This window comes from Adiantum capillus-veneris, chromosome 15, assembly GCF_014529385.1.
Source record: "Adiantum capillus-veneris isolate H3 chromosome 15, ASM1452938v2, whole genome shotgun sequence".
Lineage (NCBI taxonomy): Eukaryota > Viridiplantae > Streptophyta > Polypodiopsida > Polypodiales > Pteridaceae > Adiantum > Adiantum capillus-veneris.
In genome coordinates, this window is record NC_140945.1 from 153274646 (window position 1) to 153346734 (window position 72089).

At 41.9% G+C, this 72089-nt stretch overlaps 2 protein-coding genes across 3 annotated transcripts; both read right to left on the reverse strand.

The window, feature by feature from the left end:
• Positions 1-5618: 5618 nt before the first annotated feature.
• On the reverse strand, positions 5619-8612 carry LOC147441702 (6-phosphogluconate dehydrogenase, decarboxylating 1, chloroplastic-like). 2 transcript variants are annotated; one of them, XM_086483255.1, is made up of 2 exons: positions 8216-8612; positions 5619-7462 (listed from the first exon to the last, which is right to left on the reverse strand). In XM_086483255.1, exon 2 carries the CDS (start codon positions 7426-7428, stop codon positions 5965-5967), a length of 1464 nt encoding a protein of 487 aa, XP_086339381.1. In that variant the 5' UTR covers positions 7429-7462; positions 8216-8612; the 3' UTR covers positions 5619-5964. The 2 variants fall into 2 exon arrangements, with proteins under 2 accessions (XP_086339381.1, XP_086339380.1); XM_086483254.1 differs by having other exon boundaries at positions 5619-7459; positions 8216-8611.
• A 5449-nt stretch (positions 8613-14061) lies between these two features.
• Positions 14062-50545, reverse strand: LOC147441703 (uncharacterized). The gene is made up of 4 exons (XM_086483470.1): positions 50009-50545; positions 49813-49888; positions 16030-16158; positions 14062-14129 (listed from the first exon to the last, which is right to left on the reverse strand). Exons 1-4 carry the CDS (start codon positions 50543-50545, stop codon positions 14062-14064), a joined length of 810 nt encoding a protein of 269 aa, XP_086339596.1.
• Positions 50546-72089: the final 21544 nt, after the last annotated feature.

Below are 72089 nucleotides of genomic sequence, written 5' to 3' on the forward strand. Positions count from 1 at the left end.
AAGAATCTGTGAAGCCACAGAATTTCTTTGCTTGCCTCCTTCATTGCTACATACTCTGCTTCCGTGGTAGAAAGTGAAACCACTTTCTGCAGCTTTGAAGCCCAGCTTACTGCTGTGCCTCCAACCATGAACACATAGCCAGTAGTGCTCCTTCGAGTATCTTTGTCACCTACCATATCTGCATCAGCATACCCTTCTAGAAAAATATCAGTTCCTCCAAAATACAAAGCATTTGTTGTTGTCCCTTTTAGATACCTAAGTATCCACTTCACAGCTTGCCAATGCTCTTTACCTGGGTTGTCCATGAACTTACTCACAACTCCCACTGCATGTGCAATGTATGGCCTTGTCCAGACCATAGCATACATTAGAGAACCTACCGCTGCAGCATATGGAACTTTAGAGATATAGGCTATCTCCTCTTGTGTCTTTGGACACATATCCTTCATTAGTTTAAAATGACCAGCCAAAGGTGTAGAAACTGGTTTTGCATTTTTCATAGCAAACCTTTCTAGTACCTTCTTGATGTAATCTTCTTGAGATAGCTTTATTGTCTTCTTCGTCCTGTCCCTTGATATTTTAATACCAAGTATCCTCTTTGCAGCACCTAAATCTTTCATTGAAAAAGATTTGGACAGCTCCTCTTTTAGGTCTTTGATGTCTTGCATGTTAGCACTTGCAATCAACATGTCATCAACATACAACATTAGGATGATGAATTTCCCATCTCCCAAATTCTCCATGTAGACGCAGTGATCCGAGTTGCATCTTGTGAATCCATGATCCAACATCCATCGATCAAAATTCAAGTACCATTGTCTTGATGCTTGCTTTAAACCATACAAGCTCTTCTTTAATATGCAAACCATTTTCTCCTTACCTTTTACTTCATACCCCTTTGGTTGAAGCATGTAGATTTCCTCCTCTAAGTCACCGTGAGGGAATGCCGTATTTACATCCATTTGCTCGAGATTTAGATCATGAGCAGCCACAAGGCTTAAGCCAAGCCTAATTGAGTTCATTGTTACAACAGGAGAAAATATTTCATTGAAGTCAATACCTTTCTTTTGAGAAAAACCTTTTACCACAAGCCTAGACTTGTACCTTTTCTTCCCACCTTCTTCTTCCTTTAGCTTGTACACCCATTTGTTTTGAAGTGTCCGCTTACCTTTAGGCAACTCAACCAACTCCCATGTTTGGTTGCGATGTAGTGAGTCCATATCGACTTGCATGCTCTTCGTCCATTCTTCTTTGGATTCATAGCTTCTTTATATGATTCCGGCTCTCCAAAATCTGAGATCAAGAGATGGTTGAAGGAAGGAACAAACCTTTCTAGAGGTCTACTTGCTCTTGTAGATCTTCGGGGAATAGGTTGAGGCTCCTCATTTGGTTGACGTTGTTGCACATTGTCACCGTTTGCAGTCCTTGAGTCTTCACCGTCCTCAAGCTCCATGTACTCATCACCTGTTTCTTTTGTTTGTTTTCTTTCCAAGTAATCTTTGTACATATTTTGTTCGTTAAAAATTACATCCCAACTCCTTAAGATTTTACCATCTTCAGGATTCCATAGGCGATACCCAAAGTCTCCTTCTCCATAGCCAATGAAGAAACACTTTTTGGACTTTGCATCTAACTTTGATCTTAGGCTTCTATCTATGTGCATGAAAGCCTCACACCCAAACACTTTGAGAAATGCACAATTCACCAGTTTACTTGTCCATGCCTCTTCTGGAACTCCCCCATCCAATGCCGTTGAGGGTGACCAATTGATTAAGTACACAGACGTACTTACAGCTTCCGCCCAAAGCTCAAGCGGTAGTTCTGCATGTAGCCGCATGCTTCGTGCTCGTTCCATGATTGTCCTGTTCATCCTTTCCGAGATCCCATTTTGTTGAGGTGTCCTTGGGGTTGTCCTTTGCCTCCGAATGCCATTGTTAGCACAAAATCTTTCAAAATCTTGGCTGCAATATTCGCCTCCATTGTCGGATCTGAGGCATTTAACCTTGGTACCTGTTTCATTCTCCACAAAGTCTTTCCACCTTTGAAATATGGAAAATACAACGGATTTATTCTTCATGACATAAACCCATGTTTTTCTAGTCGCATCGTCTATGAATGTTACATAGTACAATGAGCCACCAAGTGATGGTGTACTTGCAGGACCCCAAACATCAGAATGAACCAACTCAAGTTTTTTATTTTTTCTTTCATTTCTTGATTTTTGAAATTTTACCCTCTTTTGTTTACCATAAACACAATCTTCACAGAACTCTAAGTCCACTTCTTTCAAACCTGGTAGAAGCTTCTTTGTTTGAAGGATTTGCATTCCTTTGGCACTCATATGCCCAAGTCGGTAGTGCCACACCGCACTGTTAACTTCTGTAGTTGCTGCACAAGCTGAAGGTTGCGTGCTAACAGTACACAAGTAAAGTGTACCGACTTTTTCACCCTTGGCAACCACCAAAGATCCCTTTGAGATCTTCCACCGTTTGTTTCCGAATGCAATGTTGTGACCTTCATCGTCCAATAATCATGAGGCAGTGCAGGTCATTACAGAATACTTTCAAGATATGCATGTTGATTCTAACAGGAATATATGCTTTTGCACACCACTAGAGCAGATACTACGGCCCCTGCTTCTCTCTCTCCTTCTCCCTCTCCGTACACGCACGACATTTGTGCACCCTTTACTAGGGCTTGAGTGTGTTCCACTATGATGGCTTGTGCATAGATCAAGATGTTGGGACTCAAGTGTGTGCCGCTATGGCGACTGGAGCACGCATCAAGAAATTACATTCATGGAATGGAATGGATACCAATCAATACCTCGATCATCTGTCTCATACCTATTTTCTACCAATATAATCTACTTGGTTTCTCATTTGTTTGTGTATCTCCTTTGTTTGAGATCCTTGATAACATCTCTCATAGCTAGAGGCCCATTGTATAGCCTGGCCTAGTCTCGAATGAAATTTTGTTCAGCAACATATGGGTATTTTTTGTCTTGTAGATAATTTACTTAATTAACTGAAGGGAGTCACTATTTTTTGTAAGATTGACTCAAAATCTGGTTATCATCAAATCAACATATGCATGCATTTTTTTAAGACTACATTTCACACTCAAAGTGGTCACTATGAAATTCTTGTCATGATTTTTACAACTGCACCTCCTACTTTCAGTCATATGATTTTCTTTACCCTATGTTGAATAGTTATTTCTTCCTATGGGGGTTTCATTTTTGTGAAATAATTATTGTTGGCGGCTACAAACAATGGCCCTTATATTGTTTGTTTGTTTGTTTTGGGTATTGTTTCGATTTTGGGTGGATGTACCTAATTGATGATTTTCTTGGTTCATGGATTTGTGTGTGTATATTAAATGGGTACGATGCCTTTTAAAACGATGGTCAAATTTTCCTCTCGGGTCATTTGTAAGAGTTATTGAGGCCAAATTAATGGCCTTAGATTGCATATACCCTGCTTAATCTCTTTCCATGGGGACTTTGGAGCCTTCAATTCTATATTGGTTTATGGTTAACTAAAATACAACTTGAGCTTCATGTATATTACATACATTTTTAGAAAGTTTGCCCTACCACGCTACTCCTATATGAGATTTGTAATTTTTAATGTTATAAGGGCAGGTTGAGTACTAGTTTGTGAATGCATCTGTTCACACAGAAGTCATTGTATCCTGTGAGGATGATTGCTTTAAAGGTTGTAGATGTTCGGTAATATGCAAGATGCTCAACTACAAGTGACGAAGACTCAAAATTACTAGGACTAGATCTTACTTGCATAGAAAATGGAAATTGATCTCCATCTTGTTGTTATTGTGCTTTTATAGTACCCGCCGCCCCCCCCCCTCTTTTCTAGATTTGGGGATGCTTGCTAATCCAATTCCAAAGGCTAGTCTAGCAGTCCTATGTTGCATCAATTATACTGAAGCCTCCAATGATATTCTAGCTTCATCAAAATCTGATAGTGTTTACTCCAATTTCTCTCCAATTACGATGGGTATAGTTTTTTGCTACACTTGACAAGAGTATTCATGAAGTTAACAAAGCATTATCAAAGTCGGTAGAATATATGCGTTAATAGAGTATTTAATCAAATTTGATATAGAATGTATACATGCCCTACATAAAGTGTGTCCTCAATCACCTCAACTCTGCTCTTTCTTGAGAGATCATCACAATTCCATCTCTTTTTACATTGCTCTTGACTAGGGCAACAAGCTCACGCATCGCTATTGTGCACGCTACTTTAATAGACTTCGCAAATATAATTCTAGAAGCTCTTAAAGAACTCGAAATGCAAAACATAAAGAGTTCAAAACTTATCTTACTTGGTTGCTAATGATGTCTGAACCCTCGTACAAAACAAGATATTAGCCCGATTCCTAATAGACCTCACTTACCTTCTTTATTCCATTTACATCTGCATGGCACCAAACCATCTTGACATGGCACGACCATTGTAACTACTCTTTGACTAAATAGAGAACTGAGAAGCAAGCTATTAAACTTTGAAACTGTAATCACACAACTATTATAGCTATGAACACATGCACACTATTACGGGCAGATCCGCACACAGCATAGGGCAGGGGTTAATTTTACATCAACAGCTTTGTCGCTATTATTCCAACGCTGCCTTCGCTAGTCCAACTCTGTCGAAAATGGCAGAGTTAGCCATGGCAAGCTTCGTTTTGCAACCACACGACATAGGCGCAGGTGCAACAGACTTTTTCGCTGGCAAAAGCATCCAAAAAGGGTGACGGCATCTTTACCCCCTCCAGCCCTGCGTGCGAATGTGCCCCAAGTTGCGACACACTATTAAGTTGTCAAACCCCAACCATTGAGTACATCAAACTGCCAAAACAATACTGTTAGCTTGGGAAAACCATCGTGCTGTTTATGGACAAGGACCATTATTTGAAGAGACTTGTGGTCACACATAAAGTGACAAGTCGCAGGAGCCTAAATATGACAACGAGACAGAGTGTTGCCCATCTTAATAGAAATAGGGAAAAGTCTGACATCCTTAACTTTGAACGCATTGCTATGTGGCCCCGCAGTAGTTTATGCACCCCTTGTGAGAAAAAGGAAAACAAAAACATATTTCATTATCAACTTTACCGTGCTCAATTGATCCAACAGTCCACAAGCGCTCCCAAGAGTTCCAGAAACTCTGCAAGGCCTTTAGTAAGCTAATACCAAACACCAAGCAAGGCTACGTTTAGACTATCACGTAGGGCAGCATTAACAAAGCAGGAATCAACACACACTGAATGCAGCGGCAAGACATCTTATTAAGTCTCATAAATAATTGAACATCTAACACTGGCTTTGCAGCAAGGACTGTGAGACAATAATAACAGCCACATTCTCGTTGTTCCCAGATGAATTTAATAATACGATAACGACACCAAAAGAAACGTTGGGCACATACCACTCTAGTGTGTTTCCATATTGGCTGAATGACCAGTAAAGGGGCGCTACAACAGAAGCAAGATAGGATAAAACTGAAGCAAAATGACCTTAAAAACATACAAAATCCCCTCATCAAAATATGTGAAAGATAATACATACCATCACAAATTCAATTGCAAAATACACCAAATATCATGATTGAGAAGTGAATGTAGAGAATTCACCAACAAAGCCAAGCACCATATATGGATGTGCGTGCACGCGTGCCGCACATGCACAAAATCAACACTAAGCAAAATATGACAAACAATAAGATTATTGGTCAAAATCCGCAGGTGCTGCTCAATTCTCAAAATCTCCTAATTGGAGCAAGCCTTGAAGCAAATGAAAAAATCAGGTCTGCTCCAAAATAAATGCAGAGAGAATTTCTACCAACCATGACCCAATTGCAATAAATGAAAGTCCTGCATCATAAGCATTTGCAGTATCCCCAATCTCTAGCTTCCTCTTATTCGTATGTGCGCGCCTCAAACTGCCTTCAATTTGCGAGCAAGTTTTGCCCACTCAGTATGATAGGCTCCAGGTTGATCAATGCGTTCATACGTGTGAGCACCGAAATAATCTCTTTGCGCCTGTACTAAGTTTGCAGGTAGGCGAGCTCGGCGGTATGTGTCGAAATAAGCCAGACTGGCACTCATACCTGGAGTGCTGATGCCGATGCTTATGGCAAAACCCACAACTCTCCTCCATGCTGCCTGCCTCTCAACCATCTCTTTAGCAAAATCTGGGTCCACCAACAAACTGGCAAGTTTGGGATTGCGATCGTATGCCTTCTTTATACGATCAAGAAACACAGCTCGAATTATGCAACCGCCCTTCCAAATGCGTGCAAGCTCCCCCAATTTGAGATCCCACGACTTCTCAGTACTTTTGGCTCTCAACAAATTCATGCCTTGCGCATAGCTACAGATCTTAGAGGCATACAAGGCCTTCCTCACATCATCTACAAGTTGTTTCTTATCTACAGTCTTAGATCCTAAGACGTCAGCGAGCCCATGTTCTTTGAAAATTTTGGCAGTCATTTCTCTTTCTTCTTTTAGTCCACTTAGGAACCGAGAATCCAGCGACGCAGCAATAGTAGGAGCAGCTATGGAAAGCTCTGCCGCTTGTTGTACTGTCCATTTACCTGTGCCCTTCATACCTGTTTTATCAAGAATCTTGTCCACAAGCTCCCCTTCAGCAAGCTCGTCCTTCACCGCGAAAATATCGGCAGTAATCTCCACAAGAAAGCTCTCGAGCTCCCCTTTGTTCCACTCTGCAAAAGTGTTTGCTATTTCCTCATTAGATAAGCCTCCTACACTCTTCAGCACATCATATGCTTCTGATATGAGCTGCATGTCGCCATACTCGATACCATTGTGCACCATCTTGACAAAGTTTCCTGCGCCGCCATCACCCACATATGTTACACATGGGCCATCGTCTACTTGAGCTGCTACTTTTGTGACTACATCCTCAATGTACTTGTAAGCTTCACGTGTCCCTCCTGGCATTAAAGACGGCCCGTACCGGGCACCTTCCTCGCCTCCAGAAACACCCATTCCTAGATAAAGGAGACCCTTCTCTACTACTTGCTTGGCTCTGCGCTCGGTATTCTCATACCACTCATTGCCTCCGTCTACAATGCAGTCCCCAGGTTCCATAAAGTTGGAAAGAGTGGCAATGGTTTGGTCTACAGGAGTGCCGGCCTTCACTAGAAGAATGACTGCTCTAGGTTTTTGTATTGACAGCACAAAGTCCTTGGGATCATGGTAGCCTCTGAGTGGAAGATTTCCTTCCTCCTTGGCCCTTTCCACAGTGTCATCCACTTTGTTTGCAGAACGATTGTACACTGATATCGGGAATCCCTTCTCAGCAATGTTTAAAGCCAAGTTCTGGCCCATCACTGCAAGGCCCGCAAGACCGATTCGGGACAGATCTGTAGCCTCCATCGTGGGTCGATCTAACTCACAGTACTAAAACCTGCTGCATGAAAACAAGATAGAACTGAATTCGCATAATTTGGCACCCAAATTTGGCACCCACGTTTACTGACCATCTTATTAGCCAAAATAATGACTGGGTAAATGGTACAAGAACGCCAAGCATTTGCATTGTTTTCTAACATGAGAAGAATCAAAGAAGAAAGTTAAGCAATCAACGCCGTGTGAGGTAACAAGCGAAACCTATGGTGTCTTGCAACAATACTTAAATGTTTGTGCAGATGAAGCAAACAGAAGGGTGCATACACAAGAAGTTTTGTACAAATAATTTCCACATTGTGACTTACCTCAACATTATGAGCTTGTGAGGGAGGCACTGCATACCTCCCTCACACAAGCTCATGATGTTATGCATTGTATGAAAAACACTGGAAAAAACTCCGATTTCCTACATGAGAAAATTTCTAAATCTTCTTGTGATATACACGAAGAAAAGGTAAACTAGACCATGTTTCAATTGATTAGCCTGATCAATTTTGCACACATTCTTAACTAGCACAGGTATGTAAGATAGTCTGGTTGAGACCGGCATATCTCACAAGCGCCTTAACTGATCAAAACAGCAATTTGCTGCAGCATGCACAAACTAAGATCATGTCAAACGCTAGTTTTCCACATCTGAGTTTGCACAGGACTGTTTTCTGGGCAGTGCAGCTGCCTTAATTGGTCATATGAGGAAGAGCGCATGCAAACGTCATAAAGGAGCGTAACAGAGAAAGAAGGGGGAGAGGCATACCGTTCCGTTGCGCAATACGAAACCCAATAGGGCACGCACAGAAAGGGTGGACTCTGTCGTCTGCTTTACCTCTCAAAGAATTTGTCTATACCCGTTCCAAATGTGTGTGCGTGCGTGCGCGCGCCCCCAAGTGTAGAGTTTGCGTGCGTGCGGGCTTGTGCCTGCATGCGCGTGTGCTTGGGTCTTCTCTGTGTCTCTCCCGAGAGAAAGGAGCCAGGGCACACAAACATTGACCAGTAAGTAGAGCCGTCCACGCGGCCCAAAAGAGCACTGCTGTAGGTTAGGCAATGGTCACGCGAGGCTTAGTTACGCCCGACCAAGTCTGACAAGCAGCCTTTTACCGGCGGAAGGAACCAGCAGCTTCCAGGCGGACCTCGTTCATAGCCATGGATTCCACTCTGCAGCCGTTCACACAGAGCAGTGGTAGAGAGAGGGGGAAAATCCTGCGTGGAGAATTAAGATTGGCTGCATGCTACCGTGTCAGAGCGGAGGAGAAGTTCGGGCCGGGGTGGGGGGGGGGGGGGGGGGTCGGCACAAAAATTTGGGGGGGTGGAAGAGAAGCACCCCTTTTCTGCCGTGACGTGGAAGAAACTTTTGTGAGTTCCACCGCCCTTTGTGAACAGAGGTTGCCAAATGGAAACTTTTGATTGGCCCATGCTACACATAGTTTTTTCCACCGGCTTGATGTGAACCCGGCCTTAGTTGCTTAACTATGCCAAAAAAGGCATAGTTATACCAACTATGCCGGTTAGCTGATGGTCAACTGTATGCTCTCTCTCCTGTTGCACCTAGCTCTCTCTCTCTCTCTCTCTCTCTACCCTTGCTACCCGTCACACCCTGAGCGTCCATACCTACCATGGTCAGGCTTACGGATAACTAAGCCTCGCGTGAGCACGTCCTTCCTAGTCTTGCTTGGTGGAGACATACGCAATTGACATCAAGCATCAAACACTAGATTAGGTTAAGCTACCGCTCTCTCTACACTATAATCCAATAATGATAAGGTATTCCTAATTATTAGCTTTTAATTTTTGATAAATACAATAATGCAAATCTAAAGATAAAAACTAATATGAAGATTCCAAGATTAACTTTTAAGATTGACGCATGGATTCAAGTGGTGAGGCCACCTTTGCGTGGGAAGCATTGGGAACCACCTATCTCATCCGCATCACCCGTGGAAAATAGAAGTTATCCCTAATGGCTTCAAAAAAATTAAAAGGTATTCCTAATTCACTCAACAACAACAAAAACGATGCGCTAGTGACGAAGCACGTAGATTTACAACAATATCGGCTAGACGTGAGAAGGACGGATACAACATTGCGGGGGGAGAGAGAGAGAGAGAGAGAGAGGACACTATAAAGAGAAACAAGTGAGGAATCACGAGGGCCTGCCAATGGAAGGATTTGTGCAGGTGTTGTCAGGAAGTAGCAAGAGGCGTGTATTGGAATGTGTTTTTGGAGTTTAGTGGAAGCAGTAAGTAAATAATGGAGTTGTCTGACCAAAATGAGAAGTGAAGATCAATCCAAACAACTCTTATGCACATAGATCACTGCAAGATACATCATTCAAATGCAAACTAAACCCGAATCGCATGCGAGCATTGTGAAATATGGCCCATTCCCTACAGGCATAGAGTCAATTGCTGCAAACCTAGTTGCAAAGAAATATCATATAAACAGTTTACGAGCCAATTGCATCATACTCGGCTATCCAACACGCCAGCCATTATGTACCAATCAAAAATCTCATACAAGGGAAAAGTACTAAAAAATAATGAAAAGCATATCATAAAAAGCATACTTAGTGACAAGAATTCACCTCATAATTCTCATAAAAGCACTAAAAAATAATGAAAAGCATAATAGGTGTCAGGTGAGAAGCTTCTACCATGCAGTGAGCATCCCCAACATCCAAACTCAATTTTTGTTAATGTTTAGATGTCAATGCCATATTGCTTTTGCACAATGCTCAATTATTTTCCTACCTGAACCCTCTCGGCAGCTAACATCATGAGTTTCGTCTTCACAGTAGCATTGGAAATGATTGTCCTCTTGCACATCATAACCACATTCACCACCTGAACTTTGGCAACTGCTGCAGCTATCAGCATGTCGAATTGGCCCCATGCCACCTCAGGTACATAGTTCTTCCCAGTTAATACTCTTGCAAATCTACATGCTTCGTCATAGCCCGTTACTATGTGCTAAGAACTAGTGTATCACTTCTCTTGTTGTTGAGTGAATTTTCGAACTAGGAATACCTTTTAATTTTTTTGAAGCCATTAGGTCTCCCCAATCTCAGAAAAATAAAATTTCTTTTGAAACATATTAAGTGCATAAGTGAAGGGTGAGCTTAAGAAATGAAAAGACAAATAAAGATGAAAAGTCAAAAGACATACGAAGGTGGAACCTCAAAAGACCTTGTGTGTCCATATAAAGAAGTGTTTCTCTTCTCTTTTATTTTTGTTTTAGCGTTTTCTTCTCTTTAAAGTATCCTCGCTCTCTCGCTCTCTCTCGCACGCGCGCACGCTCAATGTTGTATTTGTCCTTCCAAGCTAATATTGTTGCAAATCTATGTGCTTTGTTCCGTTGTTATGTGATATAAACTAACGCATCGTTTTTGTTGTTGTTGAGGGAATCTTTGAATTAAGAATACCTTTTGATTTTTGAAGCCATTAGGAATACCTTTTAATTAAGGAATAACTACCTTTACTTATGGAATACCTATATATAGCCGCTGTCTTGCAAGCTTTCTCAAGGCTGTTGTCTCCAACAGGGGCCCCTCCTCTTCTACATCTCTCTTCATCATCTTCCAATTCTTTGACCAAGTTGCCAAAATAGTTTCGTGGTTATATGGTAATCGTTTGCCCACAACATGCCACACGTGCTTTGCCACATAATGAAAGAAGCTCCATTGTGGCCTCCCAACCATGAGAAGCTGCGATGGATATCAAGTTAGAACTTAGGATCTCATAGCAACTTTACAGTGGTGGTGATTGCACTATAGTCTTCTTGGGGTAAGCTCTTGTGCAAAACCGCAATGAGAATTTCCACCCTCATTGGGGCATTTTTTAGTTTCGCACAGTTAGGGCCTTAATAAATATCCACTGTTTAGAGGAGGTTCTTGCAAGGTTTGTGGGTAAAACAACACTTTTTTTAGCACCAATGTTCTCTACAGCATTGACAAAAGATTATTCTATAACAGAAACCTACAAAGTCTCAAAGAAAAACGACACAACTGTAGAGCCTAGTTCATAGTTACAAAGTTCAGTCGGACGATAAAAAATTGGATGAGATAGCAGAAAGCTAGTGGCTCTATCAGGTAGAAGACTGTGCATACCAACCATCCAAACATAGATTACAAAAACATGAATCAAGAGTCAAAGACATGCCAGACTCTTCAGTAACACCAAGAGAAACGCAGCCTCGACAGTAGCAGCAACATAGCCCCTTTTTCTATGCATTAACGTATCTAACTACATTTACAACATATGAATGTGACATAAATTGAGGTATTCCTTCCAAGTGGGTTTACCTCACTTGTAGCTACTTCTGCACTTAATGTCTTGGCATTACCCACCTCGAGTCAATCTCTTTAAGAGGCAACATGTGGCTCTCCTTGTTGGCTAAAAGCAAGGAGTCCTTTCTCCATACCCTTTGCTTTTCATGGCCTTGAGAGCTTTTCAATGTCCTCTTTTAAGTGTCTACCACAGAGGACCACCCAGCGTTTTCAAAGAAGTGCCCACCGCAAAAATTGTAAGAGCTCAGCTTTTGAGTTGCTCTCCTCATCTTTGGTAACCCGATAATGCCCTCTAACATAATGAAGAAACTCTGCTCTCAACTCGTAGGAGCTCTTAGCCTCAAAAAATAATTTTCAACCTATGCAGCACCATAGCTTCATGTCTTTTGCAGCAAGAATCATTTCACAGTGTATCAAATCTCATTCGCACTCTGCCATCATAGAAGGCTAGAGATACGATCCAAACATGTGAAATACTCTTCAATTTTCTTGCCACGCATACAATTCCTCAATTCATTTTCAGAGATATATCCACTAGCATCTTATGAGTTCCACAAATCTCTTTTATCCTTAAGGCTTTAGCCCTCATCTGCATCCATTTGCAAGCCAACGTAAGCATGCATACTTCTCAAAGAGACATAAGCTGCCACAAATTCCTCATTCAACTGTACTGCATGCTTAAAGGCCCATTTTCCAAGCTCCAAATTAGCCCATTCCCGACCACCACCCAACATCGCTGACAAGAGCAGAAGATGCTGGGAAGGTGGCACCTTCTCAATGATGCACAAAGCCACCTCAGATAGACCTGCATGGCTGAACATATCTACCATGCAAGTTTGGTGTTCTATTCTCGGCAAGATATGGTAGTGGGTAGCCATAGTAACAAACAAAAGCTACCCTTCTTCCAGTAGGCCAACATGACTGCATGCAGTAAGCAAAACCACGAACGTGATTGAGTTTGCATTCAAACCTTCTTCTACCATTTCAGTGAACATAACAAGCACTCTTCTAACCTCACGGACCTGAGAATATCCAGCCATGAGGGCAGTCCATGTGGCTACATTTATCATTGCAAGCTTGTCAAATACCTCTTGTGCTTTGGCAAGTGCACCACACTTGCTGTACATGTCTACTAATGCAGTGCCAAGGACCACATCTTTTCCTAGTAATCCATGCCTGTCAATTTCCATGTGTGATTCTTCGCCTTTGATGAGGGATCCTATGCTGCCACAAGCCTTCAAAATACAAATAAAATTGATTGCGTTTGGAGAGAGGCCTTCAAGTTTCATCTGACCGAAGCAAATTAAAGCTTCATCGCCTAGCCCATGCTTGGCATATCCGTCAATTAGTGAAGTCCAAGAGGTTACATCTCGAGCTGGCAGCTGGTTAAGCACTCCTTGTGCTTTTTCAAGCCTGCCACAATTTGCATACATGTCCACCAATGCATTCCCTAGCACAATATCTCCATCTAAAAGTCCCAGCCTACTAATTTCTGCATGTATCTCTTGACCCTTCTCAGCTGCTTTTAAGCTGCCACAAGCTTTCAGAATGGAAGCAAAGGAGATGGCATCTTGAAAAAAGCCTTTATCTCACATTTGATCATAGCATGTACATAGTCAAGGCAATTACTGCTCTCACCGAAATTGCAATAATTGATGTATTTGCTGTAGGCAGGAGACGAGGGGGTCAGAACTACCGATTCCGGGCGTGAACCCATTGATTCTGTGCAATTGAAAAGGAGGTAGTGCTCTTGATAAAAGCTGAGGTCTGCATCCTTAAAAGCATAGAAGTTTGAGGTTGTCAAGCTGCTCACTGGAGAATTAGGACTAAATTCACATAGAGGAGGGGAAGAAGCTGCGCCGGTGATGGTGCTGTTGTTGGGGAAAAGGACCATAGTGCCACCATAGCCATAATTTGGGATGGATCCTGGATGTGGGTTGTTGTGGTTCGGATTGTGGCCTATGCTGCTGATGTAATAGCGATGCGGTGTGCCCGAGAGTGTGAGGTTCCACAGAGGCATCGAAAGGGAGCAATCGGTTATCTGAAACCCTGGCGAGCCGCAACTAGGCTTGGCACCAAATGGGTATGGTAGGGGTCATGAGAACCTGCTAGAGCAGTTTGATGGGCATATTATGGATGCATCAATCTGCATTTCCATTATTAGCATCAAACTCAGAACAACCATGGCCATTGTGTGATCACTGTAGGGAAGCCTTCTCCGAAAGGACATAATTATATAAGGAAGAGTAAAGCTCCATGGCAAGTTCTGCAGTGTCGGTTTTAGGAGGAAAAAGCTGACGGAGGAAGTGAAAAGGCAGCCATTAATCGTCTTCTGCACCCTGCTCACCATCATCATCTTCTTCATTGTCATTAATGTCCTCATTAGCAGCTGCGGCAAAAGCACCAAAATCGACAGTACCATAGCAAGAAAGGCTTGAACGCAGGGCTCTGAGGCCAACGCAAGGGGGCAGTACTTGAGATGTGAGGAGTCACGATGGCCTGCAGAGACAGAGCTAGGCAATGCCGAGGAGAGAGAAAACGAAGGCTTCTTATGAGAGATTGAAAGAGAGAAAAGCTGCAACCACTGGCGGACAGCCTCAGTTGACAATGACGTAAACGCCTTCTCCACAGAGTTAATGCACTCCTCAGCAGGCTGTCCTTGTTTCCTCCTCTATCGCATCGAGTTGTGTCGTCCTGTAGCCCCCGCCTTCACTCAAACCCCACTGGTTGTCCACGTGGACGCCATCCGTCAAAGGACGCCCAACCCGGCCCAACACTAAGGCCTTTCTTGAGCAGGCCAAAAAACGCTAAAGGGAAAATAAAAGAGAAGAGAAACACCTCTTTATATAAACACAAAAGGTCTTTTGACTTTTCACCCTTAGCACTACCTCACACGGGCTTTTTTAGGAGGGGATCAATGGCCAATTTTAAATTGGGGGAGCAAGGGCATCGCGGGTCATCGATCTTATGATGCCGCTCAAATTTACTAAACTAACCCGAATTTATCAAGAACATGTCTCCCAATGCTCTCAAGAAACACGCGCAGGTGAAGTGGTTAAGGTGATAAGCTTTCAACGGTGACGCCGTGGGTTCGAGTTGGGGGGAAAGGGGGTGCAAGCCACCCGAATTTTCAAGTGCCGCCCGAATTTACAAGTTTTGGTGCACCCGAATTTACCCATTTTCCCAAATTTACAAGAAGCAGATCAGATGGCTCATATTGCACCTAATCCCCGTAATAAACATGGGCCATTGATCCCCTCCTAAAATGCCTGTGTGAGATAGTGAGGAAAACTTTCCACCTCCATATGTCTTTTGACTTTCCACTTTCATGTGTCTTTTCATTTTCTAAACTCACCCTTCACTTATGCACTTAATATGTTTTGAAAGAATTTTTATTTTTCCGAGATTGGGAAGACCTAATCCAGTGTTAGATGCTTGAAGTCAGATTCTTGATGTCAATTGCGTACGTCTCCAAAGACTAGTAATATACAACAAGGATTATAAGCAGACAGTGTGAAGGAATGGACCGTAGGCGTGTGTGTGTGTGCAGCGAAGATGGAGAGAGAGAGAGAGAGAGAGAGAGAGAGAGAGAGAGAGAGAGAGAGCACGACACAGGGATGTGGGGTGGAGGTCCCAAATCTCACTATATGAGCACACTATGAGAGTGAGTGAGAGATCCTTATTCTTTGTATGTATAAAGAATAAGGAGATAAATGTGGGCAGCCGGACACGGGCAAAGCACGGTGAGGCACACCGCCTTTACCTAACATTCTCCCACTAAAGGCTATGTGCCGATAAGTGGCGAGAAGACTAACCTACAATTAGTATATACAAGAGGTGAGAGAAGACGGCTCTCAACCTATGCCCACTGGCTCACTCCAAACACGTGAGTGCATCTGTAACCACTCTAGTGGAAATGCAACATGCATACCACTAGGGTTAGAGCCACGATAACACTCCTGATGCAGGTATCGAGTGGCGACCTGCATGGCTCCATAATGCACAATGCTAGTGTCAGTCATCGCACAACTGACAACTCCCACTGCAAATGCACCAACCGCATAAGCAAGATCAGGTCTCGAGACCAAAAGGTCAGATAAGAGACCTGAAAGCCGACGAAACATGCACTATGTGTGCCAACCTATCCCTGTCAACGACCTTAGTGCCATATGCATCCTCATCAGGAACCACCTAACTATGCATCACCATGTCAGCATCATCTGGCAAAGGCATATCTGCTGACAATGACCACAAAACCAAAAAATTAGCACCATTGCAATCACACACACCTCTCTGAAGGACACTATTTCCCTCAAACATATCAAACGCATCATACAACAATGCATCGGTCCTTGGCTCAACTGATGTCACCTCAACTGATGACTGACCAAGTTGTGCATCCCCATAGACACCAATGTCTGTGTGAACATCACCACAAGACAAATGCACAACTTGCTCTCCATGCAGCACATCTGCAAAAGAGACATGCCTCGTCTCTCGCTCCAAACATGGGTGCAAATACATAGAGACTACACCGCCTCGTGTGTCATAAATATGCAAAGGGTATACCATACCTTTCCTAGCACCTCTGGCTATCACCAATGTCCCCATATGCATCCGAAATGATTGCTCCCCAAGCAGTACACAATGTCTACTACTCTACAACTAACCCACTGAAATGAGACTCTGGATGAGTTCTGGTACATAACATACATCTCGTAGCGTAAGCAATGCACCGCTAGGTAAAGACATGCATACATCTCCATCACCCTCTATGTCGTATGTTGAACCATCAATTGTCATAAAATCTAATATCTAATATCTAACCAACCCAAATGATTCTCTCATATTAAACTAATCACTTAATGTGGGAGAATAAATGGGAACAGGGTTAAGATATAGACATGTGCCTATAGATCTATCTCAACATGGGGAAAATGGTAAAGGGGCCCAAATGAGAGATGGCCTATCAAAGAGCAAGGCTAACAAATGGAGAATAAGACCTTAGGGTTAGCTTCATTGAAGACCTCCAATAATGTGTGTAAAAGTCCTTTGACCTTAGGTAAGCTAGGGCTGACCTTGAGGCGCGGAAACCCGACCCAGCTCTAGGTGCTTTTCATGCTTGATGACTAAGGTGCTTGAGGTGCTTGAGATGCTTGAGGTGCTTAATTATTGAGATGCTTGAGGTGCTTGACATGCTTGAGATGCTAGGGTTGCACTTAAGGTGAGAACCTAGCCCAAGCTTAAAGTGCTTAACGGCCAAGCTTGTGGTGGGAACTGGGCCTGTGTATGAGGGGCTTGAGGTGTCAAAAAGTCAAATATTCAATCCCTACAAGTAGGGGGCGAGCCCTACATGAGGGGGGATGAGAGAGAACACCCACACACTCACACAAGGCATGCATGGTACAAAGAAAGCAAGAGGGACACTTGTCAAGTTCCTCCTCAAGTTGCCCTCATGGTGTGCCTGAAGCCTATTGGTTGGCCACCCAAAGGGTCCAATAATAATTTAGGAGATTTAATTAATTGATTTAGCATTTATCTAGCCCTCTCTCTCGAAGGGGAAAGGGGGACACTTGTCTCAAGGCTACCCTTGCTGCTTGTAATGCCTCCTGCTTGTGATTGGCTAGGCCTGGAGGGGTCTAATGAGCTTCAAGCATGAGCTACAAGGGGGGGTCGACCCAAGCAAGCTAGGGGGTTGCTTAGGGGGTATACTCACCCACACACACTCGCAAACATGCTCATTGTGTGCTATGCAAAGTGCAAGAGCTCCCTCTCCTTCTCCAAGCAAGTAGAGGTTGAGAGCCTACACCAACACTCTTGGATATGGAGTGCAAATCCATCCAAGAGCCATGCTTCAATGCTTAAGCTTGCCATCTCCTTCTTCTTCATTACTATGCTTTTATATATGCTAGCAACAAGAGTTATGATAAGTGAGGAACTAATTCTTTCTTCTAAGAAATGTTTCTTCTTCCTCTTCCCTACCCTCATTCCCTGCTAGCTCTCTCCACCTTCGAAGGTGTTTGAGGTCTTGGGACTAAGGTTTGGGATAGTTAAAGCTTTCTTCAAGTTTATGTTATGTTTGTGATGCATGAAGCTTTCCATCTTCATTGCATCACCTAGGTCACAAGGAACACAAAGATTGTATTGTAACAAGTCTCTCTTAATGGGAGAAATCATAATACAAATGCCTATTGGAGGGGGGACCGGCTCCACATAAATCCGGTCCTCAACTATTGTCATGTTCTCTAAATTCTCTCTCTTGCAAAAGTATTGTTCATGCCAAGTTAACTAATTGCTATGATTATGATGCTATATTCAATTATGTTCACCCGCGATGCTTACAAAGTCATTTCTCAAAAGTACTCTCATTAATTTTCGCTACTCTCAAATTAAATAGGCCAATTCCATTACATTGGTATCATAGCATTTGGTTTCTCTTTTCTTGCTTAAGAAGAGAGGTCCGTAAGTAGCCTATAAATGGTTGATGTCGTTAATTATATTAGGGTAAGTGGAACTGGGATCTATTATCGGTTTTGTTGAGCCCACTATGTGGGGGATGGTGCACACCTCGGGAGGAGTCTTTTTAGACTTGCCTACGGCTTTACCATTATTGAGCCATAAGAAGTCCGAAAGGAGCTAGCCCTTGGCAACTCTACTATGTTAGACCTACTCCTCTACTCTCTATAATTAACCACTTCGAGCCGTGGGTGTAGATACTTAAGAGCCGATCTTCAAAGGCTAAGAGGAGTGGCAACTAAGGTTTTGAATTTCCAAAGCATACACTAAGTACATACATAAATTTTGTTAACATGGCTGACAATAATCAAGAGAGTAGAATGAACATTGATAGCTTTGATTTTGCACATGAAGGTTCTAATGATGATGCTCCCATGTTTGTGAATTATCTCGTCACTAGGTTGCAGCAAGCTATGGGAAACCCTGCTTTGCAAGACGAAGTTACTCAACAACTTCGTGCTTATGGAATTTCCCTTCCTCTCCAAGAGGAGAGAGAGCTTAGGAGGCCTCTTGAAGAGACCCCCAAAAGAAGACTCTCTCCCATTCGAGAGGAGGAATCCAAAGAGCAAGAAAGCAATGAAAATTTAAGTTCCTCTGAAGATGTTGCTCCATGAAGACGGCGGTCTAGACGATCGCCCACTCCTCCCAAGAGGAAAAGATCAACACATAGTCCTTCTCCTTATCACTCTGAAAGGCAAGAGAGGAAACAAAGGAAGAAAAGGGCTAGGAAGAGGTCACCCTCTTCTCCTTCTTCTTCACCTTCCTCCTCTCCCGACGAAAGTTATAGATATTCTCCTAGAGAATACAAGAGGGGAGGACATCACAAATCATTTCCTGCATGGCGAGGTCACAAAAGCTAAAGAAGTTCAAGGAGGGAGGAAAGAGTATCTCTTTTCTCACCTATGATGGCACCTTCGGTGCTACCGACAGAGTGTTGGCCTTCATCCAGCAATTTGATGCGGCCTTTGGAGATGAGGGCTTCACAGAGTCCTCCAAGCTACTCCATGTAGCTATGAACTTCCAAAAATCAGCTCGTCAATGGTGGGCTAGCCTTCGTGGAAATGGTGAAGCCCCAAAGACATGGAAAACTCTACAAGTTTCCATCATGAAGAAATTCCTTGCAAGCGATGCAAAGGACAAAGTGCTTACCGAATGGCACAGCTTGCAGCTCCTCTCCCATGAGTCTATCCAAAAATATGTAGACAAGTTTTGGGATTTACATCTCAAGGCTACTGTCTTTCAAAAGATAGACTTTGCCGAGCAAAGGCAGCAATTCTGTGCGGGATTACCTGAAGAGATGGACGAATACATCAACTCTCAACGGCCTGGTACTATTAGCGAAGTAATCCATCACACCATGGTTGCTTCATGCATCAATTTCCATCAAGGGGCTAGACGTAATGTCAAGCCCATGGAAAACAAAGACAAAAATGATGCAAAGGGGAAAACCAATGTTCAAAATACTTCCCAAGTCAATTCCAACAACAACAACAATCGGTCCAAGGAGAAGGGAGTTTACAAAGGTAAAAACAAACTCTCTCCTCAAGAGCTTGAAGCTTTTCGCAAGGACCATAAGTGTTTCAAGTGTGGGGAGCAAGGACATGGCTATTGTTCTTGCCCCAAAAAGAATACTCGCAATGAGACTCCTAGGGCTTCCACCATCGAAGCTCCAAAAGAGGATGCTCATTGCAAAGGATCATCACTTTCCTATGCTTGGGGAAAGGTAAGAGAGCATGATGCCTTCATCTTGTTTGACCCTGGCTCTACTCTCAACTTCATATCAACGGAATTGGCCACCAAGTTGGGCATTCAAGCTTTTGAGATGGGAGATATAGTAGTGGGGCTGATGCAGCTTTCAAGGGACAACAAGCCTCCGTTACTCCCTTGATTGGGAAGTTAAGACTTCATGTCCAAAGCTATGTCGACAAAGAAGACTTCTTCATCTCTCCTCTCCAACATGAGGATGTTATCCTAGGGGCACCATGGTTTGATCGCATGGCTGCCAACATGAAGTTCCCTGAAAGGAAAATCTACTTCACCTACAGGGGAAAGAACATGTATATAGATGCTAGTGAGCGTGGTCGCACTATTCCACTTGTAAATCCTCTTGCTTTTGATAAGTCAATGAAGAGCTCAGTTTCGGCGTACATGATTTTTTTCAAAGAGTCTCTAAAAGATACTAATAATTCATCAAATGTAAATGGTAGGAATCAAGAAGAGTTAGACTTGTCTAATTTTCTAAAAGGATTCCAAGATGTGTTCATCGATGATATCCCTATGGACTTACCTCCAAAACGAGGGGATGATGACCATCGCATTGAGCTCCTTCCTAGAAGCTCACCACCTAACAAGCCTCCTTATCGAGTCTCACAAGCTCAACAAGAGGAGAGCATGAGGCAAGTACAAGAGCTGGTAGACAAAGGGATGGTGAGGCGTAGTTCCTCTCCCTTTTGTTCTCCAGTCCTTCTAGTACAAAAGAAAGATGGCACATACCGTATGTATGTGGAATATCGACCACTAAACCATATCACTATCAAGAACAGATTTCCCGTACCTCGGGTAGAAGATCTGTTTGATAAGCTACAAGGCTCTACCTACTTCAGTAGGATTGACCTTAAGAGTGGATATCATCAAATAAGGATAGTGGATGAAGATATCTTAAAGACCGCGTTTCGCACAACGTTTGGTCTTTATGAATATCTAGTCATGCCTTTTGGCTTGACCAATGCACCAGCTACGTTCAATCGTTTGATGGAGAAAATTTTTAGACCATACCGCAAACTCACTGGAGTGTTCTTTGATGATATCATCATCTACTCCAAGTCTTTGGAGGAACATAAGCAACATCTCCAAGTGATTTTTCAAGCATTGAGGGAGAATAATCTTTTTCTCAACCAAAAGAAAAGCGAATTCTTCCTTTAAGAGATTCAATACCTAGGCCATATTATCTCTAAATATGGTATTCGAATGGATCCATCAAAGTTAGAGGTAATAAAAGCATGGCCTAACCCAAGAAATCTACATGAGCTAATAAGATTTGTTGGTATGTGCGCATACTATAGACGCTTCATAGCAAAATTCTCTCAAGTAGCAGGACCACTACACGACTTAACTAAGAAGAACGTTAAGTTTGTATGGACAGCTAAGGAGCAAAATGCTTTTGAAAATCTCAAAGAGAAGCTTACTTTCCAACCAGTCCTCGTGCTTCCGGATCTCTCAAAGCCATTTGAGGTCCAATGTGATGCTTGTGGTGATTTCCTTGGAGCAGTTTTGCTTTAAGAAGGGCATTCCATAGCATATGAGAGCCGAAGGCTCAATATTGATGAACGAGTCTTGGGCATTTATGAGAAAGACCTTTTAGCTGTTCTACATGCCCTAGACACATGGAAGCACTACCTATTGGGGACTCCATTTATCCTACGAACCGACCACCAAAGTCTCAAGTATTTCATGACGCAAACCAAGCTTTCCGACAAACAAATGAGGTGGGAAAAGTTTCTTTCTCAATTTAATTTCCATATTGCTCACATAGCTGGTAAGCACAATCAAGTGGCCGATGCACTTTCACGACGACCCAAAGTTAATGCGGTGTCTATGGCTACTCACAATGATCTATCCTCTATGATAGATGAGTATGCTACTGACCCTGACTTTAGAGACATAATGTCAGCCCTTGCTTTGGGGAAGAAAGAGGAACCATTCACCTTGCAGGATGGTTATCTTCTCCACGGCAATAGGCTATGTGTTACCCATTCCCTTCGTGAGAAAGTTATGTATGAATCCCATGCTCCTCCATATGCGGGGCATAGAGGTATTCAACCTACTCTCCGAGGATTAGAGACGTACTTCTATTGGCCTACCATGAAAGTGGACATACAAGAGTATGTTTCAAAATGTGTAGTATGCCAAAAGACCAAGTATGATAGGGGGAAGCAACCTGGATTACTCTAGCCATTGCCTATCCCAAATTCACCATGGGAGAGTATATCCATGGATTTCATCTTTGGATTACCCAAGTCTATCCATGGGAATACAGGAATATGGACAATAGTTGACAGGTTTAGCAAGCAAACACATTTTATTCCTGTCAAAAAGACTATTAAGGCACATCAAATGGCAACTCTCTTCATATCTCAAATTTTCAAGCACCATGGATTACCCACATCCATCGTGTCAGATAGAGATCCTAGTGTTAATTATGGAGCTTGATTTACCTTGTAATCTTCTGTGGTAAAAGCGCACATTTGTAAGGCCCCCATTATGAGGAGAAGCCATCGTGCGTGAAGGAAAATCACTCATCGGAAACCAAAATTTTCACTGTCAAAAACTAGGGGCAAACATTAGGGGCCTCGGGGGTGGAAGCCCCCGAGACTTTTTTTTTTCCTCGCCAGCATATTCCTTTTCGCCGGAATATTATGGCCGGATGGCGGCTGGAAAACAACCGGTCGGTTGGCCGGTGGCCGATAGTCAATGGCCGGTGGCCGGTGGTCGGAAGTCAATGCCGGGCCGGTGGCCGAATTCAATGGCCGGTGGCCGAATTCAAAAGCGGACTTGTCTTCTCAAGGGCGGCCACACATGGGCAGATTGGAGGGTCCGATTTGGACTTATTCGCACAAGGGCGGCTACACATGGCTGCCTCTCATAAGAGAGGGCAACCCTTTTGGCCTATAAAAGGAGGCCATTTCCACACACATTTCATGGTTTGAAGTTGATGCAACAAGGTGAGTGTGAGGTGGTGAGAGTGAAGCAAGGCGGGAGCTCCATTAAGGGTATAATCCCTTTGTAAACTACTTCTTGTTTTGAAGTACTAAAGCCATTGAGTGGCTGCTTTCCCGTGGACGTAGCCCACATTGGGTGAACCACGTATATCGTGTGTACTCTCTCTCTCTCTCTCTCTACTCTATAATCTCGTGTATGTAAATTTGTCTCTCTCCATTAAGTAATCTACTCAATTATCTATTTAGCTACGTCTTATTTCCTAACAACTGGTATCAGAGCAAGGTTTGCTAGTAGCTAAGTTATCTCAAGGAAAGGATTCCTTGAATTAAGTGGGAGTTATGGCGGAGGAAGGGAAGCTCAAGATTGAGAAGTTCAACGTCAAAAAGTACCAACATTGGAAGATGCAAATTGAAGACTATCTCTACCAGATAGACCTCTATTTGCCACTAGGCGATCTTGGAAAGAAGCCCGCAACGATGGCAGATGAAGCATGTATTATCCTTGATCGAAAGGCACTGGGAACAATCCGGTTAAGCTTAGCATCAACGGTGGCCTTCAATGTTTCGGAGATGAAGACCACGGAGGACTTGATGAAGTCACTTGATGACTTCTACGAGAAACCATCGGCATCCAATAAGGTATTTCTTATAAAGCGTTTGTTCAATCTAAAGATGGCAGAGAATGGTTCAGTTGCAGAACACCTAAATGACTTTAACACAAACATAAGTCAACTTCGATCGGTGAAAATCAATTTCGATGATGAAGTGCGAGCTCTTCTTATACTATCATCTCTACCGGATAGCTGGACAGCCTTGTGATGGCTGTAAGTAATTCTATTTCTGGCACAAATACTCTTAAGTTTGATGATGTTGTGGGTGTTCTCCTAAGTGAGGAAATACGAAGGAGAAGCACAGGAGAATCATCAAGTGCTGCATTGTCAGTGGAAACAAGAGGAAGGCCTAAGGAAAGGTTCAAAAACCAAAAGGGTCGTGATCGCTCAAGGTGGAGCAAGTCACGCACAAAGTCAGTTCTTGAATGTTGGAACTGCAGCAAGAAGGGCTATGTCAAGAAGGATTGCTGGTCCAGGAAGAAGAAGGAGACAGAGTCTCAAGACAACAAGCCAACATCGGAGGCCAATGTGGCAGGTAAAGTAGAGCAAGATGCTCTAATTCTCTCATTAGACAATGTGTCTAATTCCTGGATAGTAGATTCCGGGGCTTCATTCCATGCGACACCACACAAGCAACATTTCCAAGACTACACCAAAGGTAATTTTGGGTATGTATACTTGGGAGATGATGAAGCTTGTGAGATTGTCGAAAAAGGTACAGTTTCTGTCAAAACTACTAACGGAAATGAATGGAAGCTTAAAGATGTTAGGCATGTTCCTTCTCTTCGCAAAAACTGGATCTCTACAAGACAATTGGACAATGAAGGTCACAACATTGCATTCGGAAACAAACGGTGGAAGATCTCAAAGGGATCTTTGGTGGTTTCCAAGGGAGAAAAGGTCGGTACACTTTACTTGTGTACTGTTAGCACACAACCTTTAGCTTGTGCAGCAACTACAGAAGTTGATAGTGCGGTATGGCACTATCGGCTTGGGCATATGAGTGCCAAAGGAATGCAAATCCTTCAAACAAAGAAGCTTCTACCAGGTTTGAAAGAAGTGGACTTAGAGTTCTGTGAAGATTGTGTTTATGGTAAACAAAAGAGGGTAAAATTTCAAAAATCAGGAAATGAAAGAAAAAATAAAAAACTTGAGTTGGTTCATTCTGATGTTTGGGGTCCTGCAAGTACACCATCACTTGGTGGCTCATTGCACTATGTAACATTCATAGACGATGCGACTAGAAAAACATGGGTTTATATCATGAAGAATAAATCCGATGTATTTTCCATACTTCAAAGGTGGAAAGCCTTTGTGGAGAATGAAACAAGTACCAAGGTTAAATGCCTCAGATCCGACAATGCGAAGCGAATATTGTAGCCAAGCTTTTGAAAGCTTTTGTGCTAGCAATGGTATTCGGAGGCGAAGGACAACCCCAGGGATGAACAGGACAATCATGGAGCGAGCACGAAGCATGCAGCTACATGCAGGCCTACCGCTTGAGCTTTGGGCGGAAGCTGTAAGTACGTCTGTGTACTTAATCAACCGGTCACCCTCAACGGCATTGGATGGGGGAGTTCGAGAAGAGGCATGGACAGGTAAACCGGTGAATTATGTATTTCTCAAAGTGTTTGGGTGTGAGGCTTTCATGCACATAGATAGAAGCCTAAGATCAAAGCTAGATGCAAAGTCCAAAAAGTGTTTCTTCATTGGCTATGGAGAAGGTGACTTTGGGTATCGCCTATGGAATCCTGAAGATGGTAAAATCTTAAGGAGTAGTCATGTAATTTTTAACGAACAAAATATGTGAAAAGATTACTTGGAAAGAAAACAAACAAAAGAAACAGGTGATGAGTACATGGAGCTTGAGGACGGTGAAGACTCAAAGACTGCAAACGGTGACAATGTGCAACAATGTCAACCAAATGAGGAGCCTCAACCTATTCCCCGAAGATCTACAAGAGGAAGTAGACCTCCAGAAAGGTTTGTTCCTTCCTTCAACCATCTCTTGATCTCAGATTTTGGAGAGCCGGAATCATATGAAGAAGCTATGAATCCAAAGAAGAATGGACGAAGAGCATGCAAGTGGAGATGGACTCACTACATCACAACCAAACATGGGAGTTGGTTGAGTTGCCTAAAGGTAAGCGGGCACTTCAAAACAAATGGGTGTACAAGCTGAAGGAAGAAGAAGGTGGGAAGAAAAGGTACAAGTCTAGGCTTGTGGTAAAAGGTTTTTCTCAAAATAAAGGTATTAACTTCAATGAAATATTTTCTCCTGTTGTAAAAATGAACTCAATTAGGCTTGTCTTAAGCCTTGTGGCTGCTCATGATCTAAATATCGAGCAAATGGATGTAAATACGGCATTCCCTCACGGTGACTTAGAGGAGGAAATCTACATGCTTCAACCAAAGGGGTATGAAGTAAAAGGTAAGAAGAAAATGGTTTGCAGATTAAAGAAGAGCTTGTATGGTTTAAAGCAAGCATCAAGACAATGGTAATTAAAGTTTGATCGATGGATGTTGGATCATGGATTCACAAGATGCAACTCGGATCACTGCGTCTACACGAAGAATTTGGGAGATGGGAAATTTATCATCCTAATGTTGTATGTTGATGACATGTTGATTGCAAGTGCTAACATGCAGGACATCAAATACCTAAAAGAGGAGGTGTCTAAATCTTTTTCAATGAAAGATTTAGTTGCTGCAAAGAGGATACTTGGTATGAAAATATCAAGGGACAGGACGAAGAAGACAATAAAGCTATCTCAAGAGGATTACATCAAGAAGGTACTAGAAAGGTTTGCAATGCAAAATGCAAAACCAGTTTCTACACCTTTGGCTGGTCACTTTAAACTAATGAAGGATATGTGTCCAAAGACACAAGAGGAGATAGCCTATATGTCTAAAGTTCCATATGCTGCAGCGGTAGGTTCTCTAATGTATGCTATGGTCTGGACAAGGCCAGACATTGCACATGCAGTGGGAGTTGTGAGTAGGTTCATGCAACCCAGGTAAAGAGCATTGGCAAGCTGTGAAGTGGATACTTAGGTATCTAAAAGGGACAACAACAAATGCTTTGTATTTTGGAGGAACTGATATTTTTCTAGAAGGGTATGCTGATGCAGATATGGCAGGTGACAAAGATACTTGAAGGAGCACTACTGGCTTTGTGTTCACGATTGGAGGCACAACAGTAAGCTGGGCTTCAAAGCTGCAGAAAGTGATCTCACTTTCTACCACGGAAGTAGAGTATGTAGCAATGACGGAGGCAAGCAAAGAAATTCTGTGGCTTCACAGATTCTTAGAAGAGCTTGGATTCAAACAAGACAATCGTGTCTTATACAGTGATAGCCAAAGCGCTATCCATCTTGCGAAGAACTCAGCCTTTCATTCAAGGACAAAGCACATTGAGGTGAGATATCACTTCATACGCACTCTTTTGGAAGAGGGACAACTAAAGCTAGGAAAGGTGCATACAAGTGAAAATCCTGCAGACATGTTTACAAAGGTGGTCAACAAGGAGAAGTTGAGCTTTTGCTCATCTTCAATCGGCATTCAAAGATAAGAAGCCAGGATGGAAAGCAGTCACAGGTTTGGTTTTGAGATCAGTCTCCAAGTGGGAGATTGTTAAGTATGGAGCCTGATTTACCTTGTAATCTCATTTGGTAAAAGCGCATATTTGTAAGGCCCCCATTATGAGGAGAAGCCATTGTGCGTGAAGGAAAATCACTCACTGGAAACGAAAATTTTCATAGTAAAAAACTAGGGGCAATTTTAGGGGCCTCCGGGGCGGAAGCCCCCGAGACTTTTTTTCCCTCGCCGGAATATTCCTTTTCGCCGGAATATTATGGCCGGGACGGCGGCCAGAAAGTGGTCGGAAAACAATCGGTCGGTTGGCCGGTGGCCGGTAGTCAATGGCCCATGGCCGGTGGTCGGAAGTCAATGGCCGGGGCCGGTGGCCGAATTCAAAAGCGAACTTGTCTTCTCAAGGGCGACCACACATGGCCAGATTGGAGGGTCCGATTTGGACTTATTCGCACAAAGGCGGCTACACATGGCTGCCTCTCATAAGAGAGGGCAGCCCTTTTGGCCTATAAAAGGAGGCCATTTCTACACACATTTCATGGTGTGAAGTTGATGCAACAAGGTGAGTGTGAGGTGGTGAGAGTGAAGCAAGGCGGGAGCTCCATTAAGGGTATAATCCCTTTGTAAACTACTTCTTGTTTTGAAGTACTAAAGCCATTGAGTGGCTGCTTTTCCGTTGTGAGCGGGATGAAAACACACACAGCGCCTCTATAACGACCCGACACACACTCTTGGGAAGATACACACACACACTATGGGGCACCACTCGGCTTACACAACACACCTGGCCGAGACAGGGAACACACCTCTGGAGTGAGAGGAGAGAGACTATCCACTTGCCCACTCCACACACACACACACACACACACACACACCCAAAAAACTCAGCTCAAAAGAGAAAAATTTCTGATTTTTAGATACAAATGAGCTTGGGCCAACACCAATGGGGCAAACAGCTCACACAATATGGGTAAAAGATACCAGATACAATCACAAGCTAGAGCAGAAACTTCGCTCATAGGAGAAAATTACACAGAAAAACAGCAGGAAAAGAGTGAGGAATTTGGCAAAATGGACAGCGCCATCGCGTCTAGAACGGCCCAAAACCCCAGTCTACAATGTCAAAGTGCTCAAATCCGACCTCGGATGAGCAGTTTACGGCCAAAACAGGCTCCAAAATGAGCAAAAACACACCTGCGGCTGTTCCTCCTCTCTTCTCCACGTTTTTTCTGGTCTTCTCTCTGATTTTTCAGTTCCCACACTTAGCTTTATTACTTGGGCACCCTTGGCCTTTTAGATGACCTCAAACGGACCCCGAACAGGCCAAAAACTGACCTCGCAGTGCATAGTTGTCACCTTTTTGCATCATTCGCACACCTGGCACTCAGCTTTTTTCCAATAATGCATCTCACCACCACGTGAAGTGGCCCCAAAAAGTGGTCCTAATGATGACCTTTCTGCATAACTCTCACCAGAAAACACCCACGTTGTGTCGGTCCTCATCCGCGTGCAAATATTGACCTCGTTCGCCCTCCTGACGCCACTAGATGCCATCTGACGCACCTGTTGACCTCACGTCGTCGGCCCGCGGATAGCTTCCTCGAGATGTTTTACGCGCTACCAACTTCACTTTATTGTAGAAAAAACACACTGGTACTAGTATCGGTGAAAATCGATGCACTATGTACATGCTGTCCTACCTGTACACATGTGGGCCCCACGTAACCACCTGGATCTAGAAAATGGGCAATTCTTCATTTGATGCACCATGCATGTATATGTACATATGCACAATCCCTTGCTCCAAAAAACTCCTGACACCGTGGACGTAGCCCACATTGGGTGAACCAAGTATATCATGTGTAATCTCTCTCTTTCTCTCTACTCTATAATCTCGTGTATGTAAATTTGTCTCTGTCCATTAAGTAATCTACTCAATTATCTATTTAGCTACGTCTTATTTCCTAACACCTAGAATGACCAGTAATTTCTAGAAAGGTCTCTTTGAAAATCTAGGAACAAGATTGAATTTCTCTTCGGCCTATCACCCACAAACGGATGGCCAAAGTGTGATAGCTAATCTTACGATATTTATCTACTCAAGACTTATGTTATCGAAGTAGATCAACGCTCACAATGGGAAAAGTACTTAACTCTTGTAGAGTATGCCTACAATAATACTGTACATACTTCTACGGGAAAAGCACCTTTTGAGATCATTGAGGGAAGACCTAAAAGTCCCTTGCTACTCAAAGTACATGGGAAGATCTTCGCCGCCGATGAGTATAGCCGTGACCTACAAGAATCTTTTCAGAATATTAAGGAGGCTATATCCATCTCTCAACAAAGGCAAAAAGCTGCTGCTGATAAGCACAGAAGAGCCTTAATGTTCAAAGAAAATGATTGGGTCTTACTCAAGTTTCCTAAGGCTCGATTAAGGCAAACGACGAGCAAAAATCCTACGGGCCATCAAAAGTATTATGCTAAACTAGCAAAAAGATACTATGGTCCTTTCCAAATCTTGAAGCCCATCAATGAGATGGATTATCAACTCAAGTTGCCCAACCATTGGCTCATACACAATGCCTTTCATGTAAGCCTACTTAAGCCCTACAAAGGAGAGCCACCAACTGAACCAATTATTGAAGACCCTCCCGAAGTTGAAGACCAAGAAGAGGTACTACAACCCGAAGCTGTCCTTCGGCATGAAGACAAGGTACTACGACATGGTAAGATTATCCGACGGTATCTTATTAAGTTCAAAAATTATCCTTTTGAAGATGCTAGATGGATGCAAGGAATAAAGCTTAAGGATAGTATGAACCTTGTCAATGCTTACAATGCTACATTAGAGTAAGCAAATGTACAAATTTATTTTAAATGACTCATGTTCTTGTCTTATAAGATTAGTCCTCTTTTTAATTGTGCACAAGTTTAACTATTATGCATGCTTAGAATCATGTTTGTGATGATGACGTCTCTCAAACACCAAGTAGAATTTGTCACTCTACTTTGGGAGAATGAAATGGACTAAAGAGCAGACATGCTTGCGGCAGCTATGTCTCCCAAGCACCAAATGGATTAGCATCCATCTTGGAAAGATGTTGTAGGGTAAAACGGGATCCTCTACCCGCTAAGTAAAATTGACTAATGACTAAGGCTTTATCTCTTCTACCTCATATTCAAGGACGACTATGATTTCAAGAGAGAGGTAATGTCATAAAATCTAATATCTAATATCTAACCAACCCAAATGATTCTCTCATATTAAACTGATCACTTAATGTGGGAGAATAAATGGGAACAAGGGTTAAGATATAGACATGTGCTTATAGATCTATCTCAACATGGGGCAAATGGTAAAGGGGCCAAATGAGAGATGGTCTATCAAAGAGCAAGGCTAACCAATAGAGCATAAGACCTTAGGGTTAGCTTCATTGAAGACCTCCAATAATGTGTGTAAAAGTCCTTTGACCTTAGGTAAGCTAGCGTTGACCTTGAGGCGCGGGAACCCGACCCAGCTCGAGGTGCTTGTCCTGCTTGTCATGCTTGATGACTAAGGTGCTTGAGGTGCTTGATGATTGAGGTGCTTGAGATGCTTGAGGTGCTTAATTATTGAGATGCTTGAGGTGCTTGACATGCTTGAGATGCTAGGGTTGCACTTAAGGTGAGAACCTAGCCCAAGATTAAAGTGCTTAACGGCCAAGTTTGTGGTGGGAACTGGGCCTATGTATGAGGGGCTTGAGGTGTCAAAAAGTCAAATATTCAATCCCTACAAGGAGGGGGTGAGCCCTACATGAGGGGGTGTAATGTAATTTGGCTTAATATGTGAGAGTAGCGGAATTTAATGAGAGTACTTTCAAGAAATGATTTTGTGAGCATAGCGGGTTGACATAATTGAAGATAGCAACATAATCATAGCAATTAGTTAACTTGGCATAGACAATACTTTTGCAAGAGAGAGAGTTTAGAGAACATGACAACAGTTGAGGACCGGATTTATGTGGAGCCTGTCCCCCTCCAATAGGCATTTGTATTATGATTTCTCCCATACAGAGAGAGTTGTTACAATACAGTCTTTGTGTTCCTTGTGACCTAGGTGATGCCATGAATATGGAAGGCTTCAAGCATCACAAACATAACATAAACTTGAAGAAAGCTTTAACTATCCCAATCCTCAGTCCCAAGACCTCAAACACCTTCGAAGGTGGAGAGAGTTAGCACGGAATGAGGGTAGGGAAGAGGAAGAAGAAACATTTCGTAGGAGAAAGAATTAGTTCCTCACTTATCATACTCTTGTTGCTAGCATACATAATAGCATAGTAATAAAGAAGAAGGAGATGGCAAGCTTAAGCATTGAAGCATGGCTCTTGGTTGGATTTGCACTCCATAGCCAAGAGTGTTGGTGTAGGCTCTCAACCTCTACTTGCTTGGAGAAGGAGAGGGAGCTCTTGCACTTTGCATAGTACACAATGAGAGTGCTTGTGAGTGTGTGTGGGTGAGTATACTCCCTAAGCACCCCCCTAGCTTGCTTGGGTCGACCCCCCCTTGTAGCTCATGCTTGAAGCTCATTGGACCCCTCTAGGCCTAGCCAATCACAAGCAGGAGCCATTACAAGCAACATGGGTAGCCTTGGGACAAGTGTCCCCCCTTTCCCCTTTGAGAGAGAGGACTTGATAAATGCAAAATCAATTAGATAATTCAAGTAATTTATCATTGGACCCCTTTGAAGCCTAGCCAATAGGCTTCAAGCAACACATGAAGGTAACATGGGTAGGGACCTGACATGTGTCCTTGCTGCCTCTTCAAGCTGGGGCTTCCCTTGTGAGTGTGAGTGTGTGTTCTCTCTCTCTAATCCCTAGGAAAAGGGCTCGCCCCCCCTCTTGTAGGGATGATTTTGACTTTAGGAGCTCAAGCACCTTAGTCATCAAGCATGACAAAGCACTTGAAGTAGGGGGTGTTCCCACAAGCATCTTAGGCAAGCTTCTCAAGGCACCTCAAGCACCTTAATCATGCACCAAGTCAAGCACCTCAAGCATGGAGCCAGTCAAGCACCTCAAGCATCTTAATCAAGCACCTCAAGCATGACAAGCACCTCAAGCAGGACAAGCACCTCAAGCACGACAAGCACCTTGAGCTTGGGCCGGGTTCCCACCTCAAGCTCAGCCCTAGCTTACCTAAGGTCAAAGGACTTTTACACACATTATTGGAGGTCTTCAATGAAGCTAACCCTAAGGTCTTATGCTCCATTGGTTAGCCTTGCTCTTGATAGACCATCTCCCATTTGGGCCCCTTTACTATTGGCCCCGTGTTGAAATAGATCTATAAGCACATATCTATATCTTAACACTTGTTCCCGTTTATTCTCCCACATTAAGTGATCAATTTAATATGAGAAAATCATTTGGGTTGGTTAGATATTAGATTTTATGACATTACCTCTCTCTTGAAATCATAGCCGTCCTCGACTATGAGGTAGAAGAGATAAAGCCTTAGTTATTAGCCAATCGTACTTAGCGGGTAGAGGATCCCTTTTTTACCCTACGACATCTTTCCAAGATGGATGAATAATCCATTTGGTGCTTGGGAGACATAGCTGCCGCAAGCATGTCTGCTCTTTAGTCCATTTCATTCTCCCAAAGTAGAGTGACAAATTCTACTTGGTGTTTGAGAGACGTCGTCATCACAAACATGATTCTTAGCATGCATACTAGTTAAATTTGTGCACAATTAAAAAGAGGACTAGTCATATAAGACAAAAACATGAGTCATTTAAAAGAAATTTGTACATTTGCTTACTCTAATGTAGCATTGTAAGCATTGACAAGGTTCATACTATGCTTAAGTTGTACTCCTTGCATCCATCTAGCATCTTCAAAAGGATAATTTTTGAACTTAATAAGATACCGTCGGATTATCTTACCATGCCGTAGTACCTTGTCTTCATGCCGAAGGACAGCTTTGGGTTGTAGCACCTCTTCTTGGTCTTCAACTTCGGGAGGGTCTTCAATAATTGGTTCAGTTGGTGGCTCTCCTTTGTAGGGCTTAAGTAGGCTTACATGAAAGGCATTGTGTATAAGCCAATGGTTGGGCAACTTGAGTTGATAAGCCGTCTCATTAATGGGCTTCAAGATTTGGAAAGGACCATAGTATCTTTTTGCTAGTTTAGCATAATACTTTTGATGGCCCGTAGGATTTTTGCCCGTCGTTTGCCTTAATCGAGCCTTAGGAAACTTGAGTAAGACCCAATCATTTTATTTGAACATTAAGGCTCTTCGTGCTTATCAGCAGCAGCTTTTGCCTTTGTTGAGAGATGGCTATAGCCTCCCTAATCTTTTGAAAATATTCTTGTAGGTCACGGCTATACTCATCGGCGGCGAAGATCTTCCCATGTACTTTGAGTAGCAAGGGACTTTTAGGTCTTCCCTCTATGATCTCGAAAGGTGCTTTCCCGTAGAAGTATGTACAGTATTATTGTAGGCATACTCTAGTAGAGGTAAATATTTTTCCCATTGTGAGCGTTGATCTACTTCGGTAACATAAGTCTTGAGTAGATCGAGTATCGTAAGATTGGCTATCTCACTTTGGACATCCGTTTGTGGGTGATAGGCCGAAGAGAAATTCAATCTTGTTCCTAGATTTTCAAAGAGACCTTTCCAGAAATTACTGGTCATTCTAGGATCTCTATCTGACACGATGGATGTGGGTAATCCATGGTGTTTGAAAATCTGAGATATGAAGAGAGTTGCCATTTGATGTGCCTTAATAGTCTTTTTGACAGGAATAAAATGTGCTTGCTTGCTAAACCTATCGACTATTGTCCATATTCCTGTATTCCCATGGATAGACTTGGGTAATCCAAAGATGAAATCCATGGGTATACTCTCCCATGGTGAATTTGGAACAGGCAATGGCCAGGAGTAATCCAGGTTGCTTCCCTCTATCATACTTGGTCTTTTGGCATACTACACATTTTGAAACATACTCTTGTATGTCCACTTTCATGGTAGGCCAATAGAAATACGTCTCTACTCCTCGGAGAGTAGGTTGAATACCTCTATGCCCTGCATATGGAGGAGCATGGGATTCATACATAACCTTCTCACGAAGGGAATGGGTAACACATAGCCTATTGCCGTGGAGAAGATAACCATCCTGCAAGGTGAATGGTTCCTCTTTCTTCCCCAAAGCAAGGGCTGACATTATGTCTCTAAAGTCAGGGTCAGTAGCATACTCATCTATCATAGAGGATAGATCATTGTGAGTAGCTATAGACACCGCATTAACTTTTGGTCGTCGTGAAAGTGCATCAGCAACTTGATTGTGCTTACCAGCTATGTGAGCAATATGGAAATTAAATTGCGAAAGAAAATTTTCCCACCTCATTTGTTTGTCGGAAATTTTGGTTTGCGTCATGAAATACTTGAGACTTTGGTGGTAGGTTCGTAGGATAAATGGAGTCCCCAATAGGTAGTGCTTCCATGTATCTAGGGCATGTAGAACAGCTAAAAGCATTACTCATAAATGCGCAAGACTCGTTCATCACTATTGAGCCTTCGGCTCTCATATGCTATGGCATGCCCTTCTTGAAGCAAAAACGCTCCAAGGCAATCACCACACGCATCACATTGGACCTCAAATGGCTTTGAGATATCCGGAAGCACGAGGACTGGTTGGGAAGTAAGCTTCTCTTTGAGTTTTTCAAAAGCATTTTTCTCCTTAGCAATCCATACAAACTTAACGTTCTTCTTTGTTAAGTCGTGAAGTGGTCCTGCTACTTGAGAGAATTTTGCTATGAAGCGTCTATAGTATGCACACATACCAATAAAGCTTCTTAGCTCATGTAGATTCCTTGGGTTAGGCCATGATTTTATTACCTCTAACTTTGATGGATCCATACGAATACCATCGTGAGAGATAATATGACCTAGATATTGAATCTCTTGAAGGAAGAATTCACTTTTCTTTTGGTTGAGAAAAAGTTTGTTTTCCCTCAAGGCTTGAAAAATCACTTGGAGATGTTGCTTATGTTCCTCCAAAGATTTGAAGTAGATGATGATATCATCAAAGAACACTCCAGTGAATTTACGATATGGTCTAAAAATTTTCTCCATGAGATGATTGAAAGTAGCTGGTGCATTAGTCAAGCCAAAAGGCATGACTAGATATTCATAAAGACCAAATGTTGTGCAAAACGCGGTCCTTAGGATATCTTCATCCACTATCCTTATTTGATGATAGCCACTCTTAAGGTCAATCCTACTGAAGTAGGGTAGAGCCTTGTAGCTTATCAAACAGATCTTCTGCACGGGAAATCTGTTTTTGATAGTGATATGGTTTAGTGCTCGATAGTCCACACACATACGGTATGTACCATCTTTCTTTTGCACTAAAAGGACTGGAGAACAAAAGGGAGAGGAACTAGGCCTCACCATCCCTTTGTCTACCAATTCCTGTACTTGCCTCATAATCTCCTCTTGTTGAGCTTGTGAGACTCGATAAGGAGGTTTGTTAGGCGGTGAGCTTCCTGGAAGGATCTCAATACGATGGTCATCATCCCCTCGTTTTGGAGGTAAGTCCATAGGGATATCATCGATGAACACATCTTGGAATCCTTTTAGAAAAGTAGACAAGTCTAACTCTTCTTGATTCCTATCATTTTCATTTGATGAAACATTATTAGCTTTTAGAGACTCTTTGACATAAATCATGTACGCAGAAACTGAGCTCTTCATTGATTTATCAAAAGAAAGAGGATTTACAAGTGGAATAGTGCGACCACGCTCACTAGCATCTATATACATGTTCTTTCCCTCTAGCTTCAATGCATGCTCATCTCCTCTACCATGATAATTACTAAGCTAAGCTATGCTAATATGAGTGATTATGTGAGGAGATGTACATCTTTCTCGTAAGATACTCCTTCTTCCTCTCAATCTACTCTCATACCCTGCTAGCTCTCACCATCTTCGAAGGTGTGTGAGGTCTTGGGTCTGAGACCAGGGATAATTAAAGTTTTGTTTGCTAAGTGTTTTGCTTGGTGCATGAAGCTTTCATCTTCATTGCACTAGCTAGTCTTGAAGGAACACAAAGAATTGTATTGTACAATGTCTCTCTTGAAGGGAGAAACCATAATACAAAGCCTTTTGGAGGGGGGACCGGCTCCATGCAAATCCGGGCCTCAACTCTTGTCAATTGCTTAATTTCTCTCTCTTTAGAAAGTATTGTTCATGCTATCTAACTAGGTGTTATGCTTTTTGTTGCTCTCTCCATCCAAGCACTCTTGTAATTCTCATTAGGAATCTATTCTAATGAAATGCCCATTATGTTCATGCTAATTTCCGCTACACATAAGTTTTTAGAGCATTAAATGTTACACTAGACTAAACCTATAGAGCCGGGTATCAAAACTAGAAGCTCCAAATGGTCGAGCACTCACAGCTCAAGACCAAAAATGCAGAGTCATTATGGTCAAAAGGGCCTCAAAATGGGCTGTGTAAGGAATTGGTTAGCTTGCTAATTAGTGAAGAATTTGATGATCAAAACGGCTCCAAATTTGATGTTTTGGGTATTCAAAGCATATCTAGAGCATTTAAAGAGTATCCCGGTACAGATCTTTTAATATGAAAAAAAGATGTCATTTCACACTATTTTCTCCCCTACTTGACCTATTGTATTGGCTTGGCGGGAAATACAAAATTTTCACTTTTGAATGATGGTTTTTCTCACTAATCTTTGTCTCAAGCCATTTCACTAGGCTTCCTTCACCCTCACAAGCTTTCCAAGATCTCTCCACCTTCGCAAGAGGACTCCCATTTTGGTTCTAGCTAGAAGGACCACCGCGATTGTGCTCTCTTCACCATTGCAAGAGAACCACAATTTTGTTCTCTTCACCCGCACAAGCTTTCCAATATTTCTCACTAGTTTTGCGTGGCTAGAAGCTCACTTCAACCTCACAAGTTTTCCCATCATTTCTACAATGCATGGAAACCATTTTTCTCTCCTTACCCTCACAAGATTTTCAAAATTTATCACTAGTTTTTCTCTTTCTAGAAGCTCACTTCAGCCTCAGAAGCTTTCCAAACTTTCTCAATAGTTTTGCTCTAGCTAGACGCTCCCTCAACCCCACAAGCTTTCCCACCCAATGTAAGAAATCGCAAGGGTTGTGTATCAAAGGCTGCAGGCGTCTGAGCTCAAGCATTACAAAGCCAAGGGAGTAAGAAAATGGATATGGACAGAAGTTAGCTTGTGAAGCGGAGGAGCCGAGATCACAGCAAAAGAGGAAGATGAATACGCACACAGACTCACACACAGACAACACCATAGCCACACACACAGGTTGGATGGGGAGAGGTGACACACACTGTGTGCCCCCTTGGTTTCTTCTCTACCTTATGCACTTAGTCACAATACACACTCTACTTTGTGTTAGTGGCTCACATAAGTGTATAGCTATACACTTAGGGTTAGTAGCATTTAGTGATGGGTGGTTGGCCACATGACCATTAAACCTAACATTCTCCCACTTGATGGCCAATGTGGGAGACCATAAGAATGGAAGTGAACGACGCTTCACCCAATGCCCATCAACTCACGACAATGCTAAAATTGATGGCTGGAGAAACTTTTAGTGAGTGCATCCGTTGTGTTCTCTAACGTAGGAATCTTCACTAAATCAAGGCTCTTGTTTGCCAATCATTCACAACTCAAGTGATAATGCACATCAATGTGTTTCGTTCTGGAATGAAACATTGGATTTTTAGTGAAGGCAATAGCACTCTGACTATCACAAGGAAGAACTAGTGTACACTGCTCCAATCCAAGATCTTTCACTAGGCGAGCAAGCCAAATAGCTTCTTTGCATGCCTCACTCAAGGAAACATACTCTGCCTCTGTGGTAGAAATAGATGTACAGTCTTGAAGAACGGATCTCTAAGAAATAACAGAACCAACAAATGTGTAAATCCAACCTCTTGTTGATTTATGATAGCTTGCATAATCACTGTCTACAAATCCTTGAATGTATGACTCTCCGCGACCATAGCATAACTATCTATCTACAGTTCCACTCAAGTATTTGAGAAATGACTTGATAGCATCCCAATTCTTTTTACCAGGGTTAGACATAAATCTACTGACAACTCCCAGTGCATGTACAATGTTAGGTCTTGTAGCCACCATGGCATACATGAGACTACCATAAGCTGAATTCAGCATAAGGAACCTTAGCCATCGCAGCTTTTTCCTCAACATATTTGGGACAGTCGTTCTTGCTAAGTTTCAAATATGTAGGCAATGGAGTACTCAAAGCCTTCCCCTTCTGCATGTTGAAACGATCAAGAACCTTGTGCACATACTCTTTTTGAGAAAGGTACAACAACCTCTTCTTACAGTCACGAGTAATGCGCATACCCAAAATGTGATTGGCTTCACCCAAATCTTTCATGTCAAATTGAATTTTCGGCTTGGTTTTCAAGTTAGCAATGGCCTTCTTGGAATGACCAGTAGTAAGCATGTCATCTACATAAATGATGAGCATAATAAGTTATCCATTGGGTTGTCTTTTCACGCAAAGACATGGGTCCTCATTACTGTGCAGCTTATAGCCTAGGGAACGCATAAATGCATCAAACTTTTGGTACCATTGTCTGGATGATTGTTTCAAGCCATATAGACTTTTCAGAAGCTTACAAAGTAAATGTTCCTTGCCCTTTAGCACAAACCCTTTAGGTTGCTACGTGTAAATCTCTTCCTCCAGATCACCATGTAAGAAAGCTAAAATGACATCCATTTGATCAAGATCTATATCTTCAGTGGAAACCAAAGCAAGCAACATTCTCAGTGTGGTCATCTTGACCACTGGAGAAAATATTTCATGGAAATCGACACCATATTCTTGCTCAAAATCTTTGGCCACTAAACGAGCTTTGTAATTGTCAATCTTCTTCTTGTAAACCCATTTACAAGGCAATGCTTTCTTACCTTTTGGCAACGGAACAAGTTCCCATGTATTTTTCTTTGCAATACTGGACAGCTCCCTCTTCATAGCATGTTCCCACTGAACCTTATCATTGGCTAGCATAGCCTCTTTGTAACAAGAAGGCTCACCACTATCTGTCAGCAAAACAAAATCCACGTCTGGAACAAAACGTTCTAGCGGATGTGAGACTCTTTGAGATCTCCGTGGCCGATTAGAACTCGTACTAGCCTGTGTAGTAAGTGGCTCGAGAGTTGTCTAGACAGGAGGTGATACATCAAAAAACTTCACTTTTTGAAATTCAACCTCTTTCACTGGCTGTCTATGCATTTTAGTCTCATTAAATACAGCATCACTACTACAAATCATTGATTGACTTTTCGGATCCCATAAATGATAGCCAAATTGACCATCTACACCATAGCCAATGAAGATGCATTTTCTGGACTTAGGATCTAGCTAGCACGCAACTCTTTGGGTACATGTGCATAAGCTTCACAACCAAATGTGCAGAGTTTTTCATAAGAAAATTTATGTCCTGACCATAACTCCAAAGGTACACGAAACTGTAATGAAGCATGTGGTGATCTATTTATCAAGTACACGGCTATGTATAATGCGTCAGCCCAAAACTCGTGCGGTAAATTAGCCTGTGATAGCGTAGATATAATCAACTCTTGGATGGTCATATTCATTTGTTTTGCAACACCATTTTGTGCAGGGGTATAAGGAGTTGTAAACTCGTGCTTAATTCCCCTACCTGAACAAAAGTCTGTAAACTCTTTGGCCACATTGTCTGAGTGCAAAGCTTTCAACTGATGTTCAGACTGAGTTTCAACACTAGATGAGAACTTCTTGAAGCAATAAAAGGTCTCATCTTTAGACTTCATGGCGTAGATCCAAACATACCGTGTTGCATCGTCAATGAATGTAACATAATAGGACGGACCACCATGGGATTTAGAAGGCATATGCCCACATAAATCACTGTGGACAATCTCTAAGGGTTTTCTTTCTTTGTGAAAAGAATGTGTACGATGTTTCCGTGTTTGCCTTTAATATTGACAGTGCTCACAAAAGGGAAAATAAAAAAAATGACAAAGACGGTGATAGCCGTTTTTCGGCTTTCCATAATTGTCATAGTAAGCTACCTCACCCTACCAAAATCACCCAAACATTGTGGCTATCCCTACCATTTCACTGTACATAGGCGTGTGTGAGTTAGGGGACTTACCCCATATTTTCTTAAAAAACCATCAGCTGGCTAGTCATTGGGCTAGTTGAGTCAAAAAAGTTTTGGGTGCAATTGTATGCTGCAACTACGACTCTTCTCTCCAAATTGACTTGATAAGTTGGCTCATCAGGTGGTTGAAGGTATATTGTCCTTGAAGTCTATTGTGCTATTTCATGCTTGATGGTTTGAGGGCTTGTTGAATTGTTTGCCTAAAAAGTCAATTGTAAGAGGGTGCTCGGTGAGAGGGCTCCCGTGACCCTAAGACAATTTGTGTATTGGCAACAAGGTCAAGTTTTGTGTTGACTCTCTATTTCTCATCAAGCTTTGTGTCCATCTAGCCTTTAAGGCTAAGACTGAGTTTCTCAAGTTGATTTGTGCTCTTACCTCTCTTTGGCGTGGTGAATGTTTGTGTTTGGTATGTGTGGCTATCTTGCATTCCCCTCTCTTTGTGCGTTTGAGTATAAGGAGATATCACGTGCATCCTAGTTCGCATCTACAACTAGGTGGTGCTCCTTTTCTTGTTTGGTTTCTGGCTGTGGGTTGTTGTTGTCTCTAATTGTGCTTGCCTCAGCCCCAATTGAGCAGCACGGGAGCCTCGAAGGGTGTTTAGAGGCCGCTCTTCTTGTTGCCCGCCCCGAACCGCCTCAACGGTAAGTAGCCCAAATGAGAGAGTGTCTCCATCCTTCTTTGACATATGTCCTAACTGGCTATGCCACAAAGCAATGGTTGGCAGCTCGCTCACAGAAAGAAAACTATTTTTATCAGATACATAAAGTGAACCAACTTTAGAACCATGGGCTATAATAAGATGAACCTTCACAACATGCCAAGACTGCTGATGAAAAGTGACTCTGTAATCCAAGTCATCAAGACGTCCAACCAAAATCAGATTGTGTGTCAAGGTTGGAACATGATGCACATTATGGATGATAAACTTCACCCCATTTTTCATAACCATGGCATTATCACCTATGCCAACAATGTCACAAGAGTAACTGTCACCAAGTGTAACAGAGCCACTGGTTTCCTCGTATATAGTAAACCAATGTCTATGAGTAGACATCATTATTTTTAGTCAACATATTAATGTCTTGGGCATCACTCTCATCCTGAAATATGTTCAGTTATTTAATCTTAACCGAACTCTTTGGTTTCTCCTCTTTATCATCATGATCTTTGCATTTACCTTTGCTCTTCTCTTTGTCACAATTCTAAGCATCACAATCCTTCTTTATGTAACCAAACTTATCACAATGATGACATTGAACATTATGGCGACCACGAGACTTTGATCTACCCTTTGATGCATATCTATTGCCCTCTTTCTTGGACTCACGTTGTGAAAAACGACCCTTATGTTGCTTATCATCCCTTTGCACATAATGAGATTCGCCATAATGCGAGCTAGTCATGGTCTTCCGATGCATCTCCTTTGACAAAAGTGCACTAGTAACATCATCGTATTTTAGCGTACCATTAGGAGAAGAGTTAATAATAGCTGTGCAAAAGATATCCCAAGAGGGTGGCAACAAACAAAACAAAAAGATTGATTTCATCTCATCATCAATGGTCATGCACTGTGCATGAATCTGGGCAAAAAGAGAATCAAAATCATTGATATGGCTGGCAATGCTACCTGACTCCTTCATACGAAGGTTGAATTTTTTTTGCATCATGAAAACCTTATTGCTAGCTGTATCCTTTTCGTAAGTGTCGCATAATTTTTGCCATAAGGCATGAGCAGTCTCGCTATCTAACACTGAAAAGTACACCGATTCACCAAGGTGTAGTCTAATTGGAGACATGCATAGCTCATCAAGCTCCTCCTACTAAAACTGAGTCGTGTGCATATCTTCAGTTCTAGCCGCATAGATAATAGGCAACTTTTGCTTCTTTTCGACAAGCACATCATGCATTTGGTTCTTCCAAAGTTGAAAATTAGTGCCATCAAACTTCTTTAAGTCATAAATGTCATGGTCTTTGCTAGTAGACATGGTGACTAAACTACTAAAAGATTATGGGAAAATTTCAACAGAGTCTCCTTTGTATTTGGGACTATGTCAACCAAAATACAAGACAAAATGACCAGTATGTCACTCACGAAGAATAAAAGGGGAAAATGCCTCTCAAAAGCACAATGTATAGAGACCAACTAAGGTGCATAAACTGTCAAAATGACTATAGACCACCAACTCGGCATCAAAAGAACTTATACCACTCTATACATGTCCTATAGCAAGGCCTCGTAAGGGATTCTCCGGCTACCTGTATCACCAAAGCTATCTCCACATTTGAGAATACCCCAGCTCAATGAAAACCGAAGGTATCGACCGTCAATAACATAGGTTATGCAACAAAATGTATAGCCAAGTCTCAGAAATGGCTATCATCCGGACCAAGTCTTAGAAATGGTCGAAACTGCCGTACTAGCCAAAATATGGCTCCACAAAAGCGTACAATGGTAGTATCCACAACGACGTACAAGTATGTCACGACGCTCAAACAGGTGCCAAAAGCATGTGCATGCAAAGAAATATCCCTGCGGGGAGTCAAACTGCTCTCAAAAGAGCTCAAACACTGTCAAAAGTGCCAACATATGCATGTACGCATAAAAAAATGCTCCCATTGGAACCAAAATATCGCAATCACTGAAACTTTTAGCCTGTGAGCCGATGTTGATGCCATAGCGGAAGCCGAAATCGAGGTCGAGAAGCACAGAGGAAGCTAACCAAGCCGCTCTATGTATCTATACCTGTAGTCGAAGAAGACAATGCCGTCAAACTCCCACTCTATGTGTGTGTATGAGGCCACTCCAAAAGAGGCTACACTCTCTCCAATGACCCATGGGCTCTCGTAGATGGAAGAGATTGCAACAATGGTACCTAATTGCTATGGAAGCTCTGCAACAAAAACTACCAAAAGAGAACCAAAAAATACAGCTCCTAAATCGTAGCTCAAATGAGGTTTCTGATGGCACGAATGGATTCGAAAGGGGGGTAAAACAGCAGGACACTTACTGCAAACACTATCGGAATGCTGAATTTATCGATGCCGAAATCCGAACCCTGTTTGCGCTCTTGAAAGTGCGCCCGCACGTGGAAGCGATTTCGGGAATGAAATAGCTCTAATACCAGATGAAGGAGAGGAGTTGGGAGCACATTGGAAGAGGAAGATGAATACGCACATACACTTACACACAAACCACCATAGCCACACACATAGGTTGGAGGGGGAGAGCTGACACACACTGTGTGCCCCCTTTCTTTCTTCTCTATCTTATGCACTTAGGTACAATACACACTCTACTTTGTGTTAGTGGCTCACATAAGTGTATAGATGTACACTTAGGTTTAGTAGCAGTTAGTGATGGGTGGTCGGCCACATGGTCATTAAACTTAACATCTTGCATCCTGTTGATCCACATACTGGAAGTTACATAGAAAAATTTGAAGCCTTACTCTCATAAATAGATTTATGGTGGCCATTTGCATTTGGAGAAGAATCCAACTATTTCTAAAAGGATAGGAAATGTTCTAAAGGATGCTTCAATAGGAGGTTTAAAAGCCAAAAGATTCATGTAGTTTTCTCTAAGTTGGAAATTGGATCTCATGATATCCTACAGCATATGCTCTATCTACATGGACCATATTTTGCAAAACAAGGGCCCATTGCAATACATAGAAGTCACATTATCAAGCATGTTGGGAGGCATTGTAGCAATGACATAATCACAACCCACACAAAATTATCAATCCATGGATCGGCAACCCGGCTAGGACATAGAAGCACGAGCATTGGATGAATAGAATAAGAGGATTCATGAGTATGCTCATCCAATGCAAGTAGAGATTAGCCATGGCAAGACTAACTCTAATCATACTCTAATCACTAATCAATCAACTTCTATACACTTTAAGTCCACCGAAGTCCGACTTACCATAGACTAGAAACCCAAAGCACACTAATGATAAGTACTCACTAATTGCATTGGTGTTGGCCTCTCCAATCACCACATGCCAATCAAGGCACTTCATCAATAGCTACACACACGAGGTGAATGGTGCTAGAGTTGCATAAAACCTATCCACACACAAGCAAACAATAGGGCATACACACTAATTACAAGATTAAGAACCAACTTAATCAACCTAATGTGATGCTAAATATCACAAATTGAATCCTCATAGAAGGATAAGAGTGGTTAATAGCAAGAAGTCATCACACAAACTCAAATCTAGAATAATGAGAAAGGTAAAACTACTTCATGACATAATGGAGTAGAGAGAAGATAAGACTAATGAGAAAGTAGAGATTGGATTGAAAAAGCTTCTCTAATTATAATGGATTAGCACTAGCCTCTTAATGCAACTAGGAGGGATAAGAGAAATATCTCCAAACAATAAAACCTGTAGTCTCCTAGCTCTCTCTATAATGGTCATCAATTGGCTAGCACCTAGCTCCATGTCAATGGTAGAATCTATAGCACAATTAATGGATCTAGGGATAAAATCAATCTGTGACTGTGTGGTCAATGAACTATGTGGCTCAAGATCACTGAATGGCTGACTCTTGCCAAGCTCTAAGTCAACAACATGGTCAATGGAAACCTCAGACAAGCTATGACTAGTGTCAACCTGTGATGTGATAGGTGGTCGGCTCTTTGGTAGCCAAATCTTCAATCCCTTCAATCTCATGAGGAGGTCATTGGGAGATTTCTTCACATGTGAATGTAAAGATCTCACTCTCTGACACAGTCTCTGTGGTTGTGGTCTCTCTAAAAATGATCTCTGAGATCTTCTAGAAGGTCTAGAAATCTCTCTCAAGTCTCTCGTAATCAAATGTGGTTGTGAATGCCCACTATGTGCTACAACTCTCAACCTGGGAACATAAATCTGTCTATGTCCCTCATAATAACTCTGTGCCTCTAGTGATCGTCTAGATGTGAGCCAACCATGTGATAATCCATCATGTGTAATCTGGCTCTCTATCACACATAAGTGTCATCACTAGGCAATGGTCTCGTCGATATCTCTCTTCATGGAACATATACTCGTCGAGTCCTATAGGAAGCTCTGGGTGTAGATCTATATATCTGATGTGAAAGGGGTAACTCCTTGGTAGCACTACTTTGAACTCTATCTAGAGAAGGCTCTAATGCTTGCTCAGAATCAGACAATCCTTGTGGTCTCCAATAGAATCTCGCAGGTGCTCGTCTATCCTCATGATGTAAATGTATAGAGATCATACTATTCTGTGTAGGCTCAATGATATGTGGTGTGACCTCTATATGTGTGGTGGTCTAGAGGAACCTCATGTGTCAATGTCGCTGCAATTGTATCTGCTCGCTCTATGATCGAGGAATGAGATCGTGTCTCTGCAAGAATAGATGGCTCTATGGCAACATCTATGTGATGTCGGTGCTCTATAGGTGAATCAGTCACTAATGTGTCACTCTACTGCACATCATGATGATGAGCAACACATGTCAGCTCTATGCCATCGGTCTCATGCTGATCTAAGCTATGAAGCTCACTCTGTGGTAGGCTAAGCTCAAGAGCTCCATCTAGGGGTGGCATAGTCCTAGTAATCTCTCGTAGAGGATCACAATCACTCATGGGTGTAGGAGGTGATCTATGACCAGACTAGTGGGCTAAATCTGTAGTAGGTAGTCTAGTGCTACAATGTGCTCGATCGATCAATGATCTAGGTGTGTATCTCACTCCAATAGTCAGCACATAGATGGCATGATCTGTGCCTCTATATACAAGCTCTTGAGGATCTCGATCAAATGAAAACATGGCAGTCACTCTTTGACATAACTCACTAGATGTGCTAGACTCTCGTGTGTATCTATGTCCACAGTCGTCAACATATGTCTTTGTCTGCTCAAGTCTATACAACTCTACCAATGTGGGATGAGTATGCGTATCTAGGGACTCGTCATATGATAAAGGCTCTATGGTCTGTAAGTCAATTTCAAACATCGGCAAGTACATCGCATCATACTCGTCTCTAAAAGATCCTGGCATGCCTGGGTTAGGCATAACTCGCACTAACTGATGTGTGTCACTCGTCGAGACTATAGCCCCATGTGACATAACTCTCTCATGGTCATGTGATCCTAAAACATCAATATGGATCAATGTTGTGGTTGTAACAACCTCTCTAGGTAAATGCGTGTTATGCTCCGTCACCAAAGGCTGTGGATGCTCTCTCATGGGTCCGCAATGTAATAGTCTCATAGTCAATGGCTCTATGTGTGGTGCACTCACGGCGGGTGCTCTCATCTCGATGACTCGTGGTGGCTCTGATCTCATCATAAACATAGACTGTGAAGTGCTCATCATGCCGAATCTAGTTCTGTGTGGTGTCTTTGAGGACTCTGATGTTAATCTTGTCTCGGTCTCTATGCGTGGCTCTCTCAATAACTGCTCTAGAGACTCGTCAATCTCCAGTGTCAACCTAGATCTATGGTCATCGATAGAGTCCTGTGGAGCAATATATTCAAGTAGAAAGCCTGGAGGTGGTCTAACGGGTGATCTCGCTGTGTATGTGGACTCAAGCTCAATGCCGACACTAGATGTAGGTGATCTAGGGCTAGGGATAGGTCGATAAGGTAGGCCAAAATCATTGTGTAGGTACTATAATCATCAAGGCCATAATAGGTCCTACTACCCATGGATCTACCAAAATCTACCTGAGGCTCCGGTACATGCATTTGTGACTCTCTCAAATACATGCGTGCATCATCATAAACATACAAAAAACTATCATGCATACGCTGTAGCTGGACTTTCACTGGATGGTATCGTGTGTCTGCAACATCCTCTAGGGATGGTACTGGGATCCCATGTCTAGAATGGATATTTTGTACTCGATAGAGTACATCTAAGAAATCTATGAGATGATCAAACCTCGTGGGGTGGGCTCTGGCTCTAACTGACTGAAAAGAATGAGTAGAGTGATCATGAGGCTAAAGCCTCACAAAATAGCGATCGGTATATCGATCTCAATAACATAAATGTCTCTCATACTCTCCTACTAACCATAGCAACACCAAACCGGAACCTCTCAAGGCCATGGTAGTCATCTATCTAGAGAGTGAAAATACTCAATGATCATGTGGAAGCTCACTATGACTAATCTAGATCTCTCAAGGAATAGCAAGCAATATAATAAGTGTATGGCAAGATCGTGATGTGAATGGTGTGATCAAATGAATCTGTCACACGGGTGACCTATAGTCAATCATGCATGATAATAGTGGCTCATAATTCACATCACAATGATGTCAATGTGTCGAGAGTCCACTAAATCCTACAGTGTGCTATGTCAAAAAAGTAAGCGAATGAGGCAAAAGACTCTCGGACATATGTACTCTCAGTGTCTAGTCGTGCATAAATGGGTGCTTTCAAGCACTAATCGCTAATCAATGCACACACAATCTAGCAAAAATTGGGCAGCATTTTGACAAAATTTTAGCAATGAAAAAACTGATCCATAATCATCATAACAACATCAAGCAATCCAATGCTTTTTATGAACCCAATTGGCACCAATTAAACCATAATTTACACTAAAAAATGTGCACTTTGCCTACACATAGGCACACTAATTGCACTTAGATTTTCACTAATTTTTTGTGAAATTTATCTTTAATCAAACTTGCAAATCAAATCAGCAAATAAATTGGTTAATGCACTCACAATAACATAAGCATCGCGTCAATTTTCCACTCCAATTGACGCTTACACACATGTGTGTGTACTAACAACCGCTTAACCGCAGTTCACCTACAATCAATCAAGCACAAAATCTCATGTGTAGCATCATTTTCAATCAAATTAAACACATAATAATGATAATCACACTTCAAATCAATGATTTAGCTATGTGTAACACAAAAATCACGTGTGATTAGAGAGTAATTAGAGAGCCTAATGAGGGAAAATCCCTAATTACACACTCAAAAATCACTCGATTTCACTTAATTTTTTTGCAATTTCTTATTAAAAGAGTGATGCTTAAGCCTCTAATTAGGTACACGCATATAAAGCACTCCAATTGTTAGCGGATTAGTAGAAAATTAGTGAATAATTAGTGAAAAAAGAGAGAAAAACATACAAATTAATCACAATTTCTTAACCAAATCTCACCATAAATCCACAATTCACCATCACCAACACCTAAAGCATAATCTAAACTACTCTAAAATATGATTAATGACTCTTCAACACACTAATGACTCCTCTAGCTTAGGTAATCGATCCCCGACAAACGGTGCCAAATGTTGTGGCGGTTACGCCGCTAGCGGTGGCTATGATAGCGAGAACTCAGCCGACAAACAAGAATGTCAGACGAGGACAAAGCTTGACCCGCAGGTGCATGGAAACAAATAGGTGAGTGTCAAATCACCTACTCAACCTTCTAATGACAATCGCTACCAAGGAAATCAAATCTAAGTTCTCAAAATATACAAGTGACTGAAATCCATACTACGCACAAATGCTATTCGAAACATGATCTAGAGTCACTGAATCATCCTCAAACTCAAAGGCGGGTCTCTACATTAGGTAAGGACAATACCCTATGAATCTACAATACAATCTCAACATGTAATCACTCCGTGCAGTAAATGCGTACGAAGACAGGCTGAAAAATACAGGTGACCGAATCTCGACTCTGATGGTACTAATGTGTAGCTCTACTCTCTATGGTTCTATAGATATATGGAACGCTCAATTATGACACACATGTAGGGAAAAAACTCACATAGAAGCTTGTGGGAGCTCACCTCACGTAGAAGCCGAATGCGCGCACGCTTGGTATCGGTGCGTAGCTCTCGCCATTGCTAACACAATGGCGGTGTCACTTCTCCAATGGCGGCTCCATAGCTCGCATAGCAAGAGGATAGAATCTTTCTCTCTCTCTCTCTCTCTCTCTCTCTCTCTCTCTCTCTCTCTCTCTCTCTCTCACTCACTCTCTCTCGGACACAGTCACGGCACTCAAAAACTCACCTTGATTAATGATTCAAAATTGTGTCCTTAGGTTTACAAAAATTGGCTCTTATACCTCAGCCTTGGAGGTGTGAAAACATCTCTAGTCTAATTACATAAGCAGGTGAAACTACTTGGGGAATACAAGCTGGAAACTCAATTGAGTCCCGCTAATTACAATGAATCGGCTCCATGAAGAAAATGAAATGTTGGAAAGACATCTATTACAATAAGTGTTTATAAAACCATGAGTGTGAGCAAAAATGTATAGGTGTGGTCCTTCGCTCAACACTCCCCCCCTCTGTGTTCATGTCATCTTTGACATGACATCCTTTCTTTGTCTTTAGTGGAGTCCCTTCGATTTCAGCATCTGAAGATGTGACTCGTATCTCAGGTTTCCAATGGTCAGTGTAGGGTCGAATATCTTACTTTCATGAGTAAAGAAACCAGTGTAGAATGCCTCCTCAAAGGCCTCCATGTGGAAGCTCGGCATAAACATGATTCTCTGATAAAAGAGGTGTAATACTTTTGGAGATGGCTGCAAGGCTAGATCATACATTATATCTGTCACTGTGTCGGCCGTTGACAACAATGTTGAGCTGGTAGCTTTATCCGGCGCAAACACTTCAATGCAAGCCAATAATATTCTGCAAATATTTTTGAGCATTTGACACGAAAGGTCAGGAGAGCCAGTAAAGAGCTTAATGGTGCCCGTTAGGGTTTTCACCATGTAGGCCTTACTTATTCTCTCTCCCACCTTTGGTCCTGGCATCCCGGGGTAATTAAGCCAATTTGGCTTCTTTGCTGTGATTCTGCCATGCTCTTGCCAATTCTTGACTCGTGGAACTGGACAAAATGTTTCATCTTCTCTAACTTCCTTGGGTGCCTCCACCAAATAGATTAGGTAGGTTGGGTACTTTATCAACCACCCTTTCCTCCATCTCGGCTGGGAGTCTACTATCTTCTTTGATTCCTCCTCTTTTGTGATGTCGCCTTCGTATAGTATGACATACTGCTCCTCTTCTAGCCTTTTCTTTGTTTTCATCACTTCAAACTTTAGTAGACGAAGGGGCAATGTAGGTTGCATCCACTGTTCTTGCAGCACCTTAGTATCCAACCCTTGAAGTCCGATGGAGAACAGGAGTCTTCTTTCCCACTCCATCGCCGCCTTTGCACTCTCCTTTGTTGCCTGCTCTATCTGCTCGTGCAATCTGTTTTCCTCCTCCTCGGTAAGTCTTGATGTTGTGGCCTCTTCTTGTGCTGGGTCTGGATCTTCAATAGTTGTGGCTTCCCTAGTCTCTCGTAGCTCCACGGCTGCCCCGCCGGTTTCTTCTTGCTGAACCTCTATATCTTTTATCATTTTGTCTTGCAGATATTTGAGCTGCTTTCGGAGGGCCTCATTCTCCGCTCTCAGTGCTTGGTTCTCTGATGTAAGTCGTTCTTCTACAGCCAATGAGCCCTCCACAATGTGCAATCTCTGCACTTGCTCTAGCCGCAATTCTCTTTGCAAGCTTCGGACTTGATCTTCCAGACCGGGGACTATTGCTCCCTCTGGCTCTACTCCTGCTCTGCTAGCTCTTGGTGTGGACCTAAGCCTTAGGATTTTTCTCTCCTGCAGCTCCATCCTTTCTCGTAGCTCAATGAGCTCGTCCTTTGTATCTTCCAATTCATCTTCAATTCTTTCTTTGGCTTCTTGTGCACTGGCCACCTCTCTTGAAGCATCAGCAAGTTGGAGGAGTAGTCCATCTCTTTCATTTTCTGCTTCTTCTTTGCTGTACTTCATTGTATTTGATCGAGCATCTGCTGCAATAGTTGATGCATTTTCTGGATATCTCTTTCATCCTCATATTCAAGATCAAGTGATCTTTCTACTACAGTCTCCTTTAGCTTCAACTCATCCTTTGCCTTCTCAGGTACTAACCTCTGCTATCTGTCTAATCTATTCTTGGTCCTCCTCTCCGTTCCTCTCCGTGCTTCTTGTGCTATGGCAATGCCATACACAACCTTGAGGGCCTCTTCTTGAGTATATCCTGTGTCTATTAGAGCATCATATTGCTCTTTCTTCTCTTGAAATGGATCCGTTGTCTTCTCCTCTTGATGTATTTCGAGCTTTTCTAGCACATCCACCTCAACTTCAGTAGTCGTCTCCTCCACTATCTTTTCCTTTCCTTTAGGACTTGGCTCCTCTACCTTTCCCTTGCCCTTGTCACCTCTTTTTAATTCAGCTTTAAGGTGCTGAACTTCTGCTTCAGTGTATGGCTCTACTGGTTGCAGCCCCAAGATAGCTTCTGATTCTTCATAAGCCTTGATATATTGATCGTACTGCTCAATATTTGGTCTTGTTGAGCTGGCTCCGACTTTTGTTGGGTCTGGTACCCACTTTTTCTCAAAATCTCCTTTTAAAGCTTACTCGGCTCTAAACTGTTCAATCAGCCTCTCCATTCTGGCGGCTTTCTGGCTCTTAGTTTACTTTGGAGCGGGTTTCTTCTTGGTATTCTTCGTGAGGAGCTCGTCTTCTTCTTCTTCTGGCTCAGAAACAATTTCTAGTTTCTGCCTTGCCCTTGTTGACACTCTCTTTGTGACCTCTGGCTCGTCTTCATCTTCATCTATCTCTTTTAGCCATTGGTTTTGCGAGGGATCCTTTGGCCACTGGTCCCTTGCTCCGATAGCTTCATAAGCTATCTTAGTCAAAACTTCGGCTCCTCCAATGTACTTTGGCTTCTCGTTCTGCAAAGCAATTACTGCTCATGAATGTGCTGAGAATAATTGACTTCCTTCGGAATGTTGCTCTTTATTGCCCAAGTGATTGTTGTGGCAAAATCATGTGGTGGTGTGGTATACTTCTGTGGCCTTTTGCTGCATATGTGTAAAAACTGGTTGTAGAGCCGGCAAAGCTTTGCCGCTCTCGGATCTGCCATGTCTTCATAGGTGGCATTTTGCTTCTTTGGCCCATACACTTCTATGGCTTCTCGTCTTTCTCTGACTGAGCATCCTTTGTTGTGCAGCTTCAGAGCATCTGCAATGAGCTGAGGAGTGATAACCACTTCAACCTTTTCCCCGTCCAAGGTTGTGAGTGTAGCCTTTCCGTTTTTCTGTATGGTGGTTGCCAACTCATACACTCTTTGAGTGTCTACTCCTGATGGTCTGGAAGAGACAAAACTGTGGAGATATGCCCTTTCTAGGTATCTACTTATCTCCTCTATTGTGCTATAGTCCACCAGTTCTTGGGGAATCATTGGGATATCCACTGTTTGTCCCATGGGTCTTTGAAAGTACCTTGGTATATCTTTATCCCCTGTTCTTCTAACACTGCTTCTTCTACCCAAGTCTTTGTGGGCTTGAGAGTCTCTAGGGAAATAGAAAATGGCTCGCCTTCTACTATTGCTTCCTTGAGTGTCGGTCTCTTTCTCTTTGCTGACTGACGACTTCCCCGAATCCATGGATCCTGTAACTCCAATTTCAGAAGTTAGCGTCTTTTTCAGTACTGAAAGCCGAAATTAAGCTTTTAACTATCCAAATGACTTAAAAAATGAAACATAACCTATTCAGGGCCTAAGGATGCAATGCATGTGGAAAAATGTGCAATTTGGGTGCAAAATCATGCTGGAGACATCATACGCGTATGATGTCTTTTATGTCAAAATGGCTTGATATTGGTTGTACTTGTAGCTGATAGTGCATACATCCATTCTATATGCCTGGATTTGAATTTGGGTCCCATTTGGTCAAGTTATGGCCATTTTAGTCCTGGTCAGGCTCTTTGCAAGATATTGAGAGGAAAATGGATTTTATGATCCAAATTGGATGAAACTTGGTGGTTGGCTCTCAAATGGCATGTAAATCACTTCTGTGTGGTAGTTGCAACTCTAAAATGCAAAAATCAAGTAGGGAGAAATCATACGGGTATGATGTCTTTTTGGGTAAAATTGGACCATTTTGCATTGTAAGCTTGGATTTGGCTTTATATAGGCTTAGACAATGATTTTATGACATTTGGGTATAGTTTGGACCAAAATTGGCTATGGAGACATCATACGCGTACGATGTCTTTTGTGTCATTTTTGCATGAGATTGATTCTGTGGTCTCCTCCTATGATAGTAAAGGACTGTGTGTACTCAAATCTTGACTTGAAGTTGAGTTTGATGAATTTTGGCAAGATTAGGCTTTAAATAGAGGATTTTCCGCTAATTGGGCTAATGGTGTGATCCCCTTGACCAAATGGTACCAAACTTCATATGTGGCATGCATTTGATATATATAATGGATATATGATGAGAAATGATCAATTTTGGCTCTGTATGTGCAAAGTGACATCATATGTGTATGATGTCTTTTTGGCCAAAATGGTACTTTTTGGCTCTAGATAGCTTGTGCATGTGTTGAACAACAATCCTACAAAGTTTCATTGAGTTTGGAGCTATTTTGGCAAATTTAGGGCCATAAGTCGGTTTTATGCTCTACTTTGCGTCTTTTTGGTTTCCAAGTGGTTTTTCAACTCCAAATCTCATGATACTTTGTACATTTGATGTTGTTAGCATATAGAAAGATGCTATGCATTCATGTGTTCAAGATGATGTGAAAATCATGCTGTGAGACACCATACGCGTATGATGTCTCTTCTTGATAAAGAGTGTTTTTTGTGCAAAGCATGGTTTGTGCTAGTGCCCTAAGCCCTGCTAACTAGTTTTCAACCTTGAAAATCATCAGTTTTGTTAAAAGCCCCCTTTGTAGGCATTTCAGTCTCTGAAGTCGTCTTTTAGTGTTGGAGTTGATTTTCCCCAATCTTTCTCCTCAAGAGTTGTATCCCGAGCTCATTTAAGGTGTTGGGAAGTCGTCTATGTGGTTGGACTCGACTTTGGTTCCTTCTTTTCCACCTTTAGCCATTTGGTTGCCCGAAAGCGTCTTTTTCACCATTGGTAAGTGAAACGGCTTTCTCTTGGGTTTTCCTTGTACACATGTGTCATTGATGGCTATTTGAAGCTGCTTGTGAAGTTTCATGGAAATCGGTCGTCCATTTTGGCCGTTATGCCAAAATGACGCTTTGTGTGTCTGCCGCCAAATCGGTTGTTTCGACCCACTTTTGGTGGTCCAAACCTGGAGATACTCCATGGTTGCATTGTCCTCGATGTTGTTAAGCTTCTTGTGAAGTTTTGTGTCGTTTCGACAACTTTTTTCTGTTTGCCGCTTGCAGGCTCTATTGACCTAGGGTTTTTTCAGTTGGTCTTTCTTGTACTTTGAGTGTTAGGAACTCATCTTCTACACTAGGGTAAGCCACCTATTGGTTCTTGCATGGTTTGGTTTGGCGGTTGTGCCTCTACCTAGCATTCTACCCATTTCCCCGTCCGCTCTTGTTTCTTTGTTTTGGTTATTTTTCGCGACAAAAGTTAGTGGTAAGCATCAAAAGCTTATGGCAACGAGTCTACCTCTCATATGTGGAGTCCTCTAAGCTCTCGTAGCAGTTGTAGAAGGTTGTAGAAGGCTGTAGAAGGTCGGATGCTCCTATGTACTCTTTGCTCTCTCCAAGTGGGTAATAGTGCAAATGAGCTTGTAAGTGAAGCTAGTAAAAAATACTTAACTTTGGACTTCCCGGCTCACTTGTTACCAAATTTGACATGTGATCCTATATCGTCGTGAAATGCACTTTAGGATTTGAAATTTCTCAATTTGGACTCCGTTTGACCTGTTTCTGAGAAATCTGTCCACTTTGCCAAAATTTTGCCATTTCGGGCTTTCCGCAACTTTTCCCGAATTGTACCCAATTTTTACCATGGGTTGCCCTTGTCATTAGGATAATCACCATCGATTCTTTTCTTTTTTCTGACCTCGTTTCACTTGCTTTTTTATTTTTATTTTACTTTTATTAAGAAAATCCTAAAAAATAAAGGAAAATAGCAAATTGAAGCCAAAAAATCCCAAAAATACACAATAATTAGTTGGTAAACCTGTGTATATGTATATACACTTATTTGTGGTTTCTTGGCTTGGATTACCATTTTTTCCACTTTTTGGCTCCAAAAACACGCATATTTAGTCGTATTTATAAACTTAGAGACTCAAATTCATCATTTGATCTCTTATTATTGCAAAACAAAGTATATAAGGGCATAGATATTATCAATATCCACAATCAAACATAAAAAAATCAAAATCATGTAAGACACTGCCCTTGTAATATCATTTTCTTTGTCCATATTGCTTGTAGTTCCTGTATACCTGTATACCTCTCCCCCTCCTAGTCTGAGTCCTCCCGGACGACTATGAAGTGTCTGAGGTTGAAGCATTGTATTTGTTGTGGTCATGCCTGGTCAATTCAATTGTAGAGCGATGAAATAGCAATATTTCCAATAATGTCGCTCTTTGTTTGATTGTCAGGTTTTTGGGCAATATTTGGGTTGTCTGTAGCACTTTTGGAGTAGAATCAGTATCTGGATTCTTCTTTACATTGTTATCCTTTTTTATAACCCAAATCTGCTTCCGATTTGCTTGTGCTTGCCACAAACTCTTTGCTACGCAAATTTGCTGGACTTTAGGTTGTGATGTCTCTGTCCTTGAGTACTTAGGATTCTCTGTTGATTGTACTGAAGGGAGTTTCTGCTTACAAATCTTTGGAATCCAAATTTCCTTGCTATGGCTTTGTGCTGTCATCAATTTCTTTGGAATCCAGATCTGTTCACTGAATTTGACTGTCTGAAATCATTGTGTTGTCTGGTGTTGAAGACTTTGTTTTCCACCTTTGTTCTCTCTGGCACAACCTTCTTTGGCCTCCATACCAACTTTGAGTTTGTCTTTATCCACGTTTGAGCCATGCTTGTATTTTCTGTCTGCTTTACCCATGTCTTAGATTTCTTCTTTGAGGAGCATTCTGGTTGTGTAGAAGTGGCTTTTGGTTGCCATTGCTCCTTCTTAATCTCTTTAGGTCGTTTATCCTTGTCATTGGATTCTTCGGCTTGCACTTGTACGATTGCTTTGGAGAACGGAATTGATTGACTTTCCTCCTCATATTTGATGTTAACTGAATTAGAGCTCCAATTAATCATCGCATTGTACTGCTTTTGCCATGGTTGTCCTAGCAACAACGGATGTTGCGTAGCTTTGTCTTCAACCACATAAAACATATGTGGATACACATATTGATTTATCTGTACGTGCACTACTGTGCATCCGATTGCTTAAATTGAGTGTTCTGAATAACTCTTCAACTCCTGTTTTGGCAGTTTGCAGCTTAGTGTCATGTTTCAATTGCTTGTACAAACTGACTGAAAGCAGGTTAGCTTGTGCTCTTGAATCCAATAGTGCTCTGGCTTTAATCTGGTTTGTCCCCACTTTGACCTCGCTGATGGGTTCTACTTTGTCTTCACCCATTTCAGAAACACTGACTGCATTTATTCGTAAGGCTCCTTCATTGCGTTGTCTCGGACGTAGTAGTCTTCTTTTCTCCATTCTTTCTTTTGCTTCTGCTTGTGCTTCCTCAACAATCTTTTTCTTTTTCTGAAGTCGCAGCTTATCTTGATGTATTTTGAGAAGCATGTCCTTGGTTAGTGGCAAATGATACTTCTTCAATCTGCATCCACTAATCCAGTTTGGCATTTCTTCTCCGCCTAATGTAGCAAGCTTGACGGCCCCACTTGGTGAATCACAAGAGGTCCCATCCCTTGCTTTTTAAGTTTTTTTGCATGCTGTTTTAGAGTGTATACTAGGACAAAGTCCCCAATCTTAAACTCTTTAGTTCACACATGCTTATCAAAGAACTCTTTTTGTCGCCTTTTCTGAGCGTAGATTGAAGCCACGGATTTTAAGAGAAGCTCATCTAGCTTTTCAAGGTCGTTTATTCTATCTGAAAGCTCATGTCCTATCCACTCTAATTCCTTAGCTACTCTCAGCATTGGAATTAAAAATTCTATTGGTAAAATAGCATTCAAACCAAAAACCATGTTATATGGGGTCATTCCTATGCATGTTTTATATGCTACCCTATACGTGCATAATGTCGAATGCAACTTCCGGTCCCAATCAATTCTCTACTCAGATACAATCTTTGTAAGGATCGTGCATAAGGTTTTGTTCGTCACTTCACCTTGTCCATTGGCTTGTGGATGATACAGAGCTGATTTGCGATGTATTACCATGAATTCGTCTAGAAGGATCTCTATCACTTCATTTATGAAGTGTGTGCCTCGATCACTCACAATTTCTATTGGTAATCCATATCATACAAAGATGTATTCATACAAAAATTGTGCCGTGGTCCTAGCATCTGCTTTTTGAGTTGCTTTTGCCTCAACCCTCTTTGTTAGATAGTCCGTCGCCACAATGATGTATTGTGTATGAGTCCTGTGTGCAGGAGGTGAGATAGGTCCAACATAATCAATCCCCATTTTGCAAAGGCTATTGCTCCCATCACTGGTCTAAGCAGAATATCATCTCTTTTCAGTGGTACTTTTGTCCGCTTACAGTCATCACATCGTTTTACGTATTCCTCAGCGTCCATGTGTAATATCGACCACCATATTCCTGTAGCTAAGACACTTTTTGTTGTCTTATCACCTGAGAAATGGCCTCCACCTACTCCTCCATGAGCTTGCTCTAGGATTATCATATACTCTGACTCTGATGCGCATATCCTAAGCTAGTTGTCCTTTCTTCTCTTATAGAGTTGATTTTCTATTAAAGCCTAATCTCGTGCTTCTGTCTGTACAGCTCTCTGATGCGCTTTTGAGGTTCCCTCTGGAAAAGTTCTATTTGTGAGATATTCAACAATATATTGACTCCATTCAGGAGCAATCATTATCTGATACAATGTTGAATACTCAGCTGGCGGTTTTGACAAACATGTAATACATACTGTGACATATTCATGTACACTATCTTTCATTCCTAGGCAGTAGACTCCCAGTTGTAACAGATTCCTGTACATGTTCCTTCTTGAACAATGAAATGCACATTCCTGAACATGTGCTTCTCGCAGATATATGTTATATTCTTCAGGATTGATTCATAGCCTTAAAATGTTATCGGTTCATAAGTGATACAATCTTCTTGCAATCAACTGAAGATTTTTGGATTGCTAAATAGAACTTGTTTCTGGTTGTATTCTTTTCTATCAAACTCTCCTCCATAGGTTAATAGACTAACAACATCCTGAGACCACTTTGGTATCATTTCTATGTTGAATAAGTACGCATCTGGCATGTTGTCATCTACACCTATAGGGTCTTCTCCATTCGTCAACCTTGAAAGGTGATTTTCTCTAAGATGTGTCTTTCCTTTCTTTACTACTACCGTGAAGTCGAATTCTAATAAGATGATGAACCATCTCACTATCCGTCCCGTATTGCATGGTTTGTTCACTAGGTAGAGCAAGGCTTGATGATCTGTGAAAAACACAAACTTATTGGCTAGAAGATAATGCCAAAATTTCTTCATAGCATAAATCATTCCTAATCCCTCTCACTCTGTTGTTGTGTAATTACTTTCAACATTGTTGAGTTGTCGACTAGCATAACAGAATATCCACTATTACTTTTATCTTTTCCATATCCGTGGATATTCCGTTATGTGAGACAATATGTCCCATAATTCTGCCTTGTCGGACCATAAACACACCCTTCTCAGGATTGAGACAAATGCAATATGTCCTACATTTCTCGAATACCTTTCTTAGGTGTTCTGGATGCTCATCTCTCAGAAGAGAGTGTACACACAAATCATCCATGTATATTTTTATAAACAACCTCAAGTACTCTTTGAATGCATGTGTCATCAGCCTTTGGAATGTTGCGGGAGCATTAGTTAAACCATACGGCATAACTCGATATGCATAAATTCCCCAATCCGTTGCAAAAGCTGTTTTGTGTTGATCCTCTGGCCCAATGGCAAGCTGATTATATCTGAAAATCCATCTAGAAAGGAATATGCTCTTTTCCCCGATGCACGTTCTAGAACATGATCAGTTATTGGCAAGGGATAATTGTCCCTAATTGTCGCAGCATTCACTTTCTTCAAATTGACACACACTCGGAGTTTCCCGGTTCTCTTAGGCACTACCACAATCGAAGATACCCAGTCCGTGTGTTCAATCTCATATATGAATTTAGCTTCCATTAGCTTGTCTATTTCTTCTTTGATTCACTTAGAAAACGTGTCATTATACGTGTACGGTCTCTGTCTGCTAGGCTTAGCGTCTTGTTTCAATGGAATAGTGTGTTGTCATATTGATGGATCGACTCCTTTCAAGTCCTTGTACGACCATGCAAACACATCCCTATATTCTCTGAGAAGACTCAAAAGTCTCTCTTCTTCTTCCGGAGACAAATCTATAGCTATGTATACCGGTCTCGGTTCCTCTTCTGGAGCTGCTAAATCAACCTTTTTAGCATCCTCCGGTCCATCATAGGATTCGTTCTCCTTTCTTTCTCTGATAGGCTGGGTTAATATCACCTTCCTATCCTCTATCGTAAATTTCATGTAGTGAGAGGGAACAACCATGTTTCCCTTGATATTGGCGTTTTCGTCCTCACCACTCTCGATTTTAGTCGTTCAAACTTCTTTTAGAGTTTTCTTTATCTCTCTGTACTTGTTTCGGCGTTCTAATTTGGATTCTTTGTTTTCCTGGCTTCTCATGTTCTTTTCCGCTTTATCTGTTTTGGTTTTCGTTTCACTGGGTTGAACTCGATTTCTTGAGCTTTGTTTGTCTTTCCGTGAGCTCGTTTCCACATTTCCTCTCATTCTTCCAAAAATATTATCCTTGACACAATCTTCCGCCTTTACTAGCATTAGGAATTGGGTTTCCCTCTTATTCTAGGCATCGGATTGTTTCTAACCCCTTTCGTTTTTCTCTTTTCTCTGTAGCGTTTCTGGCGTTTTTCAGTCTGATTGGGGAAGTCGTAGAATCTGACATCCTTTATGGTTTCCTCATTATTTCTTGAGTTGTCTGTGGACTCATTGTCAACTTCATTTCCCCATTCTGGATGATCGGGAAAGTCGTGAAACATCTCCTCTTCATCTGCCTTGTCTGGTGTATCAATCTTTTCAGTCTCCTTTTTGAGTACAGCTCTCATCATGAAGTACGGAACCACATCATATCCATCTTTATCACAAAACTTTTTTGTGGGACCATTTTGGATTGCACAAACATCTAGGGTTGCTAGAATGTGTGTCCATTCTAATGGTTCAAGTGCATCCTCTGGAAAGGGTTCACCTATATAAGTTTCGTCTTCAATTGACCTTTCTAAAACACATTCTTTGCGCTTCAGAATTCCACACTTCGAAGCTCCACACATCTATAACTCTTTGGGTGTTCAGTTCAACTGGTGTTCAATTGGTGTTCAGTTCACATCCTTGTAGCTATGGTCTTTTAGGTTCATACGAGTAGTGGTTTCCATATGTCTCAAGTATATGTGGTCGTAACCCCAACCCTGGACCATTTTCAAGTGTCTCATGAACGGTCTTCTAAGTATAATATCATAGTTATTCTCCTTGCCAAAGTCAACAATAGAAAAAGTATGCTCGTACTCAATTCCGCAAGAAGTCACTACGACTTTCTCTAATAGTCCCAAAGGTCTCTCCATATGTCCATCCGCTAGTTGGAGTTTCAACCTCGTTTTTCTTATCGTTGATTTTCCCCATTTTTTCTAGATTCCTTTTGTAGCAATGGCTACTCCAGCCCCGCTGTCAAGTATTGCCATCGTGTTAACTCCCTGGAATTCAACTGGTAAGGTTGTATTCCCCTCTTCCCCTTCGCAATACTCTCCGACCTTGTTCAAAGGTACAGGCTTAACGATTTTTTGTGGCTTACTCAGCTATCGTATGCCCTCTTGCAGTTTTGCAGTTGGGTCTTTTATCCCAAATTTCTCCAAGCATTTTCCTATAATTGCCCACATGTTTGGTCGTAGTCTCAAAAGCTCAGCTAGGGTGATAGTGCATGTCACTGGTGTTGACAAAATATTTATCAATCCTTGCGAGTCCATAACTTTTTCTGAAGAGATTCCTCGTGAGGGAAGGGCTCTAATCTCAAATTTTTCTTCGTCTTCTCCTAAGTATGAATTCGAAGGTAAGGTATTCAGCGAATGAGGTTTACTCTCTACTGTTCTAACAGAGTCTCCATCTCCCCAGTAAGAATGCAGATCTAAGTCAACTTGAGATCCTGCCTCAAATTTCTCTATGGGAGGATTCCTGATGTCTTTTTCCCCATTAGTCTGATTAGCTTGACAACTCAGCTCGTTTGCAAAGTTTGCCTCTCTCACTTGTTTCCAAAACTCATTGTAATCCTCATCTCTTCCGTAAGACCTCTGTATCACCGGATGAAAACTCTGTATTTCTTAATCTGTTGTGTTCATCACTATACGTTCATCCCCGTGCATTTTTTCAGGCTTTTGTGCACTGTTAGGATTTTCAACTACCCGTGAGAGGATAGTCTCTTGATGAGTTGGGTTTTCAGATCCACAATTCATTGGTTCTCTAGGTGGTTCTAACAAGGCTTGTGCAGTCTCGATCATTCTCTGACACATTTCGAGTCTCTGCTTTTCCAATTCCGCGTTTGGATAAGTCAACCACCATTGTTCTTGTGTTTGGTTGCTCTTTAATCTCGCTTCGTAAGCTCTCATCAGTGCGTCCAATGGTTCATGTACTTTGTTGGACTAACACTGATCCCCCTGAGCTCACGCTAATTGTCTCTTTGACGCTCTTCAGTTTTGACTTTTCAGAGTCCATTTCCTGTATTCCATTTTGACTCTCAAGTTTCTCTTATCTGTCTTTTGTTTTTTTTTAATTCCTTAGCTAGAATCGCGTCTTGCTGTTCTTTTTTCAGTTTCATGCGTGCTTTCCTAGCTTTCCATGTGTTTCTATGGCTTCGTCATCCTTGCCTAGCCAATTCAGTCTCTGACTTTCCATTCTTTGGTTCTCTAGTGGTTTTCTTCTCTTGAGCTCTAGTAACAACTTGCGTTGGTATCAGAGTTTCATTTTCAGACCCACTACTAGTAGGAATCGACTCTAGCATGTTCAATGTTGTCTTTTGCACTTTGTTGGGATTCTTTTAACAACCCTCAATGAAGTGAGTGACACCACACTCTATGAATTATGCATTTATTCTATGATCTCTGTGTGTGGACAAACATTCATCAAATGGTCACCTCCACACTTATAACAGGGTCCTAATGCAGGTCTTTGTGTCCCTTGATTTGCCCTTTGTGGATAAGCTGGTCTTTGGCCTGACAACCCTCTATGAGCTATGAACATAAGTGTTCTTGCGTCCAAGCTATACCTCTCTTCGTCTAAGGTGTGTGCGGCTGTTGGTGGCCCAACATTTCCCATCATGCTCCAAGGTTCTCGTTGTTTTGGTTCTTCAGGTGGGTAATACATAGTAGGAGCCATGAGTGCACCGGAATCTTCGTAATAAGTTTGAACAGGAACTAAAGCTTGTTCTTCCTGATTCTCTAGGGTGGGTGCATATCTAATGCCCACTAGGCTCGCTCTTGGGAAAGGTGGTTGTTGCCCCAATACAGGCTGTGGTGTTTCTATCCCCATAGGTCTTGGTACGTTTCCTGTTGGGTATCGAGGTACTGGATGTACCTGAGGTGGTGCTATTTGAGCTTGAGGCACATACTGACGCTCCTTCACATAACCCTTGTTGTAATAGCACTCCTCTGTTGAGTGATTCATCCATTTTTTTTCAATCGCACACCATTTCGTTAGTTTAGGCATTGGTTTAGGGTATGGTGCTAATCTCCTTATAGCATCCTCTATCATTTGTTCCATGTTCGGCACTGTTGTTGTTTGGACATTCTTCTTAGTGGTGGTCTCGCTAGCTATGGATGATGAGCTACTTGATGCGACATCTGTATCCATTTTCACTCTCCATAAACCGCACAGTTATCCACTAAGTACAACTCTGGTCACTTGCCCAAAACTTGTACAAGCTTTCAGGTGCAAGTCTTTCCTGAGAGTGTCATTTCTCAGCCCTTCTATAAAGAGGACAGATAGTCTATAATCTTGCAGTCGTTCCCGTACTGGACATCTCTCTATGTATTTCTTGAAGCGAAGCGAAGCTTCCTTCACCTTTTCTTTCTCCTTCTGTTTGAAAGCATATATTTGGGACACTGTGTTGTGTCTGATCCCTCTTTTAAAAAATTCCTCGGCAAACTCTCGCAGCAAATGGTCAATGTCATGGAAACCTCCGCCATTTAGTGGCTGAAACCATGTCAATGCCGTCCCTTCTAAAGTAAGACCAAATCCTTCGTATTGTGTGTGGAAATCTGTTATCTGCTCAGCTCTTAAGACTTGCTTAAAGAGTGAGACATGTGTAGACGGATCTCCTGAGCCACTATACTTCTTCGGCATACACTTGGCCACTTGAGATGGTCTAATGTGTCTATTGTCTGCCCCCAATCTCATTGCTTCTGTATCTCGACTAAAACTTTCTCTTGCATCATGGACTTCATGGGCTGCTCTAGTTGGCTCCCTTGCACGAATCTACTACTAGGAGGCAAATGTGATGGTGCTGCTGCAAACATCGGACCTACCGTAGTATGTGTAGGGAATGGAACTGCACTACCTTGATTCGTAGCCATTGAATCTCTAGAATGTGATGTTCCCATTGGGTTTTGGCATAGAATACTGAGGTTGACTGAAAGAATCAGCCACATGAGTTCGTCCTATTCCACTTGTTGCTGTAGGGTCTGGCACTACATTTGTAGGTCCTGGTCTTTGTGAGCTAGGAGTGACATAATACTGATGGAGTGGTCCCCCAAAGTATGTATATCCTTCCAACTCCTTTTTATCGATTGATGTGTATCGTCTTCCATATTTGTCGTATGCGACAATCTTCGTTTCTGATCCCTCTGTGTAGGTAAAGACATAAAGTCTTTTCCGCTCTGTCAACTCATCGACGTAGGGTTCCTCACATCTATAATAGAGATCTTCCTCTCCGTTATTATACTTTTATAACCCCACGTAGACGTTGTCTGTGTTGACTCTCAAAGTTTCGTTTTCTTGCCTTAACACTAGAATGGTAACAGGACACTTTTATGTCCTTGGACACTTTTGTGTCCTGTTAAGTGACCATTTTGCTTGAATTATTTGAAGAGTATGAAAATGAATTTCTAGGTGCTATATATCCACAAAGTTGCCTTATGAGGAGCTGAAAAAAACTTAGCATTTTTTTTTGAGTATCGACCTCACCACCATTAACCTTACTCTTGCACAACATTTTTGAACCTAAACTGTGTGAAAAAACGGGTCCTGTTTTTGGCTTTTTTTTCAATTTTTGGCAACTATACAACTCTAAACTTCATGTTTGTGAGGTTTAGATGGCTAGAGGTTAGGCCTTCATAGTTATCAACATGTTTTGATGCTTGTAGGGAAAGCTAAGTGTTAAAATTGAAAGTTATGACCAATTTACAAGAATTGCATAATCCTGTTTTTTGGCCAAAATTAGCACTTTTATGATTTTTTTGGTGGCTTTCTTGATATCCAAATTCAATTTTGATTGTGTAAGTGTAATGTATAGCATAAAGCTAATCTTCCTTGAGTTTTGGGGGACCTAATATGCTATATAGCATAGTAGATGATGATGGTTGAGTTTTTTGATTGCTAAAGAATACGATACATTTTAGAGTAGCAAATATAACTTTCTCAATATTGCTAGTTTCTTAGGCCAATTGTGTGTATTTTGTAGGTAGTAACCATATCTAATTATAGACTACAAACTTGGCTAGATATTGAGTAGTTTCTATGGGTTTCTAGAGGTCATAATGCTAAACCCAATTTTTTCATGTTTGCTGTATTTAGCACTTTATCATTGCCCCCAAGGTTCCAATTGTAAGAGATCCATTATCCTTTTGACATGCTCCATGGCTCCTTTTGAATCCAGAGGCCCAAAGGGAACTAAGAAAACATGTATATAGTATCTGTATTGAGTGTGACTATAGAAACTTTGATGATAGTTCCGCAGAATGGCAAAAATGCAACTTTTTTGTACCTATTTTTTTGCCCAAAAAAAAATTAGTGAGGTAAAAGAAACCATATGTTTTGGTCACCAACCCATTGAAGTTAACGAGGCATTTTATCTCATGTCCTACAAAAATCTCCACTCTTATTTATATGCAATCAACCATAAGAAATTGTTGTTTTGGGCAAAATGCACTGGTCCATCAACTTTAGAGGCTTGTAGTGACCAAGGGATGAGAAAAATTACAAGTTTCTCATGTTTTCCATATGTAGTAGTTATTGAACTATAAGCTCATGAAAGGATTTTTCAAAATGAGTGGATCTACTATGGTTTTGGAAATTTTTCCCAAAACCCTGAAAGGACACTTTTATGTCCTGTTAGGTTACCATTCTAGTGTTAATTAACCTAGCATTAGGGAAGCTCATTGTTGGTGATTTCTCTTCGGGTTCTTCATCTGCTTTGGCTTTTGCGCCCGTCAATCCCCACTTATCCACAATGTTAGGATTCAGGACCACCAAGTACATGATACCTTCGTCATCTAGGTATCTATCTCCGCTATAGCTCACAGGCACTAAGTCCTTGAACTCACTCGGTCTATCTTCTATCTTTACACAATAGCGGTCCATACCATCTCTGTAGATCTTGGCCCCTTGCTCATTGTTGTATTGATACTTTATGAACAATAGCTTCATTGTGGTTGAAGGGTTTGATGGTCCTGCTGCCATGTTTTCTCTTTCGTTTAAGTTCAAGTATCCTAAGTGTTCAGTGAAAATCTCGTAAGATCTCTCTGAAGAAGTATCGGAAATACTTCCTTCAAGGATCGGCTCTATTGGTCACACTACACTTTGGTTTACACTCTCCTCGTTTGATATAACACTCGCTTGTTCTCTTTGTCTCAGTTGGTTATTCTGGAGATATCTACCGGATCTCAAATTCATCAATCCCCCTAGAGGAATCTAACTTTTCAGTCTCGGCAGTTTGTTTATCCCAATTCTCTGTGATCAAAAGTGATCCAAACTGAATGATACTTGGTCAAATTGTTTGTTTTGTCAGTTGGAAGACTTCTATTACCTCAAGTGAAATTTTTGTATCAGATTTTCTCAAAAAGACATTATACGCATATGATGTCTTTTCTCATAGATTTTGGATATTTTTGCTTTGCTCACTCCCAGTAGCACCCTTATACTCTGTCCACTCACAAAATGCAATTTGAACTTTGTTTGTGCAAGTTATGGGCAGATTAGGCTTTTCTTGGCAATTTCCCAATTTTTGACCTACTTGGGGTCAAATGTGATCCAAATGACATGAAACTTGAAATACCAGCTCTAGACTGTACGTAGAGTGCGCAGGTGATGGAGAAGGTAGAAAATAAGACTACACACACACACACACACACCAACACACATCGAGACACACACACACACACAATCGTTACCCTGCAGCAACCATTCAACGAGCTGCTCTTCTCTTCTTCTCTTTTAACTATTATCCAAAGTATATTTACAACATAGTATAGTCAGTGTCTAGCCGCCCATAGCACAATGGACATATTCTTTAACATCATATTCTTTAGCACTCCCCCTTGCATATGATGGATTCCCAATGCTTCACGAAAGTAGCAAAACTTCTCCTTTCTAAGAGCTTTTGTGAATATATCCGCAACTTGATCATTTGTCTTCACATACACCAAATCAATCTCACCTGCCAAAACTTTTTCTCTAATGAAGTGATAATGTACCTCAATGTGTTTAGTGCGAGCATGGTAAACTGGATTCTTTGCCAACATGATGCTGCTAATATTGTCACAATATATAATGACACTGTCAAGATAGTCAAAACCAAAGTCTACCATAAGTATTCTCAACCATGACTCTTCACATGCTGCCAAAGCTGCTCCACGATATTCAGCTTCTGTACTTGATAATGCTACAGTTGATTGCTTCTTGCTACTCCAACTTATCATACCATTTCCAATGGAAAATGCATAACCACTTGTAGATCTTCTATCCATAAAATCTCCTTCCCAACTGCATTTGTGTAACCATAAAGACAAAGCTTCCCATTCTTTTCATAAAATATTCCATAACTGATAGTGGCTTTCACATATCTCATAATCCCTCTCACTACATCAAGATGTCTTTTACATGGCTTTTGCATGAATTGACTCACAACACCCACTGCATAACTCAAATATGGCCTTGTTATTGTCAAGTAAATAAGGATTCCAACCATCTTGCGGTACATAGTGAAATCCTCAATGTAATGTCCATCATCAAAAAACTTCACATTTTGATCAAGAGGTGTATCAACCAATTTGCACGCTGTCATTCCATACTTCTCAAGCATATCCAACGCGTATTGTCTTTGTATCATCCAAATTCCTGATAATGTATTGACAATTTCAATTACCAAGAAATATCTCAACTCACCAAGGTCCTTCATGTTGAATTATCTCAACAAACTCTTCTTGACATGCAAAATTTGCTCATCATGACTTCCAGTGAGAATCAAGTCATCAACATAGATAACAATAACGACGATCTCTCCATCAACATGCTTCAAAAACAATGAGTGATCAGCAGTAGACTGTTTAAATCCAATCTTCTTCAAGAATCTGGTTATCTTTTCACACCAAGCTCTAGATGCTTGCTTCAAACCATACAATGCTTTCTTCAACTTACACACATAATATGGAAACTCTGGGTGTTGATAACCCTCTGGGTGTATCATATAAACTTCTTCTTCCAAGTCACCATTCAAGAATGCATTATCGACATCCATTTACCGTAACTTCCAACCAAACATACTTGCCATTGCTATCACCAATCTGACTTTTGTCATCTTTGCAACTGGACTAAATGTCTCATCATAATCAAGACCTTTTTTTGTGCATAACCTTTAGCAACAAGCCTCGCTTTGTATCTTTCCACACTACCATCTGACTTGCACTTGACTTTGTATACCCATTTTGAACCAATTGCTTTCTTTCCACTTGGCAAGCGAACCAAATCCCAAGTGTCATTCTTCACAAGAGCATCCATCTCATAATCCATAGCTGACTCCCATTCTGATTTTCCAATTCCCTCTTGAAAATATGTAGACTCTTTATGTTGCACACGTGAAACCATGTATGCATAATGTGTACGCCTGTAACCGTTGTATGTCAATCTATCAACTGGGTAACGCACCCTCTCTGATCTTCTCAACTGTGGTGCACTCTTCTCTTCAACTCTTGCATATGGGGGTACATATTTCTCAATATGATTACTGCCAGGTGTCCTCAAATGTGGTAAACCATGCTCTTCATCGAGGCTTTCATCTCAAGAACTCTCTTCAACCACTTTCTTCTTGCCTTTCTCGTCTTGCTTCTTATCTCGCAAACGACCGCTCCATGGGTTGAGATGGTCCTGGCTTATCAACAACATGACGTACATTCTCTTGCTCTTCATACTCATCTTCTATCATCACTGGCTTTGGTTTATACCATGGTTCATGCTCACAAAATCTGACATCTCTACTGACATAAACTTGTCTTGTCGTAGCATCATAGCACTTGTAACCTTTCTTTTCAACTGGATAGCCCAAGAATATACACTTCACTGCCTTTGGCTCCATCTTCTTTCTTGCTTCATTTGACACATGAACATAGCAAACACATCCAAAAACTTTCATGTAGGAAACTGTTGGCTTGATCCCATAAAGTCTCTCATAAGGTGAAATTTCATGAATGGTAGCTGTTGGTGTTCGATTCATAATGTGTACTGCTGTATGAACTGCTTCAGCCCAATATGTTAATGGCATATTCATCTCATTTATCATGGCTCTTGCAATCTCTGCTATGACTCTATTTTTTCTCTCAACAACTCCATTTCGTTGTGGTGTGTATCTGCAAGTAATCTATCTTCTTATGCCTTGTTCACGTAAGTAATCATCAAATCTGTGTGACATGTACTCTCTCCCTACATCTGTACGTAGGCATTTACTTTGACAACCATTCTCTTTCTCAACCATAACTTTGAACTCCAAGAATACCTCAAATGCCTCTGACTTTGCCTTTAGAAAGTAAACCCATGTCATTCTGCTGTAATCATCCGTAAATGTGATAAAATATCGACAACCATTTGGTGTAGCATGATCACAAGGTCCCCAAATATCTGAATGAACAATTTCCAAAGGACTTTGGCTAATTCTCCCCCTCTTTGGAAATGGTAAACGAGATTGCTTTCCAAATTGACAAGCTTCACAAACATGATCAAAATTCAATCTGCCAAACTTTGGTAATCCACGTACAATTTGATTTGATTGCATATGCTATGCACTGTGTGTGCCTAGTACACATACACACCCACACCGTCACCATCACCGCAATCACCATGCTCGTCTTGAGCATGACCTCTACACCCTTGGGCCATGGAAGATGAAGGGCAACTAAATGAAGGATGATGGCCATAACCCTCGTGCGAGTCTTCGCCATCAACTCCCACCTATCCGCCATGTGCTCTACCACTCTCTCCCTTCTCATTCCCCTACCCAATGCTCCCCATTTCATCGCCTTATTCTCTAAATAAAGCTTGAGGTTTTGTGAGTATGTTTTCTTGCAATGTTTTGCCCATGTGAGGTGTGCGGAATCGCCACCTAGTCTTGTGTTTGGAGTGAGCTTGTGTATGTGTGAAGGATGTGCGGATTCGCCATCCTTTTGTGGTGCCTAAGTACTAAGCCGCAATACCCCCTCCCTCACTCTCTCTCTCTCTCTCTCTCTCTCTCTCTCTCTCACTTGATCTCATTTACCTTTCTCTTCATCATTACTCCCAAGTATCCATCTCTCTTGGATGAAAACTTTGTTATGGTGGTGTGTTGTTTGCGTCCTAGCCGCTGAAGCTAGGTGGTGCCCCCTGTTTGCTTTACCATGACAGGTTCGAGGCGCGACATTTGGTCCCCGGTGTTTTAGAGGCCGTGGGGGTTCGGGGTTCGCTTTTCTCCCGTCATTTGGTGCCCCCACTGAGGATCTTTTCATGAAACCCTTCACTTTACAAGACTGAAACCCCTAAACTATTGTGAATGGATGAATGGCTAGCAGGATTTGCTAGTTGGACGACAGAAGAAGAAGAGCTCCAAGCACAACTAGACGAACTCCGCATCTCCATCGAAGCTCGAGTGCCCGGCATAACGGTAATCGATTTGTAGTGGGAGAGTCAACCAACACGCCAAACCCAGTGGATATACATAGGCCAAGTGCCAAGAAGAAGAAGGAGAAGGTCGAAACCATGTGCGCAACCTACAACCAACCAACAACAACAAAATGGAAGGAGCTCTGCACAATAGAGAATCAACACTATTCTACTTTGAGAATTGGGTAACTCAAGTCACCGAGGTAATTATCACAGTCAGTTTTCAAGTCGCACTTACCTCAAGACAGATCACACATACCAACACGTGTACGCTCAATCAAGGTAATACTGGACTTGAAGGCTCACTACCAGCACGTCATTGACACCATGCTGGGTGGGGAGCGGTTTTTTTAGGTTCTGGCATCAAATCAACCATTTGTCTTACCTTTGGTACAAGGCAATGTACCGTTTGAAGTTTTAATATATGTCCTAGTATAAGAGGGTATACACGCCTCCTTGTAAAGAAGAAAAAAACTTTTGCAAGTTAAGTAGTGTGTCTTTCTAGATCTCTCTCAGTAATCATGGCAAGTGTAGCATTTCCAACATTTAAAGGAAAGAAGGGGGAGGATTTGGTAACAGACTTCCTAGATGACTTTGAAGTAGCATGTGTAGTGAGCAAGAAAGATACGGATGAATCCCGGGTTAGAATCTTTAAGCATCTCATGAAGCTAAAAGCTAGATCATGGTACAATGCACTTCCACAAGCAACTAAGGATGACTGGGAACCCTTAAAAACCGCTTTTAAGAGGCGCTTTGGGGGAGGTACCACTTCAGAAAATTTGTGGGACAAGTTGAGAGACTTGAAGCAGGAGGGTCTTTTAGAATATGCCACCTATGAGTCCAAATTTGTGGATTTGTGGGAACGGTGGGTTGAGTCACTGGCAAGGGGGGAAACCGCACCCGATTTCCTAAAAAAAGATCGGTTCACGCATGGCTTATGGCCGCTTCTCAAGGAGAAGGTGAAAGGTAGATTCCCGGCTACGTACGAGTTAGCCGTTGAGATTGCTCGCCTTAAGGACAAGAAGCTGCGAATAAAAGCCAAAGAAACCGAGTCAACAGAAGCAAGAACATCGCGTCGACCAGCAACTACGACAACCACCATACCACCACCACCGGCTCTTGGGGTAAGAGATGACCAACAAGATATGTTGGCCCATATTACTGACCAACTGCAGAATTTGTTTGTCCACTTAATACAGCAACGGAGGAGTCAAGAAAGAGATCAAGACTCTGGAAGAGCACGACGACAAAACAGGGAGTATCATTGCTACAACTGCGGAGAAGACGGTCACGGTATGTACTACTGTCCCAAACCACGACAAAACTATAATAGAGGAGGTAGGAGGAACCAATTGTCACCCCCTAGAGAAAGAACACCCCCACCCCGAGCACCACCCCCACCAACACAAATTCTACGACCACCCCAGACACCACTACAAGCATCCATTCCACTTCTTCCACCAACCCCACCACCTGATCGCCCTGTAAACATCATAAGGCTAGAAGAGAAAGGAAAAGCCGTAGTAGTGGATCCACCCAGAGAAAAGGAGAGGGACAAGGGTAAGGAGAAGGTAACCTTTTTAGAACCACTTGA

Excerpts from the sequence above, each read along its gene's own strand:
- LOC147441703 (XM_086483470.1), bottom strand. The coding sequence starts at position 50,545 with ATGGAGTGGGAAAGAAGACTCCTGTTCTCCATCGGACTTCAAGGGTTG. Across the intron at positions 49,889-50,008 it reads TATTATTGGCTTGCATTGAA|AGAATCATGTTTATGCCGAG; the intron begins GTGTTTGCGCCG and ends CTCTTTTATCAG. Across the intron at positions 14,130-16,029 it reads AAATAGTGTCCTTCAGAGAG|CTGCTAATGAGGACATTAAT; the intron begins GTGTGTGTGATT and ends CTTTTGCCGCAG.
- LOC147441702 (XM_086483255.1), bottom strand. The coding sequence starts at position 7,428 with ATGGAGGCTACAGATCTGTCCCGAATCGGTCTTGCGGGCCTTGCAGTG.